This window comes from Macrobrachium rosenbergii, chromosome 19 (assembly GCF_040412425.1).
Source record: "Macrobrachium rosenbergii isolate ZJJX-2024 chromosome 19, ASM4041242v1, whole genome shotgun sequence".
Taxonomy (NCBI): domain Eukaryota; kingdom Metazoa; phylum Arthropoda; class Malacostraca; order Decapoda; family Palaemonidae; genus Macrobrachium; species Macrobrachium rosenbergii.
This window is the reverse complement of record NC_089759.1, coordinates 23157035-23229123: the sequence shown is the minus strand read 5'-3', so window position 1 is coordinate 23229123 and position 72089 is coordinate 23157035. Positions and strand designations below refer to the sequence as shown.

General features: G+C 38.4%; 2 protein-coding genes across 7 annotated transcripts in view; one reads left to right on the top strand and one right to left on the bottom strand.

Annotated features, from left to right (window-relative positions):
• Positions 1–17155: 17155 nt before the first annotated feature.
• LOC136848738 (uncharacterized) lies at positions 17156–46920 on the bottom strand. 5 transcript variants are annotated; one of them, XM_067121288.1, is made up of 8 exons: positions 46853–46920; positions 42099–42200; positions 39249–39333; positions 31454–31555; positions 30712–30797; positions 30341–30465; positions 27823–28025; positions 17156–18713 (listed from the first exon to the last, which is right to left on the bottom strand). In XM_067121288.1, the coding sequence occupies exons 3-8, from the start codon at positions 39288–39290 to the stop codon at positions 18492–18494; spliced, it is 780 nt and encodes a 259-aa protein (XP_066977389.1). In that variant the 5' UTR covers positions 39291–39333; positions 42099–42200; positions 46853–46920; the 3' UTR covers positions 17156–18491. The 5 variants fall into 5 exon arrangements, with proteins under 5 accessions (XP_066977389.1, XP_066977387.1, XP_066977385.1 ...); XM_067121286.1 differs by having other exon boundaries at positions 31454–31545; positions 46853–46915; XM_067121284.1 differs by having other exon boundaries at positions 31454–31545; positions 46815–46912.
• Positions 46921–49862: 2942 nt separating this feature from the next.
• Positions 49863–72089, top strand: part of Kap3 (kinesin associated protein 3) — a 261015-nt gene continuing 238788 nt past the window's right edge. For both annotated transcript variants that reach the window (XM_067121283.1, XM_067121282.1), the window contains exon 1: positions 49863–50312. The gene's annotated coding sequence lies outside the window, so the exon portion shown is untranslated. The remainder of the gene's footprint in view (positions 50313–72089) is intronic.

Here is a 72089-nt window from a genome sequence, read left to right as displayed (position 1 = left end):
ATGGAGATCTACCATAAGATTACACGAGGACCTTATTATCAATCCAGCCTACCTTAAACTAGTGGCTAACATAGTTTCATTAAGTGCATTACCTCAGCTGCGCTCAAGTAGATGGTATTGTATCTACTGGATGCTATATAGAAATTAATCATTTCCCACACTGACACTATTTCAAGGAAAAAATTCATAATGTAAAAGAATATTCTTTCAGGCAGTAGTTAATTAATTTAAACGTAACTTGTGCGACTTTCTCTTGCGGGTGCAGTTGACTTATGTGTACAAAAATCCACAGTTATATAGTAAATTGCATTATTATGTAAAAGATAAAAACAGACTCTTTACCACCTGAACGGTTTTCCTCATCAGTGGTTACGTTAATGTAAATACTGATGAACGGTGTTCGAAAGTCTTTGTCTTAATCTTTTACAGAGCAATACAATGTACTAAATAACTGTGGATTTTTATTACACAACTGTTTTTTGCGAGACTGTGAATTTCTTAGCTACGCGTACAATTATGTAGAGAAAGAACACTGGAGATGAGACATTATGCAACGAAGAGATGTGTCCAAGGGATATAGCCAGAAAGACAAGCAGACAGACAAGACAGGCAATCAAACAGACAGGCAAACATGAAAGACACACCAGAAGTTACTGTTTTTTGAAATTCCCCTTGATGCATCACCTGCTGAAAAAAGATGTGTGTGTGTGAGGCAGTTTCTCTCTGTCTGTCTCTCCCTTGGTTCAGATGTTTCTGAATCATCTCAAACCTTTTCACAATAAGATAAGCTCATATTATTATATTTCACACAAAACTGGGCCGCTGATAACGAAGATCCAAGCAAAATTGCTTGTAATACGGCACTGTTGCAAGCAAGACAAAAATCCTCTGCATGAAGGAGCCCATCTATTTAAAGGATAAAAACGAGTCTTGAAAATCCAAAAGATACATGGAAAACTGGGAACAAAGCCTCCTCTGCATAAAGAATCCCCCATACCAACTTAAAAAAGCAAAAGACATGACAATGGAATTATGGTTGCAATTCATAAAATTCTGCTCATTGCAAAAGTTATTTTCATGGCCACCACGGGAGAAATCAGATCCAAAACCAAATGAATAAATTCCAGTGTTCTTTCAAATTTTGATCTCAGAAGACAATTCAAATATCATGGATATTCAGGCTTGGGCTAATTTGGATAACCCTTCGATGACAAGGTCTCAGCGTGTTTTTGTACCTTATGTTTCTGAATATATATATATATATATATATATATATATATATATATATATATATATATATATATATATATATATATATATATATATAAGGTGAAATGTAAACAAACTACCAATCACAAAGTAAAATATTTAACGAACCAATTGTGTACCTACTATGAAATACACGATAGCTAGTTGAATATCAGATGAGTTGAATTGAACAACAACTCATCTGGTATTCAACTAGCTGTCGTGTAATTTCATTGTAGGTACACAATTGGGTCATTAAATATTTTACTATATACATATATATATATATATATATATATATATATATATATATATATATATATATATATATATATATATATATATATATATATATATATAAAACTGTTAGAGGCAGAAGGAAACCAGTCGGACACTCCAGTGCTTTATTACACGTCCAATCAGTACAGAGGCGTGACTGCAAGTAAGGTGCAGACGCGCGGGAAACATTGGCGCCAATTCCGCTCTCCTCCTGACAACATACATCACACACAATCAACCATCCTACATCCCCCCCCTAAGATTATGGCATGGCAGAATGGCAAAATATTAAATGAAAATAATAAGTAAACATGTATTAAATGCATATATATAGACAAAGAAAGCTGTAAAAGGAAGATCCCATAGGACAAAAGCAATGGTTAACACTGAGTGTCACAACATACAAGGACATGCATGGCAACAATATATAGTACATGCATAAAATATGTTTGCACAACAGAATTTCTATCCAGTTCAGCTTACTGAAAACAAAAGATAAAATGAGCATAAGGGACAACAAAATGTAATTGTACAAGGTGACACAAGCACAAGCATGGGTTAACGGTCGATATCACCCATGACATACTCGCCCATCCATGAGGGTTGCACTGTGCGCCTTTTTGGACGAGGTGGAGCAGGTTCCAGGCTTGGGGGAATGGCTGAGGACGTTGGGGGTTGCCGTTTTAACACTTTCAGGTGCTTCCTGTTTCTAAGTGACACCCGACCGCTTCCATCCAACCTAATGAGATACTGTCGGTGGCCCTTAGACTCCACTACCAACCCAGATCGGTCCCAGGTTTTGGTTACAGGATCCTGCACTCTTACCCTGCAGCCTACAACCAGGGGTAGAAGCTCCCTGGTACCAGTATATGGTGGGGTCTCCTCTTGGGACTCTGCCATTCGTAGCTCCCTCCGCTGAATTATCTCATCCCAGTGTCTTTCCACCTTGTAATGCTGTCTGGGTGTTGGCACTCCATCTCTGAGCTGCCTGCCGATAGCGAGCTGTGCTGGGGACTTGTCAAACCCCTTAGGGGGTGTATTGAGGTACTGAAGAATTGCCAGGGATGCCTTGTTGCAATCGAGGCTGCCTCCTTTGCCTATGTTAGACCTGATGATCCTCTTGGCAGTCTTGACTGCTGCTTCGGCCCTTCCATTAGACTGGGGGTAATGGGCTGACGACAGGCGTACCGTAACCCCCCATTTTCTGAAGAATGATGTGGTCTCTGCACTAATGAGGTTTGTGCCCCCATCTGTCGAGATTAGCTCTGGTGCTCCCCATCTTGTGAAATATGTCCTCAAGACTGATATAATTCTTGATGACGTTGTGCCATGTGGGAAGTGTGCCACTTCCAGCCACCCGGTGAGCCTGTCTGCATAGGCCATGTACATATGGCCCTCCAACTGTAGCATGTCCACCACTGTCGACTGGAATGGGTATTCTGGGGGTGGTGTGAGTACTAATGGTTCAGCAGGTTGTGATGGAGCATGTACATCACAAGAGGCACATCCATCCCTGTGGCTCTGCAGGTCGCCTTCCATCCCTGGCCAGTAAACTGATTGTCTAGCCCTGCGGAGCATGGAGTCTACCCCCTGATGTCCTGCATGAAGGCCTGTAATGACTTGACGGCAAAGTTCCTCTGGGATGAGCAGACGTGGGCATCCTTGTTCGTAAGTGTAGACTATCAGGTCTTCTACCATAGATAACCTGTCCCTAACTGAGTAAAACTGACGTAGGCAGGCCACCTCCTGTGCCTTCTGCGGGCACCAGTCATTTACTGCAACTTTAGCTGCCAGCAGTTGGTACACAGGGTCTTTAGAGGCTGCTTCTTTGACCCTCTCCTCATCCAGTATGAGGCATTCTTGCTCAAGGGCGGTGGCCAAAGCAGCGACAAGGGCAGCAGTCATATCCTCTTCAAGTTCAGAATCCTTTGTCATCTGGTTCGCAACGGAGAGCAGGGAAGCGTGATAAGAAGTCAGCAGCGCAATTCCTCTTTCCTGGCAAGTATCTTACTTGGAACCTGTATTGTAGGGTCTTCTCCTTGAGACGGAAGAGTCTTGGGTTTAGTATATCCTTCAGCTCTCTATCACCCAGGAGCTTGACCAGCGGGCGGTGATCAGTCACGATCAGTAAGTTGGGGCAGCCCAACAGGAGTAGCCTGGCCTTCTTGAGACACCATGTGACAGCTAAGGCTTCTCCTCAACAGCAGCATACCCAGCTTCAGCCTGCGACAAATGGCGGCTCCCACATAAGGCAATACGCCACCCACCCTTGCAGCAAAATGGGGCATCAGCCGAGGCACAAGCACAGTACTGCTGCAGGATGACAAACCCAATCCCATCCCTGCTCCAATCTGTTAGGGCCGCTGTAGGTCGGGATTTGTCATAGTATACCAGCCCATCCTTGGCCAGCTTGCATATGGCCTCCTGTGCTTGGCGGAATCTCTCTTGTAGGTTGCTATCCCAGTACACATTCTTGCTTGTAGACTTCTTCAGGAGGTCTCTAAAGGGTTCCATCAGCGGGGCAGTGGCGAGGAAGGGTGCCAACTGGTTGACAAAGCCATACCATGACCTGATGTCAGTGACAGAGGGGTTGTCTGGCATAGGGAATCTCCGTATGGCAGCTAGACTCTCCTCTGTGGGCCTGTAGGAATCCCATCCCAGCTGGAATCCGACGAAGTTCACTTCTCTTCGGCAGAAACTGAATTTCTCTGGCTTGAGGGTTATGCCCTTTTTAGCACACGTGTCCAAGAAATTATAGGTGTGCCAGAAGGCCTCCTCGACGCTGTTGTCATACAGAAGAGTATCGTCCACACATTTGTGTTTTTGGGGGATGTCCTTGATGGCATCATCAAATCTCTTGGTGTAGGCATCTGAAGCTGAACAGTGTCCCATGGGTGTTCTTCTGTACCAGTAACGCCCCCAGGGTGTGATAAAGGTTGTGAGTCTGCGGCTCTCTTCATCTAACTCCACCTGGTGGAAGCCCCAATGCGCATCTGCCACTGTCTTGAAGGAATGTAAAGGCACCCCAGAGATCATGTCGAAAGGAGCAGGGGTGTGATGCGTCTCTCTCCTGCAGGAGGCATTAAGGCGTTGAAAGTCCACAGTGCGGCGGGGCTGACCTGACTTCTTGGCAACAATGACCATCCTCGCACACCATTCTGTTGCTTCACCAGTGGGTACCTCCTCAATGATGCCCTTCTTGATGTCCTGGTCCAACTGCTTCTTCACTTCTGACTCCCAATGCTTTGGCACTGATGCTGGGGTGTGGCATGCATAGGGGGTTGCCCCCGGCAGTAGGTGAATATGGTGCGGCTTGCCCTCCATGACTGTATTGAAAGTTGATGATGAAAAATGGCGCAAGAGCCACTGCTCCAACTTTGGGACGTTCTCCTCCACTGGTGGAAAGGGCATGGATGAGGGCTTGGGCAGGGATGGCCCAATGGGTGTGGGGACCTCATGCTCCAGTGCGAGGCTCGCTGACACTGGTAGGTGGTGGGGAAAGGACTGGGGCACGAGGCCAAGGTCCTTACAAGCAGCCAATGAAAGGAAGCAAGACCTTGCAGACTTGATAAAATACACTTCTTGGACGGTTGTCCTGGCACCGTACTGAATGCGAAGAGGGGCAGTCCCCATACACTCCAATCGAACATTGGCAACATCACGTAGGCCCCTGCGGTTTTGTGAAAGGGCAGGTCTTTCAATGAGGGTCGACAGCAAAGTGGGGCCTGCAACACACACTTGGGCCCCCGTGTCTACCACAGCCTGTACAGGCTTGTGACCCTTAGGCCTAGGCCCATGCACTGATGAGGACACTATCATCACTTGTATAGTAGGCTGCACACTGGGTTGTACCCGGCGGTGACCGCTCCCAGTGTTACTGACGAAGCAGGGGCATCACTCACCATCTTCTTCTTGCTCCTACAGAACCGTTTCAAGTGGCCAATTTTTTGACAGCCATGACAAACACTATTTCTCGCCGGGCACAAGACCTTCCTTGGCTCATGCTGCACTCCACAGTTCCCACACATACGAGCATTGATGGAAACTGAGGACCTCTCACCACTCTTCACCGCTGCACACTCAGGGGGGCTGGGGTCTGTCTCCACATCGGCCGCACGTGGCTCTTGATGCCATGTGTCATGCTGGGGCATGGAAGCATCTTTGCGGGCTGCCTCATATGTCGCACACACTGCCCTTAAGGCATCTACACTACAAATGGAATCACACGACCTATAGAGGTCTCTTTTCAATATCTCATCCCTTAGACCTACCATAAGCTTCCTAATAAGCATATATTCGGACAAATCGCTATGACAGCTAGGACACTGGAAGCCACAATCCATGGCTTTTTGAGAGCACTTTGCAAAATATTCACTAATTGACTCCTCACGTCCTTGCATATACACAAAAACTCAGCCCAATGCACGGCCTGGTTCGAAGCACGCAGAACCATGGCCCCTATAGCATCAAACCCCTTCTGGAGACAAATTAGCCCACTGTGCATCACTATACCTGGCATCCAGTGTACGTTGCAACTCTGGGGTGCAGTGAAGCCTAATATGTTGAACTGCATCCGTTGGTTGAAGCTTATATAGCCTAAGCCACAGTGTCATGGACCGTTTCAAGTCCTGAAGGAGGCCGACGACATTTCCAAAGCACACTTCTCTGGTAGTGGTGGGGCTGGGGCCCTGGGACTGCTCTGTAGACACAAGCCACTCGCCATTGTAGCCAAGCGGTCATTAAGGGCTTGCAACGCATCTCGCCCTTCGGCAACCACATGCTGAAGAGCTGGTGATCTTGGCGCTACTCCAACGGGAGTACTGTGGGCACCCTGGAGGATCGTCGTGCCCTCCTTGTCGTGAAAGACGGTCTCCTGGTGTAGACATCCTTATCCTTTTACAACATCCTACTCACTGCGCCATGTTAGAGGCAGAAGGAAACCAGTCGGACACTCCAGTGCTTTATTACACGTCCAATCAGTACAGAGGCGTGACTGCAAGTAAGGTGCAGACGCGCGGGAAACATTGGCGCCAATTCCGCTCTCCTCCTGACAACATACATCACACACAATCAACCATCCTACAAAAACAAAATCCACAAAGGAAAGAGAAGCAATGGAGTGCTGTGAGGCCTTTCGACTTGTCGTCCTTTACTTAGCAGACTGAAGAAATATAAAAATAAGTTTACAAAGAAAGCTCATATAAATGACAGATGGGGATTACAAAGGAAAAATATGTACCAGGAACCCAACACAACTGAAGAATTAGCAGAACGGCTAAAACAGGGTTAAATATTTACCAGAAGCAGAGACAGGACAATTAAAAGATTATACAAGGAGGTAACTGACTGCCAAACAATGTTATATGAAAGTACAAATCAAAAATTCCCTTTTTTTTGTAAACAAAAACTTTTGCAAGATGAACATTTTTACAAACAAAAAATTATATTAAACATAAGAATACATAGAAAGTATACATAAGGTAACTAATTTGTAATTAGGTCAGTGATTTTATCTTTTGGGTCATTCTTGAACATTTTTCTAATACAGGGGTCCAAATAATACATGCCAGGACTAAGGTTAAAATTACAGCTGGAAGTAAGCTGTATAATAGCGGATTCCAAAAGATTTCAGTCTGCTAAGTAAAGGACGACAAGTCGAAAGGCCTCACAGCACTCCACTGTTTCTCTTTCCTTCATGGATTTTGTCTTTATTTATATATTCATCACGTTCTATATTTTCGTGATTCAGTTATACACACACACACACATATATGTATATATATATGTGTGTGTGTGCATGTGTATATGCATACATACATATATATTATATATATAAAAAAAATATATATATATATATATATATATATATATAAAATATATATATTATACATATAATATATACATATATATACATACTGTATATATGTATATATATATATATATATATATATATATATATATATATATATATATATATATATATATATATATATATATATATATATATACACACAGTGTGACAATAATGAAATTAGACTTATCTGAAAATAGTTTTATTACAAAATCTACAGAGAAACTACACACTGTTCCATTCAATGTAATCCCCCGCCCCCCATAGTTAATGCACTTCTGCATTCACATCTGCCACCCACGGAAGCACTCGGCAAAGTCTTCCTCGAGGCCTCTTAGCTCCCTTGTCACAGTGGCCTTGATCTCTTCTACACAGGTGAAATGGGTTCTTTTGAGCACAGTCTTCAGCCTGGGGAAGAGCTAGAAGTTGCAAGGTGCAAGATCTGGGGAGTAAGGAGGGTGGTCGAGAACCGCAATCTGTTTGTTGGCCAAGAACTGCCTCACACTGAGCATGGTGTGTGCAGGCACGTTGTCGTGGCGAAGCAGTCACAAACTGTCTCTCCACAGAGCCCACCTGCTGCGCTGCACCCGGTCATGGAGGCGATTGAGGACATTGCATCTTCTCCATAAGCCTCTTGGAGAAGTTTGAGACACTCAGTTGGGCCCTTCCCCAGTTTAACTAGGAATTTCAAATTGATTCTCTGTGCCATGTTTGCGCCACCTCCAGATGCGTGACAAGGCGTAACAGCAGTGTGATGCACAATAGCCTGCAGCACAAGCACAGAGTAAGCAAGGTGAACAATATTATGGCAAAATAGCGGTGAGATGCTGCGCAACAGCTATATAAGTGGTTAGCTACTTGGCATTGAGGCATAAGTGTGGCTTTCACAGTCTCATTTCTTTATTGTCACACTTTGTATATACATACATACATATATATATATATATATATATATATATATATATATATATATATATATATATATATATATATATAATGTATATATATATATATATATATATATATATATATATATATATATATATATATATATATATATATATACATATACACAAATCCAAAACATAGTAAACAAATGAAAAAAATACGATTTCTTTCTCACTTTAAATGTATGTAGACGAGTTGAAGATGTATGTGAAAGATAGTGGGGAGAGGAATAGAAGGAGAAATGTTATTGCTTGGAAGAGGATTCCCTTTCCATTAAAATGACAGGTAACTATGCTTCTGGGGTTCTTTCCCTTTATGCTTCTTTCTTCTTGAGATTCACTGTGTTCCTTTCTCATCCAAGCCCTGTTGAGTGATGTTTGTTTTTCATGTATTTCAAAATGATCCTAAAGTGAGAGATGGAACTTTCATTCAACAGATTGATAACAGGTTGCTACAGTTGTATTTTAACAGATCTTTCACATTCTCAACTGATTCCTGATCTCTTTTACCCGCCGAGAGCAACCAGATTCGCTGAACAGCACGCCAATATGCAGTAAATGTGCCTCGCTGTACAACTTCTCAGTTCCAGAGGTCCTTTATTCTTCACACTGTTGGACTGTGGAACGGTCTTCCTGAGGACATCATACAACTGGAACTTCAGAAGTTCAAGCGAAGATTCATGCATTACTACCTTACATTTTAATACATTTTTATCTATTTATTAATTTATTTTTTCTTTTTCAATAAGTACGATCTCTTCTTTTTGTATTTCCCTTTAACTCCTCTTACTTCTTCCTAATGAACACCATATCCTTTGAAAGCTTGAATTTCAAGTCAATGGCCCTGTGGGCATGTTCCATGCGAATAGGTTTCATCTTCTGAATAATAATAATAATAAGTAGAGGAGTGTCTGGATATGTTTGTATATATACAGTATATATATGTATATATACAGGCAGTCCCTGGGTTGCTGTGGGGGTAGGGTTCCGTTCCAGTCGGAAAATGCTGTAACTCAGAACATCAAGATAAAAATTTATAAAAATGAGAGAGAGAGACACTTATGTAAGCCTGGGGAAAGGAACAGGTTTTTAAGCTTTGTCTTGGTAATAAACTGGTTTTCTCCCCCCCTTATAGTGAACCCTAAACTGGGTTTCTCCCCCCCCCCTTATAAGAGGGGTCTCCTTATAGTGAACCCTAAACCGGTTTTCTCACCTCATTATAGCTCCTGCAGCTACGCTGCTCAGAATCCTAGATATGGCACTTTGGGTGCCATAATCAGAGTTACGGTGTCGTAACTATAGGGTTATGGCACTGTAACTTCAGAACATCAGCCGTGCCCCGGAACTGATTTTCTGATGAATGTATATGAAAAAGCACTGTAAGTCAGAACCACCATAATCAGGGGACTACCTGTACGTGTGTGTGTGTGTATATATATATATATATATATATATATATATATATATATATATATATATATATATATATATATATATATATATATATATACTAGCTGACCAACCCAGCAATGACCAGGAAAACTCTGAATGACAACCGATAAACTCTCTCTCCATCCAACTCTCTCTCACTCTTTCCCTCTTTCTCCTCCCAACACCCCTCTTACTCTCTCTCTCACTTCCTCTCCTTTTCCTGTTAAGATGGTTGCTTCAATTAGGTTGCCCAGCATTTTTGCATTATATATTTCACCCCTTCTCACACCCCATTCCTATCACAGCTGAGCTTGGACTTAAAAGGCAGCAGGAGTATCACTATTCATCTTAGCAACGCCAAAAATTATGGATCAGAAACTAATATCTGTCATTTTTAACATTTTATTTTTCACCCCTTCTCACCCCACTTCCTATCGGGCTGAACTTTGACTTAAAGGGCATTGGGAGTGTCCCTATTCATCTCACCAACCTCAAAACTATGTCACCCCCTTCCCACCCCTTCTGACCCCACCTTCCTATCAGGGCTGAACTTGTACTTAAATGGCATTGGGAGTGTCCCTAATCATCTCAGCGACCTCAAAAACTATGGATTATTCACTAATATCTGTCATTTTTGGTTATTTTTACGTCGCCCCCTTCCCATCCCTTCTCACCTCACCTTCCTATTGGGGCTGAACTTGGACTTAAACGGCATCAGGAGTGTCACCATTCATCTCAGTGACCTAGAACAATATGGATTAGATACTAATATCCATTGTTTTCGGTTATTTTTATGTCACCCCCTTCCCACCCCCACTTTACTATCAGGGCTGAACTTGGAATTAAAGGGCACCGGGAGTGTCACTTTTCATTTCAGCAACCTCAAAAACTATGGATTAGACACTAATATCTGTCGTTTTTGGTTATTTTTACATGCCACCCCTTTCTCACCCCACCTTCCTATCGGGGCTGAACTTGGGCTTAAAGGGCATCGGGAGTATCACTATTCATCTTAGCAATCTTGAAAACTATGGATTAGACTCTAATATCTGTCATTTTCAGTTATTTTTACATGTCACAACTTTTTTAATTATGAAGGCATCATGCCTTCATAATTAAAAAGTTGTTGATAAATATAAGCAAAATTAGTATTCAGTTTTTTACAAGTTTCTGTAAGATTCCGTATCTCTTGTGGTTAATTATATGGTTTTAGTTTGTGACCGTGTGATCCTGGATTTTCCTGGATTACATTTTTGTTTATTACCTCTTGGCAATTAACCACCTGGTATTCAATTTTATACATGTTTTTGGATTTTGTGTGGCTAAACTTCCGTATCTCTTGTAGTTTGGTCTATGGTTTTGGTTTATGACTGCTAGAACCCAGGTTATCTTTCTGTTTATTACCCTTTAACAACTGACCATCTGGTATTCTTGTTCTTTTTGTTTACTTTGTAACCTTCTTTCCATCTGTGTCTCATTTGTGCCCAGACGATGCGTTAATAAAAGTGAAAGCAATTGGTAATGAATTTCTGCCTGCCATTTTCCTGTGGGATTCGCCTATACACTGAAGTCACGTGCATCTACTGTGATTTTTAAAGCATATATAGTGTGTGTGTGTATATATATATATATATATATATATATATATATATATATATATATATATATATATATATATATATATATATATATATATATATATATATATACTGTACATATATATATATATATATATATATATATATATATATATATATATATATATATATATACTATATATATATATATATATATATATATATATATATATATATATATATATATATATATATATATATATATATATATTTATATATATATATATATATATATATATATATATATATATATATATATATATATATATATATATATATATATATATATATATATATATATATATATATATATACTGTATATATATATATATATATATATATATATATATATATATATATATATATATATATATATATATATATATATATATATATATATATATATATATATATATATATATATATGTATGTATATGTATATATATATATATATATATATATATATATATATATATATATATATATATATATATATATATATATGTGTGTGTGTAATTTTGGAAGCTGATTTTCTTGTACACATTATTCAAGATGGCTGCAAAAATTGCCACCATAGGCCGCTTGCTTAATTTTCACATTTCTCTCGCAGATCTTTCTCCAAGTCATAGGTTAAAAATGAAGCCACCCGAATCCAATTTTGGTCACTGCATTCTAAATTCAAGTTTAATGTTTCAACTCTATTAGTCATTTTCAATTACAAAAGTTCTATAACAGCTACTTCTCAGGTTAGCAAAAAAGGAGGGCATAGGCGTATTACAAGACAGTTTAGTTATATTCGGTGAAAATTTCCAGTAGTGCTTAAATATACACTAAAAACTGAAGTCCAATTCCATGAGGAAACTATTTAAATCTACCCTGAATAAGCAATGACAGCTTTCTTATCATAATTTTTCTTAAAACAATTCAGATATGTTTATACAGTCAATTGTTTCCAAATATATGTAATAAATCAAAAAGAAAAAAGACAACACCAAGAGTATTAACAGACAAACAACTGGAATGAAAACTAATTATTATTATAAATATTACAATACTAGTGCTGGTTGACTGAAAAAAAGGCAGAAAAATAGAAGTAGAACCAATCTGCACTTTCATTGACGTATTTGTCACGCTTATATGCAAAGCCTTTTTTATCTGCAGACACCTCTTTTCATATGAACTATAATGGTGTTATTAACTAGTACCTCCCTTGTAAAGCAGGTGCCATGAGCTTGAAGTGTATGCGTTTTCAATGTCTTGTTTGGAGGTATGTTAAGTGATATGAAAGCATGGTAGTGGTAATCCCAATATATGATACATTATGGAGCTTACAGTTTGAGAATGTACAGACGCTCCTCTATTTATGAACTTTCAGAGATACGAACATCCATGCTTGTGAATTCAATTTTTGTTCGGAGCACTCCAGGCCGTGACCAGCAAGTGCAAATTTTGTTGTGAGGGCCTGCCTCGACTTAATTACAATTTCTGCCACTCCCAACGCCGAACAGCACTGTACCTGATGCCACTAAGCATCCCAAATTCTTTGTACCTACACTAGTGCTGAGACTTCACCTCCTGTGCAACGATTCATTCCTTTGATTTTATTGTTACATATTTACCACATCCGTTACCTCTCATGGGTAATGGCAAGCACAAGGCCAGTGATGAAAGTGGCAGTATTAAAAAGTGTCAAGCCATCTCATTGGAAACTAAAGTGGCAATAATAAAGAAGTTAGAAAGTGGTGAAAAAATGGTTGACATAGCATGCCATTATACAATAATATGAATTGCTCGGCTATCAGCACAATTTTGAAGAACAAAGACAAAATTATGGAACATGAAAAGTGCTGTGCCAATGCAGTCAACAATTATAAGTAAGAAAAGAGTGAGGGTGGTGGAAGAAATGGAAAAACTTTCGGGTATCTGGATGGAAAGCCAGAGACAAAGATGTGTAACCACTTAGCCTCATGCTCATTCAAGAAAAGGCTAAAAGCCTTTTCGATAACTTGAGGGCTAAGGCTGACAAAAGTCCTAAAGATGAAACATTTGCTGTTAGTCATGGATGGTTTCATTGCTTCAAAAAACAAGCCAACTTGCATCATGTATCTGTAAGCAGTGAGTCAGCGAGCGCCAACAAACCAGCAGCCAAAAAATTTCCCAAGATGCTCAAGGAAATAATTGATAAGGAAGGTTATACCCTTCAGCAAATTTTTAATATAGAAAAAAAAATTCCAGAAAAAACGTACATCAACCGTGAAGAGAAGACAATGCCAGGATTTAAGGCGGCAAAGGATAGGCAAACGTTACTGCTGGGTGGCAATTGTTCGGGAGGCATGAAGCTAAAACCTCTCCTCGTCTATCATGCAGGGAATCCACAGGCACTGAAAAATATCACAAAAAGTTCTCTACCCATAATATGGATGTCCAATAAGAATGCCTGTGTGACTTGCTGTATTTGAGGACTGGTTTTTTCATCACTTTATCCCCAAAGTCAAGCTGTACTGCAGAGAGCATAACATTCCTTTCAAGATTCTCTTAATTTTCTACAATGCCCCTGGTCACCCACTGCACTTACATGATTTCCATCTAGATGTTCACGTTGTTTATCTACCACCTAACACAACTTCACTCATTCAGCAAATGGATCAGGGTGTAATAGCAAAATTTCAAAAAATACTACACTCGCCATACGTATAGGCAAGCATTAAAGGAGATAAATGACTCGGATGTGACCTTACATGACTTCTGAAGGGTTACATTTACAATTATGTAAAGAACATTGATGCTGCATGGTGTGAAGTGAGTAACATCAACATGAATGAAGTATGGAAGGCCTTATGCCCACAGTTTGTAAATAACTGCAGAGGGTTTAATTAAGAATGGAAGAAAAGTGAATCCTTAAGTCTCGCTGACATATGGTAAGTGAAAGGTTACAGCTTAACATAGGGGAAGAGCACTTTCAAGAGCTGTTTGACAGTCATTCAGAGGAGTTGACAAATGAGGATTTGAAGGAATTGGAAAAAATGCAAAAAACGGAGGAACGTGTAGAAGAGGATCTTGTTCCCTTAAATAAATCTGAAACGAATTGATGGTCGGGGTGTTTTCTCTTCTAGAAAAAGTGTTGACTATTTTTGAGAATCAGGACCCCAATGCTGAGAGATTCTCTAGAGTGGCAACAACAGTCAAGGTTGCTTTCCAGTGTTATTGTATCATATACGATGAAAAGAAAATAAAAACAATGCATACTTCCATAGACAAATTCTTTAAACCAGTGCCTTCAACCTCAAGAGCCTTCCTACCTCCAATGACTGCTTCCTCCCCAAATGAAGAGGAAAGTGCTGAAAAATCGTTGCTGAAGATATTGAAGAAAACGAAGAAGACATTGACGACCCACCACCCGTATTAAATTCCACACCACCCTCCCCCTCTCATCATCCATCACTACAAGCCTAAGACACCAGTTTCAAAGGTAAGAAAACTCTACGTTTACTTTACTGTATTATTATCATAATTTAATGTGAGATTTTATATATCATTTGTACAATAAAATGTTCTAAAAATACAGTAACCAGTACTAGTATTGGGTTTTAGTATGAAAAAACATAAATAGCACTGCACGTATTGACTTTACATAGACTGTACCAAGTTGAACTTATGAACAAAATGAACTTACAAACAGCTGTTCGGAACATAACTCATTCGTAAGTAGAGGATAAACCACCCCCTTGTGACTCATGTCGCTGTTCACATCATGATGAGGCTGCTAGTCTTCCTGTTCTTGTAAAATATAACCAATGTGACAGTGTTATTTTCATTAAGTGGAGTAATTCTGCTCTTCATTATTTCCTTTAAAATACGTTTGTTTTATATCCTGTTAGCACGTAATTTCAGTGATACAGTTTTACTGTATAAGGGGATGTGAATTGTCCGGCTGATATTGGCTTTCTGCAAAATTTTCCAAGCATATTTGTGTGTTTAATAAGGCTTGTGAAGCCCTCTGAAGCTCACTGTATGCATTATCCCAAGAAGAGCAATTGGCATGTGCTCTCCTTACATATGTACTTATCACATTCTTTTCATACCTTTCTGGGCAGACACTATTAGCATTCATGCATATGTCAAGAATGGTATTTTCTGTTTATACCAAAGTGGTATAATTATTTGCCTCCAATGTCTGCCAAGACATCCACAAAAGGTAAGTGAACCATCATTACGTAGTTTGTAAGTAAATTTAAGGCATGACCAATGCTCAAAATTATTTCTAAGCTCTCCCAGCTGTTAATTTTTCACAACCTCAAAAATAACATCTATGTATCTAGAATATATCAGTGGTTTATTTTTCAATTCTTCCAAAATTATTCCCCCATATAAAAATTGGCTAACAAAACACTCGGTGGCAATCCCACAGCTACACTGTCAATTGGCAGGAACAATTCTCCATCTGGGCCTTGGAAAGGTGATCCTTTGGTGCAGACTAATAGAAATCCATTAAGGCTTATTGTACTTCAGATGCCAACATAAACATATTTTCTAGCAAAACAGCTGAGTAACCTTCTGAATCCTTATGTGCTATGTGATTATAGTTTAAAGTCCTCTATGGAATTTATTGATATTTTACAGGGCAAATCTACAGTGGGGCTTATGGCCCCGTTAAATGTCACTTCATTAGTCAAATATTTCTGTTGAAGAAATCACTGAAATGATAATACATGAAGTATCCTACAGCAACAAGCAACCACTCAACATTCCTGAGAAACTTCTACATAACAGGGGTTGGCTCCAGAAATATAACAATGCAACTGCCACTGCCACACTCATACTTTGCCACTTAATACACCTAAACAAAAGGATCATCAGCAGCATGGTGAACCCCCAACTATGCACCAACACTATTCACCTTTATCTTACATACACTCCCGCTTCCTGGATATTAATGTCCTTCCCTTTAATAATGTACCTCCTTTTCAAGGCCTATCCAGTGCTTTCTAAAGATTCCTCTCCTCCTAACTCACACCTCCAAATAATGAATTTTTTCACCTTCCTACTATCCTCCAACTAATCATACCATCTCAATACACACTAATCTAGCCTTCACCTTTTATCACGTTTCTACAAATCTTCACTGTTCTCACGCTTCAAATATGCACTGTAAACAATTCAAGTCAACATCATCACCATTTCTTATTTATTTTCACCCAGTATAAAGGAGGGTTGACTCAAGACCCTTCAAACTTTCTAACTTTGGCTTCCACTGACACTCTTCCCAATATTTTGCACACACACTTTTAACCTTGCTTCACCTATTATGTTACAAAGAGATCTTTAGGGTCAAACCAGGGGAATACCTTTTCTCTCTGACACATGGCCTCAACATACAACATTCTGTGATGAAGCCATGTGACTTCAAAAGGCAGTCTTTCATTAAGTGGGGTTTCTTCAGTGGGTGATATATGAATCACAAAAAGGCAGATGAAAACATGGGATACACAGAGTGCATTAATTCTGACTTAATGCACATTAGATTACCCTCTCAATAATGGACTTGAATCATAAACAGGAGTTCAATTGGATTCAGACATAAACCAGGGTGCTGGAACTGCCACATTAACCTAGCATTCATCACCTCATTGGAAAGCTTTTTTCTAACCTTTGCTAAAATATGTCAGTATCTACCTTCCACATAGCGAATAAGTGCTCCAGTTGGAAACTGAGTATCATAAAATGCCTGTAGCTCCTAAAAAGGGAAATTAAAAGATTTCAACTTCAATGATGACTTTATTCTACAACTTACAGAAAATTTACATTTCTCCTTTTCTTATTACATTCCTGCACTTCACATAAACTAAGCTAATGAATGCTTGCACATGTTATTCTTTCTTCATAGCTTGCGCTTCTTACCTTCATAGGTCTTGAAACATCTTGATTTACCACTTGTCTGTGCCTTTCTACAGTCAGCAGCTTCCTCCATTCATTTGCAGTCACTATTCACTTACAATATTTACACTATCTAATGACTACGGAGGGCATTTCAATGATCCTACGTGTCAGTTAACATTTGATGTACTTCTTGAGTTCATAATCTCCGATATGATGAAATAAAATATACATCAAATCAAAATATGTGAAGGAAAAATTATGCAAGGAAATCATACATACCTAGAAGGTCTTGGCAGGAACAGACCAAAATTAGTTAAAAAGGTTTCATAAACTTATGATACCACCTGAGATCTTAACAGAGTAAACTTTCAAAAATATACGTTTTTATAGAAGTAATTGTAAACTTCAAAAATTTTCTTCATATGATCACCACATTACCCATTAATCTGTTCCTAGACTCATTTCCCAAAATTATCATTTACTGGCTGGTAGAACCATATACTGTACAGTACACCCCCCATATTCGTGGGGGATGTGTACCACACCCCAGCCCCCGAGAATAGCTAAAATCCGCAAATACTTAAAACCCCTCTAAAAACACTTAGAATTGCCTATTTTGATAGTTTAAACACAAAAAAAGCCCTCTAAAAATGCTTATACCTGAGTATTTTAATAGTTTTATCACAAAAAGTGCATTTAGTCATGAAAATTATATGAAAATACAGTATTTTTTAATATTTTTCAGTGAAAAATACCATGAATGGGCAAATTTTCCACGAATAATGTGTACAGTATATACGTTCCACCAAGATATCCGCAAATAGGTGAGTCTGCGAATCGTGAGACTGCGAATATGGGGGGTTTACTGTACTGTATGTGATGAATACACAACGAAATTTTATATTTTAGTAAAATTCTTTTCATTTCAGAAGCTAGGAATTTTTACCTCGGAAGAGTAAGAAACCACTGTACTTGGAATTCTCAATTATAATAACACTTCTTATCAGTGTGATTAACTATTACCGTAGTTTACCAATAATTTGATAAATTTTTCATTAACTGCTATGGTTTCAGGAAAAAGAACTCACACACACAACTATCCTTACAATATGTCACACACACTGAGTAAGTCAGTTTGACTTAATGGTTCAAAGAATAAATTATTGATAAAATTTCATTTTTACAATACTTTACTCTGTTTCTTACACTTTTCTGAAAAACTTAAAGTTTTGGGTTGCTATCAGCACCCTCAACACTGGACTCCTCTCCTTTCATATCATCTCCAGTACATTTTATACTGTAAATAGTTTGATTTCTATTAAAAGATGCAGTGTACATATCAACTGCATCTATTTTCATTCCCTTTCTACGGCTCTCCAAGAAGCACTTCGCAAAATAGCGGTTAACCTCATGAACATAAGGATGGTCGATGTATTCGTCAAGCTGAAAAAATACAGCATATACATCAATGTAATACTGTAAATGTTATCTCAAAGCCTTAAACTTATCTGGTGCTTTAGCTGCCAAACACATATTATCTATGAAGTTTATCTAAATGTAATATTACAGTTTTTCTCTTTGATATTTTTCTTTTACTTTTTCAAATATGAGCAATCTATTCTGTATAAATTTTATAAAATTAAATGGTTTTTGGCTTAGTCTACAAGAATGAGTAGGCACTGAATAAAAAATAATATTAATACTGAAAAAGGCCTTCTCTCAAACGCTTTTCATAAAATAATATACATGTAGTACAGCATGCATCTTTTTCATGATTCAAGTTCTTACTACTGTAATTATTTTTCCTTTTTGTGGAGTTCATTTAATGTTTCTGAACAAAGGTATCAGGGATACACTTTAAGCAGAGTTACATACATTTATTCTATAAGTTACATGAAAGAAGGCACTCTGTTTAAATATTGAATAGTTGCAACTAATTCACTGTCATTAGTCCCTATGTTTATCAGGTACAAAAAATAATTTCTTCTATATCTATACTCTGTCCAGAACATAGTCATAAGTGCAATTATATTCCCAAGTTTTGATGAGGTTCAACAGTTATATTATTATTATTCAGAAGATGAAATCTATTCATATGGAACAAGCCCACTGACTTGAAATTCAAGCTTCCAAAGAATATGGTGTTCATTAGGAAGAGGTAAGAGGAGGTAAAGAGAAATACATAAAGAAGAGATCCCACTTATTAAAAAAAATATATATATATGTTAATAAATTAATAAATAGATAAAAATGTATTAAAATGCAAGGAGAATAGCATCAGAGTAATAATGCATTGATTCTTCGCTTGAATTTCTGAGGTTCCAATTGCACAACATACTCCGGGAGGCTGTTCCACAGTCCAATGGTGTGAGGAATAAAGGACCTTTGGAACTGAGAAGTTCGACAGCAAGGCACATTTACTGCATATTGGTGCTGCTGTTCAGCAAATCTGGTTGCTCTCAGCAGGTAAAGGAGAGCAGGGATCAATTGTGAATGTGAAAGATTTCTGTTGAAATACAACTTTTGAAAAAGTGGCAAACAAGAGACCATCCATCGATGGTCCAAGTCATAACTGCTACTATTAGGAAACAGAAACCTACCACCATGAACCACTCTATCTAAAAGAGATATATCTCTGGCAGGAGCAGACATCCACACTGGAGAACAGTATTCTAGTAAAGGAAGCATAAACAACTTAAAACAGATGAACAGTACCTAACTTTCATGCGGCATTTGCTGAAATTTTCATTACGTTTCTCAAAAGTAATATGTGAGTCAAAAGTTACACCAAGAATAGTTAAAGCTTCAGACTCATTCAGCAACACTCCATCCACTGACTAGACCATTCCCTGATCCAGTCCATGTCCCTATTGAGGCTGAGGGCAGCTTCATTTCTCATAAGTGAAGACTTTACTATACTCACAAATGTCACATCATTGGAATACTGAACAATCTTGTTTTCCAGGCCAACAACCACATCACTTGTATACACTAAAAATAACAGTGGACCAAGAACACTACCCTGTGAAACTCCAGACAAAATAGGTCTTGGTTCACTAAAGATCCCGTCCACAGCAACTAGCTGCTGCCTACCTGTAAGGAAATCTCAAAGTAATCCTAAAACATATCCCCCCACTACAAGATTCTGAGCTTATAAATAAGTGCCTTTTGATTTACTAAATCAAAAGCAGCACTGAAATCTATCTGAATTACTCTGCACTCAAAACCCTTACCAAGGTTTCCTTGCAAACGGCCAGTCAAGTCTAAAAGAGCATCGCACATACCTAACTGCTTCCTATATGCATACTATCAGCTAACAATCCTTTAGATCCCACATACTTATACAGTGGCTTAGAGATAAGTTTTTCTGCAACTTCAGAGTACACACCTTGTAAGGAAAATTAAATCTGCCAGATTGCCATAACAACTGGGATAAGACAGTCAAGATAGATTTAGAAATAAAACTTTCAGTAGGAAAAGATTAATTAAAGACAAAGGCACTTTCCTGATAATCCACCAAGCAACTTTTGTTTGTCAACAGCCTGTCTTCCACGCTTTTCAAAACAATAAGAAAGTGAATAAAAAAAAGAGGATAAATGCCCGATTGTAGCCTCAGGCAAGGGAACTCAAACCTATGACCATGGATGGCTATGGCACGGTCCAAGGTTGGAGAACAAGGTGCTCCTTCCATTCTCAAGGTATTCAAACTAATGAAGCCAAAGCCATGGGAACCTGGATGAAAGTCAACTGGTGTGGATGGAAAATTAGTGACATATGGTCCATAACTGGGAAGACCCTTACATATACCACCTCATACTCGAGGTAGTCAATCCAACGCCTTGGTCCTAAGTTATACTTATTTCTTTCTGGGTTTTCTTTTGTATGTTCTCCTAATGTAACTATAGTTCTGAGTCAAAGTCATGAGGGCCAATTGTGGGATACTGAGGTTTGGGGGAAACTGAGCCATTTTGCTTTTTTGAGATGATGGAACAGATAGGGTTCCCTTTTTATGGGTGTCAATGTTTCAGTAAATGTAGTTTGGCTTACAGTTCCTTTTCACCTCTCTAGATATAATATTTTCAAGGGGCTCCTTAATTTCCTTGTATAATAGATTTGCGTTAATCTATTTACGGGGCATCACTCATTCCTTCATTTGGGAACTTATTAAATGAACTCCACAAGGAGGAATAACAACTGTAAGAAGAATAGGAGAAACATATAAGGAACGCCTGCTGTGCTGCTATATTATTTTATTACAATACAGTAATAATCATATATCGGAAAAAGACCTTCTTTTAAACAAACTTCACTGAAAGGAATGGCTGTCTGGATGCCGTTGACTTTATATTGCAGTTTCTTAATCTCTCAAATGAGTCTCTTTGTTGAAGCAGGTAAATTATATAATAGCTATCCAAAGTTCATTTATTCCTCAATGTTTCAGTAGTTCTCTCTACCATTTACAGATAGGAGAATGAAGCAAGGGGTATAGTTATGCCACATTTATACCCACCCACAAGTGGGATAGCAGAGATTTTAAGCAATTTTTGGTTGGCTTCCAACCCATATGAAGAGGCACCCCTTCATGGCTTCAACAGCTAATCAAGAGTCTCCTAAAATCTCTGTAAGGCAACTTGTGGTTATAAATATGGCATAATTGTACCCCTGGTTCCATTCACCTTTCTGTAAATGGTATAGGAAAACCAAAACATTAAGGAATGAATGAACTTTGGACAGCTGTTATATAATTTAGATGCTGCTACAAAGAAACTTATTTGGGAGATCGAGAAACTGCAATATAACCTCAGGGACATCCAGATGGCTATTCTTTTTTAATAATACTATTAATAACACTAGTAATAATAATAATAATAATAATAATAATAATAATAATAATAATAATAATAATAATAATAATATTATTATTATTATTTTTATTATTATTGAAGGAAAGTTTAACCTGCCTTTCAAGTTAAAATTCTGAATTTTCCTTAGCGTGATCAGAGGACTACGTTTTTACCAATATTATTAGATAGTTTAACCAAACCACAGAATGAAAATTTCAAAATTTCACAGAGCTCTCTTAAAATAAAGAATAGTACCTTACTTAACGAATTAAAATTCTTATAGTATTAATTACAAAATAAATGGAAAATGTTGAAGAATCTGACAAAATTTCTTTAAGGGATTCACATCCAAAAGCTTACATTTACCCATGACTGTAATTAGACATTCCTATAAAAAATATGCATTACTGTTAATTTTGTTGTTACGTCTTATTATTATTATTAATAGATACATCAATCAAGTCACAGAAGGAATCAAATTTACCATTAATGCTGAGCTGTACTGCATGTAATCAATGATAGGTATGTGCAATGCTAATCAAATGCCATGGGTTAGATGAGTAAAATCAATGAAAAACTTGACTAAATTATTTACATGTGGGATTTTTTTCATTTTTGAATGAAGAATGTTATAGTTCTAAATTAGGTTTAATCTATTTCATATCACCAATTACTGTTATATATATAACCACAAGTGATGGAATATTAATGTGGTAGAGATGCTGATTAGAAGAAAATTACATTTGCTGTGTACAGGGTGTGATATAAAGAAGTTGGCAAGACGAGACAAAATGGAAGGGGCTTATTTGTCAAAGACCCAATGGCAGATATGACAGACACGGAATGTAAAATGAATGAATAATGAAGATTAGAATAATCTTAAACGAAAATGGTATGCATGTGTTCTCCATACAGTATACTCATAACAATTAAGATCATAAAACGATGTAGTTAGTAAATGCAGCAGGAAGTGCGATGACAGGAATGACTACTGATGGGGGGGAACCTAAATTGCTATGCAGGGACTAACACAGTTGATTTTGATGATGTGATAGAAAAATACCGCATGGAAGAGAGAAGAGGGAAAAGCATTACTGGAATTCTTTCAAGTTTAAGAACTTAAGTTAGTAAAAAGTCTTTTCAAGAAGCCCAGAGAGAATATGATGACATGAGCAGTGATTTTCTTATAACAAATACATCAAATATAAGAACTTATCAGTTACACCAGGTGAGGCATGTTTCACACAACATGGACTGCTGAAGTCTGATCTGACAAAGTAAGACTGTCAAAAGAACAAAAACTTGGAACTGAAATAGTATAATCTCAAAAAGGAGTACCCGTAAGAAGAAAATGTCAGTAAACATAGCACCAGTGATAGGTTGGGAAACTAATGAAAGCAGGCATACACAAGGCAGCAGAAGAAAGAAATGTGGTGTGACATCAGGGAAGGTACAGTATATAAGGAAAAGAAGACAGAGGTAGAATCAGGATGTGCAAGGATGCTGAAGAGAAGAGAGCCATCAAACTCTGGCAAAAGGACAGGCAGGTAGGAGGCGTGAGATGTATAAAGGGAGAGGAGAAAGAAGGTTAAAAAGGCAGGCAACAAGGATGGTCAGGTACTTGAAGGTCGTCATCCAGCAACTGATCAACACAACGACAGTAACCAGCAGCCAGAGACTGGAGCTACTGAGGCAAACCAGATGCTACATCAGAAGCAACCCGACAGTAAGAGAATATAGAAGGAGGCAGGTCAACATCTGGAATGAGAGAAATAACACCCCTCAAACAGAACAGAGGCTGGCAGACCAAGTAAGGAACATAAAGAAAAAGAACTGGCTCTCCAAAACAGAAAGAGAGGAACTGGAAAGAGAAATAACACCCAGTAACGAAGGACAAGACGACAAACTAAGAGACAATGACACAGAAAACGACAGGAATGATGAGCTACCAAACAACGACACACGAGGAACACTGAAGATGTAACAGAGGGGTCGGAATGGGTGGAAAAGATCAGACAGTGGATGAAGCCAGATATAGAATGAACAATGATCCCCTCCATGAAAGCCTACAACACAAAAAAACTAAGGAAAAAAACAAGCGAAGTTAATGAAATAATGAGACTAACCCACACCACAGTATCACAGAAACAAATAACCTGGCATATGCAGGAGCAAGACTAGTAGTAGAACTCATGGGGATACAAACACCAACACCACCATCACAACCAACCCAACAGAAACCAAAACAGCAACTGCCTTGGAAAAGGCACCTGGAAAAACAAATCATGGTGATGAGATCTGACTTGAGTAAACTGAAAGAGATGGCAGAAAAGAGGCTAAGAAGCAAGAAAACAAGAGAGGAATTGAATGAGAAATACAAAGTACACGAGAAGGGACTAAACAACACAATAGAAGATATAAAACAGAGGCTTAAAGCCAAAGCACATAAGATCCAACAGTGCATGAACAGGAATAAGGGATACCAATATAAAACAGAGGCTTAAAGCCAAAGCACATAAGATCCAACGGTGCATGAACAGGAATAAGGGATACCAACAGAACAAACTCTTCGGAACCAGAAAAGACTATACAGTACAGCCAACTAAGAGAGGAAGACAACCACCTGGAAATTCCTGAAGCCGAACCAAGTGCGAGACTCTGGGAAAACATATGGAGCAATCCATTATCACGCAACAAACATGCAACATGGCTCCAGGAAATCAAGGCAGATGAAATGGGGAGAATAAAACAAAGATTCACATAGATCATGACAGACACAGTCAGACACCAACTAAAGAAAATGCCCAACTGGAAAGCCCCAGGTCCTGATGAAGTCCATGGATACTGGCTCAAAAACTTCAAGGCCCTACACTCACGAACAGCAGAACAATTCCAGCAATGTATCACAAACCACCATGCGCCCAAATGGATGACCACATGGAGAACATCCTTAGTACAAAAAGACAAGAACAAGGGAGATATAGCAAATAACTACAGGCCTATCATCTGCCTACCAATAATGTGGAAGTTACTGACAGGTAACATCAGTGAAAGGCTATACAACTACCTAGAGGATACAAACACCATCCCCCATCAACAGAAAGGCTGCAGAAGGAAGTGTAAGGGTACAAAAGACCAGCTCCTATTAGACAAAATGGTAATGAAGAATGTAAGAGAAGGAGAACCAACCTAAGCATGGCATGGATTGACTATAAGAAAGCCTTCGACATGATACCGCACACATGGCTAACAGAATGCCTGAAAATATATGGCGCAGAGGAAAACACCACAGCTTCCTTAAAAATACAATGCACAACTGGAATACAGTACTTACAAGCTCTGGGATAAGACTAGCAGAGGTTAACATCAGGAGAGGGATCTTTCAAGGTGACACTGTCCCCACTACTCTTCGTAGTAGCCATGATTCCCATGACAAAAGTACTGAAGAAGATGGATGCTGGGTACCAACTCAAGAAAGGAGGCAACGGAATTAACCATCTGATGTTCATGGACGACATCAAGCTGTATGGTAAGAGCATCAAGGAAATAGATGGCCCAATCCAGACTGTAAGGATTGTATTTGGAGACATCAGGACAGAGTTTGGAATAGAAAAATGCATCTTGGTCAACATACAAAAAGGCAAAGTAACAAGGACTGAAGGGATAAAGTACCAGATGGGAACAGCATGACACACATAGATGAGACAGGATACAAATACCCGGGAATAATAGAAGGAGAGGATATAAAGCACCAAGAGATGAAGGACACGATCAGGAAAGAATATATGCAGAGACTTAAGGCGATACTCAAGTCAAAATTCAACGCCGGAAACATGACGAAAGCCATAAACACATGGGCAATACCAGTAATCAGATACAGTGCAGGATTAGTGGAGTGCACGAAGGCTAAACTCTGCAGCATAGACCAGAAAACTAGAAAACACATGACAATACACAAAGCACTACATCCAAGAGCAAATACAGACACACTATACATAACACAAAAGGAAGGGGGGGCGAGGGTTACTAAGCACAGAGGGCTGCGTCAACATCGAGAGCAGAGCCCTGGGGTAATATCTGAAAACCAGTGAAGACGAGTGACTAAGGAGTGCATGGGAAAAAGGACTGATAGAAGTAGACAAAGACCCAAAAATATTCAGAGACAGGAGAATGAAAAACAGAACAGAGGAATGGCAAAACAAACCAATGCACGGACGGTACATGAGACAGACAAAAGGACTGGCCAGCGATGAAACATGGCAATGGCTACAGAGGGGAGAACTCAAGAAGGAAACAGAAGGAATGGTAGCAGCGGCACAAGATCAGGCCCTAAGAACCATATATGTCCAAAGAACAATGAATGGAAAAAACATCTCACCCATATGCAGGAAGTGCAATATGAAAGATGAGACCATAAACCACATAGCAAGCAAACGTCCGGTGCCTGCACAGAACCAGCACAAAAAGAGGCATGATTCGGTAGAAAAAGCCCTCCACTGGAGCCTGTGCAAGAAACACCAGCTAGCTTGCAGTAATAAGTCGTACGAACACCAACCTGAGGGAGTGATAGAAAACGATCAAAGTTCCTCTGGGACTGTGGTATCAGAACAGATAGGGTGATACATGCCAACAGACCAGACGTGACGATAGACAAAATCAAGAAGAAAGTATCACTCACTGATGTCGCAATACCATGGGGCACCAGAGTATCAAGACCTGAAAATCGAAATAAGAAGGATATGGGATATGCCAGTGGAAATTGTACCCATAATCATAGGAACACTAGGCACGATCCCAAAATCCCTGAAAAGGAATCTGGAAAAGCTAGATGCCGAAGTAGCTCCAGGACTCACGTAGAAAAGTGTCCTACTAGAAACAGCACACAAAGTGAGAAAAGTGATGGACTCCTAAGGAGGCAGGATGAAACCTGGAACCCCACACTAATAAAAACCACCCAGTCGAATAGGATGACTGTGATAGACCAAAAAAAAAATAAAATAAAAAAAATAATAATAATAATAATTTAAAGTAAAAGAAATAATTCTGATAAATTCATACATATATTTTTTACTGAAGCTTAATCACAGGTAAATAACAACCAAGTCAAGCCCATCTTAATCCATTCAGGGGTTTCTGCTAGACAACAAACTAGGCTGTCTGGGGCATTTCAGCTACTATGAAGCAGGCTAAATCACTGCGTAAGTAATAGGTTTGTTGTAAAATAAGCTTCACTAAAATAAGTTCACTAAAGTAAAAAGTTCGAAGACTAACATCAAGCCATCAGAAGAAGTTAATGGATATGATTTTTTTTATACAATGACAATCACTTTTAGGCTACTATTTTCTGACAAATTTCAAAAACTGTTGAAAATGAGATGTAAAATACTGCAAACTAAAACATAAAACATGATTAATGAATGTGTCTTTTTGGACATAAAGAATTTCATAATATAAAAATCTACTTTTAATGTCTGGTGAACTGAAATTTCCAGAAAATCCTCGTACCATAAAACATGTTCTATTCCATCTAATATTTTCAAATTATATGAGATGATACTAATAGTGAATTACAAACTAAGAAACAATGGTTCAGTCATAATTACAGAATAAATGATGCAATCTGCTAATGGGAAGGAAGTACCTGTTTCCAAAATATAAATTTATGGGTTTCATAAGCAATTCATAAGCAATTTTCAAGATTTCCTTACCTTCATCCACTCGCACGCTGTTAGTTCTTTCTTGCACATAGTAATACTGTCTGAAGTTGGGTGAAGGTGAACGATAAAGTAAATGTCAGAGCAATTAAAATTTGCTCTATGGACATGGCGAAATGACACCATTGACACAAATTCTGCATCTATACCTGTTTCCTCTTTAACCTCTCGCACAGCTGCTGATCGAAGATCTTCTCCTGTTAAAAAATATAGGCTCAGTTAATAGAGCAACTGAAATATTACATCTTTGTATAGAAAGCATCCCCGTATTGTCAAGATAAAAATACAATTATCTTTACAGCCCTTGCTAAATGATGTGACCCCAGATTGTGCACTATTTCCAAAAGCTAATGAGTCATTATATAGTTCCCATACAAATTTGTTAAATTTGATATCTTAATTTTTTCCATGAGGAATCAATTTCCACCAATGCTGGGCCATATGCCCTAATAAGGGGTGTATCTAAAAATAAATCACAAAAGCAGTCAATGTGATTATCATCTGTTAACTGCTGAACCAAACATGAGCTAAAAATGCAGAAAACTACCACAACTTCAGCTGCTCCAAATACATAGCAATAGTGTCCTTCAACCAATAACTGCACTTTTTACATCCTCAACAATTTTCCAGTTTACACATCACCCTCCCACACTGCACTGTTCAAATCTGTCCTCTTTCCTCCACAATCAACTACACTTCAGAACACTCACTCCATTAACAAAGGACTGCATTCTTTCATATAGCAATTTAATTTAAAGATCTTTAACATTCCTCTCTTTTCCTACGATACAACAGTTTTTTCTCAGTAATGTACTTGTTCTGATTTACTTCTGTACTGTACTTTCATTACTTCCTTTTTTAATGATTAGTTTCTGCTTAATTACCACACTTCTCATAATGTATACCTGCACACAATCTTCTCTTTTGTCATGCAACTGCACATCAAATAATTCCCTATTTTCCTTCATTAAATCTCTGCTTCCACTGCTGCATCATTTAGAACACACGGACTTTTGAAGTTTAGCCAATTTACTTCACATATAAAATATGTTCTTAGTAAAATACAGTCCGACCTCTTAAAACTGGCACCCTTTGAGTCCAGGCCACTGCTGAACCACAGAAAATTCCGGATGACAGAAATCAACCCCAAGAAAACCCCCTATGCAAACAAAGTCTTGCCAGCTCATTCCACATACATATTGCTGTGTTATCAAAAGAAGAACAAAACTTATGAATAATCACTGTTATTTGTTAGGTTTAGCTCCTTATGGAAATTCTGGCCTGCTCCACAAGCATCTCCCTGGAAATGCTTATATCTTCACTACATCAGAGTTTAAACACTATTATAAGCAGACTGTTGAATTCTGATCTGGCACCTTCCGATGTTTTCCAGCACTTCAAACTTCATTTTCAGCAAAAAGCTAAAAATCTTCTGCTTTTGGGGAGAGAATAGCAGCATGATCATTTCCTACATGGTGAAGACTCAGCATTGCTCCTACTGTGGTGACCTAGAAAATGACAACACTATTTATGACTACAACTGGGGGAACAATAATGCTTGTGGAAAGACCACTATCAGTCAAAGGCCACATAAGTTTTGGCAGCATGGTGAAGAGATAGCACTGTCCTCTCTAATCCTCCCTATGGTGCTTTAAAAAATTCCTAGGTAACAGCGGGAACCTCAGCTGAAGTTGACGATCAAGGTTCAAAGCCCTGGGTTAGTCAAAAGTTGAATATCCTCTATACATGCACAGTCTAGAAAGGAATTGAGTACACAGAAGCATTCGAGCACACAAAAGCAATTGAGTACATAGTACCAGTCAAGAAAACAGGAGTAGGCAAACCACAGGTGGTACTGAACAGAGAGTAGAAGTTGAGACATGAAAATGACTATATTTTCTACTCTGGAAGCTCTTAGATGCAAAGAGGAGACATGAAGGGTATGGAAGACATAATTACAATAACATAATGGCAGCAAGGACAACCTGGATAGCAACACACTAAAAATGCCTGATAATATTTGCATGTCACTACAGAAAACATCAGGAAATGTCAGAACTGATAATAAAGTACGTGACTAGGAGATCAAGGCAGTAGACGAATGCTCAAAGTGAATCAACACAGAGTGTGCTCTGAGTAAGCAAAGTGAGGCGGTACATCTTTCAAACTTTACAATATTTGCACAGAATATGGCTATTGATAATAATGGGCTTGCAGAAAAAAAAATGTTTTATTGTAATCATCATATTGTCTTTTGCACCATACAAATATGAAAAAGTTAAAAAATATCAAAAGACTGACAAAGAATCTATACCTTTCACAAACGATGACACTTCACATAAAAACCTTGCAACTGACTTCACTCGCCTCATTTCCTCTTAGACATTAAATTATAGTAATCATTCCTAAATGGTCATCCATAGTCAAATTATTTCTCTTACTTCTCTTCTGACTTATCTTTATTTCTCTCGACAGCTTTTCTTTGAGATTCTTTCCCTTAAGGTACCTTTACCTTGCTGTACATATCCCCCAGGCAACTTCCAGTGTGGTTTTGTATAGAACCTTTCACATACTACTAGAAGTTCATCATTGTTATTCACAACAAATGCACCTACTCCAACCATGTTATGGGCATACCTGAAATAATACAAAACTACAATGAAAAAAAATCTTAAGTAATAGTATGATGTAACCATTTCAATATCTAGTCATTACATCATAACAAGTATAAATTAACTAAACAGTACTTCAAAATAAGATGAAACAAGGAAAACATAATTATATTTCCAAATACCCTGCGCAATATCAAAGCCATGTAAATTCAAACCGATGAATATTGAACTTATAACAACTTCCAAATTGGATGAATGAAATTTACATTACCCAGGTATATTGTCTGGTTCACTGGCAGGTAACCAACGCACCATCATTACAAAGTCAGGTTGAGCATGGTGAAACACAAATCCATGCTGAAAAAATGTAATTTCCATCAAGGATAATTCCATCAAAATCATATCACATATAAAAGATTACAGTACTCTACTACAGTAATACCTCGAACTTGCGCGATTCGAGTTGCATGAATTCACAGACACACGAATTTTTCATTGGAACCTAACTAATGGTCATGCACGAGTTTTTCACACACAAGCGAACATTTGTGAACACTGAGAAACCCAGCAAAAGTGTTTGTTTAATTTTTTATGTAATTTATAAGTTTTCAAGCTTTTATGTGTAAATTAAATAACATTAAATATTATTAAAAGTAATGATTTCTCTCTCTCTCTCTCTCTCTCAAAATATTACCAAAATATAAGTGCTCCCAAAATACAATTCTGTGAAAATTGACAGATTAGAAAATTACAAGCTACCTACAAGTAATAGTAAAGATAATGAGGTAGGCATGAGAGAAACAAACAGAAATAAACTGTTTGCTTTTTATATATATATTGTATATATACAGTGCATTCTTATTATAAGCACAAGGCTAATCTTTAGCTTAAAATGCAGTTCTAAAACACAAAATTATATTTCCTACAATTTGCAAATTCTGTATGAGTCTTAATAACACACACTAAAAATACTGTACAGCAGTATCACGAAAGATTTTACAGTAAAAACCTACCTTTGCTAGTATAGGAACCCAATCAGTATGATGAATATCAACCCGGAACCATAGAGCTCTAATCCCATCTTTTCTCCACTGGTTTACTGATGCTGCAAAAAACTGTAAACATTTCAAAAGCTGGCTTCAAGAGAGCTGTGAGGCAATAAGATGATTTCCCTTAATTAAAATTCAAGTATACCTCTCTGGTGACAAGAGAGTAAAATATGAAGAAAAAATTTGACACTGATTACTGAAATATGCTTTTTGAAGTGCCATCCTGTAAAGGTAAGACAAAATAAAAGTACAAATGCATAGGTGAGAAATTATCTAAAAAAATTTGCCATAGTGTATAAATAAACAATAAGACCCACCAGCCTAAGACCCAAATCAGAGCTATTAAAGTACTGTACCACGGACATAAATGATCGATCTTGTCTTATGCCAATTACTCTGCAACCTTCCCTCTGTACTGGGTGCTACTTGTAATGTGCCTTGATTAACAAAAAGACCTAAACGTTCCTTGCAACGTCCCTCAGGCCTTGTAATTTTCATTCATTCCTTTCTGTTTCTTGTCCTTCAGCTGCCTTAACTTTGTTTACTTTGTTCCAATTTTGATCTTCAATTAAGAATACCCTGCAGATGAGATACACTACTGATCTCTGTATACTCACCACAATAATACTGTAATACGTACCAAAATAACATGAAACCTGGCAAAACCCTTCACTTTTTTGGTTGCTCATGATAAGGTATACAATAACCATTATAAGATGTGAAAAATGAACTAAAAGAATCAAAATCACAGGAAGCCTGTCTGGTGGGTTCTAAAGAAGATAACTTATTTGGCTATGACCCTTAAAATAAATAAACTTCTGGGGGGATTCTTAATCCTATTTTGAGTGTTTGGTATAACAATAACTACTAGGAAGAAAGTAAACATGCTACTGTACTGATTACCAACAAAGAAAGGAGGGTACAAAAAAAAAATAATATTCTCATACCAAAAAAACTATTTTATAAAACAAACGTTTTTCACAGAAACATATCAGTTATACATATGACTAATATTTAAATTCTAAGTGTTCCTGTTTACAATCTGGATCCTCAGTTCTGTTTCAGTCACCTTTCTCACTTTTCGTGTAAACTTTCATGAAAGGCAGTGTGATGCATGGGGCTAGCAGGATGGCAATTATTACACTATTTGTGGAAAAAATGCTGGTTTCATTGCAGGGCCATCAATCACAAGTAAAAGAGCATCATAACTTAGGGTAGGGCCAAGATGCTGAATACCTAAATTATTTGAGTAAGACTCTAGAATCCTAAAGAGCACTGGGAGTGACTCATGAACCAAATTTCTGGTAGCTCACAGGTTTGTACATAGCAAGATCAAAATATAAAGTGTGTACAGCAACATGCTTGTTTCAGGTAAAAGTCTTTCAGATTTGCAAAGGAAGCATAATTACCATCAACAAGAGATGTAGTGTACTAGCCAATAAGCCCAGAAACCTACAAGTCCTGTGGGGTGAAGATGATTTACATGAAAGATGAAGAATCCCCATTTTCTTCCTCATAGGTAAAATACAGCCTGCTATGACTACTAGTCTCAACTTATATAAGTTGAACAATTTATGAAAAATGACATTTTTATACTTACCAAGTAATTACATAGCCGATATTTCTAACTCGTGTGGCAGCTAAAAATTTGAAATTCACCGTAGCATTCGACTGTTTTAGTGTAGCTGACTAGGTCTCGCCCTCTACTGGGGGAGGAAGGGTACAACACCGCTGAATAGCGTCAGTCCATTTATGCCCTCAATGTCCGTGAGAGGGGAGGAGGGAGGGATCTGATTCAGTAATTACTTGGTAAGTATATACAGTATATAGAACTTTATTATAAAAATGTCATTTTTATATATGTAACTTACCAAGTAATTACATAGCTGAATCCCATATTGACAGGAGGTGGGATGCATGGACATATATAATCTTAAAAACATTCAGTAGAAGAATGAATATGAGACAAAAATTCTATTAGCATTGGTTAAAAAGTTGTTGTACCCTTACCTGTTAAGAAAGCTGCTGCAGACTGATACTGCCTCTGGTTGGCGCTCATCTTAACTATAGTGGCACAGCAGTGAAGCTGTGGAGCGCCCATATATTAGAGGAAAGCATTTCAGCAAAGGAGTACAGTAAACCCCCAGTATTCGTGGGGATGCGTATTGCAAGCTCCCCCCCCGGCGAATAGCTAAAATCCGTGAATACTTAAAACTATACAAACCCGAGGTCCTTTACATCAGGGATTACTTTCAGGCGTAGGCTGGAAAACGGCCGTTGAACTTCAAACAAGATGGTTAGGCAGTTAACTACCGTCTGGGAGGCGGGAGTACAGCCTGCCCAGATGTAAACATTCCAATTTCCCTTTTGGCCCAGGTATCAGATTGAGGGGTGGCATGAGGTGGGCATAAAATGTAAAGGACCTCGGGTTTATATAGTTAGGAAAAATACAATATACTTTTAAAAATTGTGATTTGTTCCGACACAATATACAAACCCTCGGTTCTTTACATTAGGAGACTTACTAGTAGGAGGGAGGAATCTGAGTGAGTCTCCTAAACTGGCTGGAGTTCACCACCTTGTCTTCCCTTCCTGGTCAATAGAGCGAGGAAGGGAAAAACTGCCTCTGACAAAATGATCGGGTTGTAAGAAATGCGGGATCAGTTGTCAGACTTCTGGGTCCCTTTGCATGAAAGAGGAAACCTCAGTTCGTGCAAAGTAGGCTAGGAAGAACTTGGAGTTGGATGACATACAGGCAATCACAAGCACTGGGTCTGTCTTATAGTCATGGTCTCCCTCCCCCCTTGCAAGGGGAAGGAGTGGGGTTGCTTCTATCAACCTGAACGGAAAATAGAACAGGAGCTCCGTTGGGTGCTTACCTGCATTGACCGCCAGATCCAGCATGTAACGGCACGTCCGCTCCCTGCCCGTAAGAAGAGAGCCAGGATGGGGAGAAAGAAGAGAGGCCAGTCACTTTACATTCATGCTCCCAATCACAACCGTACATCTTAGGCGAGATGCAACCTGTCCTGTTAGAGGAGCCGGGTAAGCTACACAACTTGTTGAGCAGCCACCACAGGACCCAAGGAAAAGTGTCCAAGGACTTGTGAGCAACATCCCGGAGGTAGAAGGAGGTGAAGGTAGTCTGTTGGGACCACATGCATACCTTCAGCACCTGCACAACCGACATGTTCTTCCGGAATGCGAGAGACGGACCAATGCTGCAGACTTCGTGAGCTCTCGGATGAAGCGTACCGGTGTCGTCTTCTCCTGCAGCAGAATACACTCTCCTTATCGTCTCACGAAGCCAGAAGGAGATGGTGTTCTTGGACACTTCTTTCTTGGTCGAGACAGTACTAACAAAGAGTCGTCGACACTCAAGCTGGAGACGTCGAGTCCTCTTCAGATATTGCCACAGCACTCTAACAGGACACAGTAGCATCTCATCTGGTTCATTACCTACAAAGTCCTCTAGGGAGGGGATCATGAAGGACTAGAACTGTGCGTCCGGGACTGAAGGATTCTGAGTCTTTGCTACGAAATCCGGGATGAAATCGAGTGTAACTGATCCCCATCCCCTCGAGTGTTTAGCATCAAAGGAAAGTCCGTGTAGTTTGTCAACTCTCTTTGCCGATGCCAGGGCCAGCAGGAAGACGGTCTTGAGGGTCAGATCCCTGTCTGATGACTCTCGTAAAGGCTCATATGGTGCACAAGTCAGGCTCCTCAGAACGAGAGTCACATCCCACGCAGGGGGCCTGAGATCCCTGGGTGGGCAGGACCTTTCGAAGCTTCTCATTAGTAGGGAAATCTCAAAGGAGGAAGAGATGCCTACTCCTTTCAGCCTCAAGACTAGGCCGAGTGCAGCGTGGTAGCCTTTTACAGCTGAAATGGAGAGAAGCTTCTCTCGGCGAAGGAAGACGAGGAAGTCTGCAACCTACTGAATAGTAGCTCCGACCGGAGAGATACCCCGTCGATGACACCAACCACAGAAGACAGACCACTTTCCCTGGTATACCGCTGCGGAGGATCGTCTGAGGTACCCTGCCATCTCTGTTGCTGCATGACGCGAAACGCCTCTCACTCGCAAGAGATGGTGGATAACCTCCAGCCGTGAAGACACAGGGACTGCACTGCCTGGAGGTACCACTCTACATGGGGTTGACACAACACGTTGGGCCAGTGGGGAATCTCTCTCGGCACCTCGGAGAGGAGAGCTAGCAGGTCGGGATACCAAACAGCCAGCAGCCATTTGGGTGCCACCAGAATCATCCTGAGATTCTGAGTGATCATCACTCGGCTGATCACTCGGCGAATCAGACAGAACGGAGGAAAGGCGTAAACGTCGAGGTTGTCCCATGGGTGCTGGAACATGTCCTCCACAGTGGCCCTTGGAAACCCAGGTACTCGGAGCGACTCGCGCACAAGTGTCCGACATGGACCCGCTGGCCTTAGAAGCAGGTTTCTTCGGCACAGCAGGGGGAGTGCGGACCGTGGTCTGCACGCCCTTGGCTCCCGATGCAACTCATCCGGGGGCTAGAGCAGTGGTTCCCTGATCCGCGGATCGGGAAGAGCCAGTGAGAGATCCCACTGCCTTCCCTGTGGAAGGAGGCAGTCCCTTAGAGGTCTCGGTGCGAGACTTGTTGGGGGGGGAGAGGCAGGCTTCTTCTTCTTTGGGTGGGAAGCCTCAGAAGGAGAAGAGGAAGAAGAGTTAGCAGACAAAGACGAAGATGATGAGGAAGACGAAGACAACAACACCTTTCTTGATCTCTTCTTTGACTTCTTCTTCGGCATCTTCCTCAGGATTGAAGTCAGGTCCCCAAACCATGCAGGAGCAGCCGAAGAAGCAGGAGCAGCTGGGGGGCGCCACAGCAGCAGGCGCAACCCGGGCAGCATAGGCGGTGCTCAGGCCAGCAGTTATCGGGGCAGGAACATCAGCGTGGAGGAGGAGCCAGAAATGAAGGCACGGGTGGCACGCGGGCAGCCAGGTCGGGCCGAGCCAGGGTCAAAGGCATGGGAGGCAAGTCAGTAGTCAAGCCGGGCCGAGAGACAGGGAAGCGAGGAGCCATAACCATAGTCATAAATGGGCCAGGGTCAGCAACAGGAGCAGGAACAGTCATATACGGCACTGTCGATGTCACCATGTAGGAAGGCCCTGGTTGTGAGAGTGGGGCCAGGAACTCAGGAGGCAGCGGTATGGAATGGTGAGAGGCAGGGGCAACCAAAACCTGGGTGTCCAGGTGTGAAACCACCGACATGGGCAGCTTGGTGAAAGCAGACATGGTGACAGTCGTGGTGGTGGTAGTGGTAGCCGAATGCGTTGTTACTGGAGCGCCAGACAAATGAGATACCAGGCCCTCCAGTGACGGAACGCCAGGTAGACCCAGGTGTAACCAGGCAGAGGATAGGTCTGATACCTGGTCAGTATCCACCCCCAAAACTTGAGGAAACAGTCGGGTTAAACTGGGAAGTCTCTGCTCGCTCTGGGGGAAAAATTTCCCCCCAAGATCAAGATGTCCTGATCAACCGGCCCCCCATGCCCTTCCACACCCAATGAAATGAATGAGGAAGGGGAGGGGGAGTCCTCACCCGAGGGAGAGGGAGCAAGCAGGGGAAGTTCGCAGGGAGGGATAAACAAACCTGACACATTAACCACCACTGAAGTTGTCGGGGGCGTTACCCTCAGACAATTCTTTGGCTGGCTTCTGACGGCAGCGTCTCCTCCCTTCGAACCTCTTCCATTGCTTGGGAGACCAGGAACAACATTCGCTACAAGGAGCGTCGCGCGAACACACACGTCCCCTGCAAATTGGGCAAAAGGCGTATGGGTCCGTGTCCACCCCAGGACACACATGCTGGGGATAGGAGGGTTTAGAAGGTTTGTCAGCATTCGTACTCAAAACAAAAAAGGAATTTTCCCACCAAAATGTTGAAAAAGGGCAGTCAGGCAGAGAGCGAAAAACGACGTCTGCATTCCACGATGACCGTAAGCAAATTGGAATGTTTACATCCAGGCAGGTGGTACTCCTGCCTCCCGAACGGTAGTTAACTGCCTAACCACCTTGTTTGAAGTTCAACGGCCGTTTTCCAGCCTACGCCTTAAAGTAATCCCTAATGTAAAGGACCGAGGGTTTGTATATTGTGTAGGAACAACCAAATTTTTTAGTTGAGGATGGAGCATCACCATAAGTATTACGGTTGGTGAGAGAGAGAGAGAGAGAGAGAGAGAGAGAGAGAGAGAGAGAGAGAGAGAGAGAGAGAGAGAGAGAGAGAGAGAGAGAGAGAGAGAGAGAGAGTCCTGGTTAGGTTGCTACTGACAGATAATAGTTGTATTGAGAATACATGTAATGATAACTTTAATAAAACTGTTGTTTTACTGTATCTAATCATATTGCATGTACATATTACTACCATATTATTGTCGTATTACTAGATATGAACAGAGCGACCATGTGCCATTTGCATTCTGGTTTTGTTTACATTCTTAAAATAATCAGCTGATTGCATTTTACCGACATCATCACTGTCTTCAGTTGCCGAATGGAGCTTAATTCAGAGATACGCTTCTTTCAAAAATGACCAAAACTGCATTTAAAAACTGCAACTATTTTATCTATGAATGCAGTAAATTAAATAAAATATGTGTGATTTTGTCAATTTCAAATGTTGCTTTTGCCTCCTAAACATTTTGGAGTCTGGCCATTATTTGTTATTTCAGCCACAGTTATGTTAACTGCTGCTTAAAGTTCATGGCATACTTTCTTAACACCTTCTCCATTGCGTGAGGGATGATTAAAAAAGTATTTTATTTTTATTTATGGAATTACATTAAAAAAATGCAAGTTTTAACAAGACAACTGTAATGCAACTCTTAATAAATGTGTTAGTTATGGCAACTAACATTGGCAAACAGTTGTTTGTCGATTCTGTTGTTTATGCCAATACTTGCTGTTGTTTATTTTAGTGTTTTGCATGCAGTAGCAAGTGACTGTTAATTTAAGAAATAGTAATGAATTCTTACACAAGCCCACATTTGGTAAGCCTGGTTGAACGTATGATGAACCCTTGCTCATAGGCCTATTAATTAGTTAAAGCCAACTTACATAAGCCTTATCAGTGAAGTCTATTGAAAATGAGACAGGCATAGGAAGCTTAGTCATATAACCTACTAAAAAAGAAACCTGCATGTTAAGCATATCTACATGTAATCTACCGAAATGCATCTCTGACGATACTTGATATTATAATATACTTGATATTATAAGTAATAATATCATGTTTTGGGACAATATTTTAAGGATCTCATGATACATGAGATCAGATGATATGTGATTATATACACAAATTACGGTTATTTTTCATGCTGTGTATTTTTTTAGTTTTGCGGAATGTTATAGTTAGAAATGAATATACTTGTGTATTTAAGACCAACCTTCAGTTCCAAAATCTGAAAAAATCTAAAAACTGAAACAGCTTTCCCCAAGGATTTTGGATAAGCGATCGTGAGCCTGTATGTGACAAACTGATGAAGATAGTTACTATCTACCAGGAGGTCAGAGATATTCATTAGTGAACGGCTGCTTTTAGCTAATCTTCAGTTTACATGACATCAAAATACAAGAGTCTGGGGATACTCAAGACTTTGAATGAGGGCTCTATACGACTGGTGGGTTGTTATGAAAATATATGTTTTATAAAAAAAACTGTTTATATATACTGTATCAACAAAGAACACATAACATACTGTATTTTCAATCTTTACCTTCCAAAGTAGATTCAAAATTGTTTGCATTAATGTATTCATCCTGTGAAGACACTGTCAAACCAGAAAATCTATCCTTAACTCCCTGGAATGAAAATAAACCAATTAATTAAAGAAAAAATGGTCATTTGTAAGAAAACTACAAATCAAAACACTTTCTATTAATGTCTACATTCTTGGTTAAGGACAGACAAACTCAACTTTGAACAGCTGCTTATTAACCTGGCAAAATGAGAGTTAGTAATACAGTACACTGTATGTGATTTTGTAAGGCAAAATCACACATCTCACTTCTAAAACAAAGTATTTTTATTGTTGAAAGTGCCCCAGTCTTTATTTAATGGTTAACCCTACTGCTATAGGAGGTGGTTCCAACTAAGCATACAGACCAAGGTAATTACTGATCTCAACAGATTTTCCCTAAGCATGCACCAAAGACCTTTGTGTGATGGCAATTAGAACCAATCAATGAATGGATAGGTAAGAACTGAGACAATAAGAACCATTCATCTTGCTAAAGGAATGGTATGCAGTAATGCTAGATGAAGCTATTTAATAAAACAAAAAAAATTTTAAAGTGTGTATACATCAAAATGAACAGCAAATCTCTTTTGTTTCAGTTATGCAAATAGCCACTGAGGAAGGAGGCAACTGACTCCTGAACTCTTCAGCATTCACCAACCCAACTGGAAATCAAGAATGTGATAGGTACCCATTTTATTATCATGATTATTCAGGCAAGCTACATCTCTAGCTGGAAAAGTAAAATGCAACAAGACTAAAGGTCTCAATAGGGAAAGCAGCCCAGAAGGAAAAAAAATTGAGAAATTATAAACTTTAATGAAACAAATAACAAAGAAAAACAAATATGATAAATGAAAAAGTAACATATATAAGATAAATTGTCTATGATGTATGACTCATGACAGCCTACTTAAAAAAAAAACCACTCGCAACAGTTTTGAAATTCTACAGTTCCAACAAAACTAGTATATGGATAGGAAAAGCATTTCATAATTTGGCCACAACAGGAACAAAACTTATATTAAACTGTATAGTTTTTAACTAGAATGAATATAGAATTTAGGCCAAAGGCCAAGCACTGGGACCTATGAGGTCATTCAGCATTGAAAAGGAATTTGAGAGTACAGTACTGTCAACAGCAATAATAGGAGAGTCAATCTTGTCATCAGCATTACCAATATCATAATCAACAGGAGATTCCTGACTAGTAAAGACTTATTAATCCATCTAGCCATGGCTTTTCTCTTTTTATCTTTAGAAGTTTATTTAAATGAGATCTTAAAGTCTTCCACTTCTTATACATTCATTACACCGTAAATCTACTAAACAAACTTGTCTCCTACAATCTGTGCATATAGAATGGGAATCATAAGACTCCTTAGTCAAAAGCGTATTGCAGCCTTTGCTACAATACTTAAAGCTTAGTCAAATGCATATTGCAGCCTTTGCTGCAATAGCTAAAGCTAGTCGAACTTGAGTCTGACATTTGGGAAACAAGTCAACTAAAGTCACAATCGGTAAACAAGGTATAAGTCAAATTAATCAAATTCACAATAAAGGAAAAAAAAGAGTCTTACTCTATCTAATAATGCCGAAAGGCTATCGAAGCAAGAATACTTCACCAAACACGATGAGAAATCAACAGGAAAGACAAATTCCAAAATCACAGCTGCTGCTAAAAGCTGGTGTGCAGCCATTAACCAGCAGAAACAAAATGAATCCTTTGGCTAGTTGTTCCTCTCTTACCCCGAAAGTGGGCGGGGTTAGTCGCCTAATCAAACAAAATAGCGCGACCCGCGAATTTAAAAATTTTTTAGCTGCCGAGCGAGTGAAACTAGTAGCAACGTAATTACTTGGTAAGTTACTTATATAAAATGTCATATTCATGGCCTTGATAACGTGCATGTGACCAATGACTCCTTTAACCTCTTACATAATCTGGCATACATATGCAAAATTGATAGGTCCTTAAGCAGAGTGAGATGTGTCTATCCTCAAACACTAGAAACCTTTAGAAAACCAAGTGCTGCCCTAATACAGAGGAGAGCGCAAGTCAGGAGGGCAACTAACTTCTGGATCAATTATACATTGAAAGGTTCAGAAGATAGCTTTACCAAAAGGGAGTGCAAAGGAATTCACACCATGAGTCAAAGCTTCCCAGCAAGAATGCCTGATTGAGGGGCCTACCAACATTAAGGCCAGTTCCAGCATGTCTCAGCATAAAACCATCTTGTCCAGATCCCCACCAACAAAGTCCCAAAAGAAAGGAACCAAAAACCTCTTGCCAGAAAGTAACGTAGCACCCATGTCTATCCTGTTAGTCTTCCAAAAAAAATAGTTCTGGGTTATAGCAGGTGGACTGGGGATTTGCCCTACTTACTCATCAACCACCAATTTACCAGCTTGTTACAAAGCTTTACTGATCATTTTCAGACTGCCCTGAAGAATGATCCTGTATGAAAGGCAATACTGTAGTTTGTTTCCCTGTAAGAACATCTTAATAATATAGTTACATATAACTAAAGGCACTATACTATCCATCTTTACAATACAAAACACAAGCAAATGAAAAAGTCCTGAGGTGAGTGGTGTGTTATGAAAAGTTTTGATAAGTCTGCCCCTTTCACAAATATAATTAGTATAAACATCAACTGATAGGTAATTCAACTGATATGGTTTAATTAATCCACCAATAGAAATAAAAAAATAAATAACATGAAGGTCAACAGAAAGGCAGGATACAATAAATATTTCCTCTTATGTATTTCAAAATAAAGAACAACTATATCCTCTCCACACTGAACCACTGGTATCAAAGATTCTCACCTTAAATATATAAGAAGTATCCATGTTGATTACAATATACTGTATGTACAGTACTTTATTTTTCCAACTTCAGATGATTTTAAAGCAACTACTTACTTCTATCTGAAAAAGATAGGGACAAATTATTGTTTCAATTAACACAAAAAATACCAAATTCAAGATAAATTGTTTCAAAGCTAGTAACCCTATACTGTACTTTCACATAATCTTTAAAATCTAACTAAGGGAAAGAGACATGCCATAACTTTAGGTAATTCTTTATTTTACCTATCAAATGCTCAGAGACTTGTGAATTAATTAAAAATATTAGAGGCTGGAATGAATGTGACATTTTTATAATAAAATAAAGTTTTATATATACTTACCAAGTAATTACACAGCTATTAGTTTCTATTAACCTGCTGCTAGAATTTTGGAATTCGCGGTAGCGCTACTTTTGTTTTGGCAAGGCGAGTGACCCTGCCCACTTTCAGGGTGAAAGAGGAACCAGCTTAGCAAACGAGCTTAATATGTTCATGCCTTCCAACCATGTGAAGGGAGGAGGGAGGGCTTTGATCATGTAATTACTTGGTAAGTATATATAAAACTTTATTTTATTATAAGAAAGTAATAGATGGCACTCATCTCAACACATAGTGGCGTGGAGGTGTAGCCAGGAGTTGCCTGCTACATAGTGGGATTCCTTTGTTGCAAAGGAGTGTCCAATTGCACACAAAGAATAATCAAGTCGCCCCTGCCCTAGCACAGTTCCAGAAAAACACAACCAGAGAATAAATAAAAAACAAAACAATCGCCTATAGCCAAACGTTACAGCATACCATTACCCAACCATTGTGGATAAAAACTGGTGAGCACTGCAAATACCAAGTACCCCCAGGCTCCCCTACAACTCGACACCATGAATCAAGGTGAAAAAATAGGAAGGAAGAAGGAAGCTTCCTACACTCCTTCTCCTAACACTATACCAGCAATCGAAATAGGACCCAAGGTACTGCAATTTTCATAGACAGTTTCAATGTCACACAAATAATGAGCTGCAAACATCGATTTGCATTCCAAAACGTTGTTTATATAATAGAGGCAATAGACAAATTATGCCTAAAAGCCAGGGACGTGGCAACTGCCCTCACTTCACGCGCTTTGACTTTCTCTATGAGCAACGTATCTTCATCAATTTGAGAGTGCACTTCTAGAATCAAATCCTTAATGAAAAGAGGGCGAGAAGGATCCTTAACTGAGCATCAAAGGTTGCTCTACGGCCCACAGATCTTTTCCATTCTCAGTAAATAGCATCTTAATGCCCTTACAGGGCAAAGGATTAGCTCTACTTCCTCCGGACCTAGGATACCTATTAAACTTTTAATAACGAATGAACAAGGCCAGGGGTTGGCAGGGGACTCATTCTTAGCTAAGAATCCTAAGGTAAATGAGCAGATTGCATTACCTTGAGAGAATTCAACATTTTTATCCAAACAGTGAAGCTCACTGACTCTAATGTAAAGGATCGACGGTTTGTATATCGTGTCAGAGGAATACAGCATTTTGTTTAAAGTTTCAAACTTTCTCTGATGGGAAGAGTCTAAAGTACACAGATGATTATGTGTGGAATTATACAGACTATGTAGCATGAAAATAAAAAATAATAACCTAATAATGTAGTTACTTCATGTATGCTTAAGTGTGTAATAAGTAACCACAAGTATTTTCTTAAGTTATATGGGATGGATTCACACAATTATAAAAAAAGACTTTAAAACGTTAATAATTTACAGTTACTTCATATATTGGAAAAATAAAAAATTGTACTTTCTTTAATTTGTGGGTATCAGTGCTGTCAGTGAATCTATTCATGTTATTGCAAATACCCTGTGGGCATGAACACTCCGTCCGCACACACTCCATTGAGAAAGGATGTACATGTGAGATGAGAGGGTTGTACTGACTTCTCTTCATCTACTATATGCAAGGAAATATGAACAAGAAAAGAGCTCTGGGCAATTCCTCTAGTCTCACAAGCTACGGGAGGACACTGGATTGAGAGGAACCTCACAAATCTAGTCTCAACCCGTATTCTAAGAAGCTTTTCAAGATTTCTTTTTCTTCTTCCTATGAGTGGTAGAAGGGCCAGAGGAAGGGGAGGACGAGCTCAATGATGAGTTGGAGGAAGATGATATACACCTATGCTCCTTCAAATCACTCTACTGCAAGTCTTGTCCTCTTATCTCTCAGCGGAAGGCAGGGTCGGAGTAGGCAGTAAAGTCATAGGAGTCTGCACAAACTCATTGACCATTCTCAGCTCAAGCTGAGGAATGCTCCTCCATAAAAGGGACAGTTTGTAATGCCACCAAAACAAACTGTTGATCTTGGATGTTTTATAACTACTGTAGCTGTATGCCACTGGGCAATTAACACAGTATCTGCTATCTTAATAGACATTCTGGACAGAAAATTCCAGCTCATAGGAAACTAGGCTATGGCTCCTGGGCTATGGCCATACAAAATGAGTACAGTATGCTGAAATCAGTTGTTTATAAAAGATGGGAAGTGATCACAGGAAAACTTTAACAAATACTTTAACACTGTATAAGAAACAGTCTTCCTCTCTTTGTCTGTGTTAAAGTTTGCAATTCTAAAGTTAGCTTAACTTGCAATGGTGTTTCTGGAGTAGGTTAAGCAATATGAAGCCAGGAACTAACTGAGCCAACAAGGAGTGGGTTTCTATGAAATGTTCCTAAGCAATGCTAGTATATTAGGCATGTTAAGATAGTCTGATGTAAGCAGTTCCTTACTCCTTACGTCTATGGCCTATACTAACTCTAGGCAGGGTTATACAATTTAGTCTAGATGAGATGAAATAAATAAAATAAACAAATAAATAAAAATAAATAAAATTAATAAATACAAAATAAATTAATAAAAATAAATGAAAATAAATAAATAAAAATATATGAGATGAAACTAAAAGTTAAATGATCTCAACCTCCTAGACTACTGATGTTGGGCATGTATGATTGCTTAAAAGGACTTGCTTACATTAGACAATAACAGAACATTGCTTGGCAACCCTTCATGAATGTTCACTCCTTGTAAGTGTGCTAAGAGACTATAATAGCCCATTTGGTAAAACTATAGAACACCTCCACATGGCTTATTACCTTGGAAATTGAGTTTTCCTAGAGTTTTAGTGTTGCTGATGAAGGAGGTGGTGTTGTTTATTGCTGGTCAATTATTATTAACTTCACATCTTTATCGGAGACCCTTTTGGAATGGGGGGTTTTCGGTTGTGTAAAACACAGGGAGAGAGAACGGACAAGTTATCGTTATGATGGCCACTGTGGAATGGTTCCATGCAAATGCAACGAATATGGGAGCCATACGTTCAAGAAGGGATTGGCTACGGAAACTTATTATAAAAGGAACTATACTAACCTGACCTAACCTAGCCTAACCTAGTAGGCCGTGTTACTTAGTCGGGGGCTCCAGCCTTCGGGGCCGCACAGTGAAGGAAACTCCACTTTTTACCAAAAGTTCCCTTAGACTATAACACTGCGCATACGCGATAGCATTCCAGGATGCCCAGTTCTGAGGTTAATTACAGTCGACTGCCAAAAAATAGCAGTAAATTCTTGATAAGCAACCAAAATACTATAGAAAAATCAATTTCCGAAGTGAAGAGCCTTGTGGAGTTGTACTATAGTTCTACCATTTTCCTCAATGGCAGCGAAGCTAAACTAGCCCATCTCTGGTAATTCTAAGTACTGTACTAGCTCCGCGCCTGTTTTTACCTTGGAAGCTGGTTTTTCTACACTTTTAGGGTTTCTGATACTGGCGGTGAGTTTGTTTGTTGTTGGCCAACTGTTATTTGCCCCCTAACTCTACTCAACAGTAAAGGTGGACTGTGGGAATTCAGGGTTTTGGGTGGGGGAGAACACAAATGGAGCGGACATATTTACGCTGGGGAGTCGCCCTCTGGAGGGGAAAAACGAGAGTGAGCCATTCGCCAAAAGGAGGGAGTTATGCATTTCGCCGTGTTTAGTGCTGGCATCGGGGGGTTGGAATGTCCCTTTGCCGTGTTTAGTACTGGCCCGGAGGGGTACCCATACGTTAACAAGTTACTGCACTTGCCGGACGGGATATGAACCGTTCCAAACAGACATACCCGTGCTCTGTCTTGTGAAGATCGCGTATGGAAACCCCTTGTTGGGTGCACTTCAGGGGTTAATTACAGGTTAATTACATTCATGCGACAAATTGAAGATAAATCCATAATTAGTAACCAAACAACTGTAGAAAAAGTCAAGTAAGAAGGAAATCGCCGCCGCAGAGTTACTACTTAGATCTACCCGACCTCTTTTGACTTCGTTGCCCAATTTGGAGCAAGTTGCCTAGGCCGAGGCCACTTACACCATTTCTTACGCTACATCCAAAGTTAACCTTTGGTCTAGTAAAGAAAATATATAGTATCTCTAGACCAAGTTTTGTAACAATTATAACTCTACAGTGCATTAACAATTACTTATAAAAAAATAACGACACTCAATCAAACACGGAAAATATTCTAATTCTGCCTAGGCTTACCTAAATTGCAATGTCATTGTTAGATAACAACGATAAACTTGCGACAAAGTTTTGTCAAAACAGTATGTCTACAGTGCGTCAACAATACTTCCCAATAAAAACACCCAAGGAGATGTGTAAAATAATATACTAATTGACCTGGAATGCAATGCCAGTGTTAAATAACAATGCTTAACTGATGAACCACTTGAAGAATGAAGTCTGCGTTCAGTCGAATTACTTGACAAGTGGTAGTAATAGTAGTATGCGGGATTTTCCTTTGAAACGGCTCCCCGAGTCCCTTGCTCGTTATATTCCTCCTTTGTTTGTGTTTACAACGGTGTCTCCCTATTTGCTTAGTTCCTCGTTCCTCTGATTATAAAACTTCATCGGTGTTCACTCTACAAACATATATATGTGCATATGCATACACAAATATAAGTGTGTATATATATAAATATATATATATATATATATATATATATATATATATATATATATATATATATATATATATATATATATATATATATATATATATATATATAAACAAACATCTCACACGTCTCGAACTCTCGCCCTACCGCGCAACAACTTCTCGCTGCTGGGAAGAAAGGGCGTTGGGTCGGGTATGATACATGTAACATACGCTACCGGGGTCTAAGCGATGTCAGGCAGGGCAGCCGATCGAGACTACAGGTCTACCCCAAAGCCAAATCAAAAGTCCTTCAAAAGAAGGCATCGTGCTTACCCCATACAAAAATGGGAAAAAAGCACGTTAAAAGAAGAAGAAGATATATATATATATATATATATATATATATATATATATATATATATATATATATATATATATGTGTGTGTGTGTGTGTGTGTGTGTGTGTATGTATGTGTGTATGAACATATAAATATATATACATTTATATATATATATATATATATATATATATATATATATATATATATATATATATATATATATATATATATATATATATATATATTATATACATATATATATATTTATATATATAAATACATACATACTGTACATATATATATCTATATATAAAGTTACCAACTGCTTATCATCCAGACTCAAGGAGCCTTGGAAATATTCCACCAGACATTGAAGAGTATGTTAACTAAGTATTGTTATGAGTCAGAAAAAGAATGGGATGCTGATTTACCATTGACGTTGTCTGAAGTTAGGAATGCTTATCAAGAAAGTGTGGGATGTTCATCTAATCAGATGATTTTTGGTCGAGACGTGAGAGGTCCATTAAAGATTCTTGCAGAAAACTGGGAAGAAAATCAAGAGGAAATCCAAGGAGAATATGTAAAGAATTTGAGGAAAAGGTTAAGAGAAATTAGAAAATTTTCTTTAGAAAATCTGAAAATAAGTCAAGAGAAAATGAAAAGGAGATAAGATGCTAAGACTAAGCTAAGAAGTTTTAGTGTAGGACAGTAAGTTCTAGTGTCCTGACCAGTGAAAAGATTTCCCTTTGCCAGTAAGTTTCAAGGTCCCTATAGGATAATAGAGAAGTTAAGTGATCGAACTTATGTGATTGAAACACCAGGAAGAAGGAAACGACAGAGAAAGATACATGTGAATCTTTTGAAACCTTACTTCTCAGAGACTAAAACTGAAACAGTGTCAATAACACAGACAACTTCGTCTACAGAGGATGATGATGGCTACGAATTGGGAGCTGAAAGCAGGATGAACAATAATTTCTTCCACATGGAAAATTTGGAGGATGAATCAAAGCATCTGAGTGTTGAGCAAAGTGGTGCACTAAGTAAGGTGATTAGAAGTTTCCTAGAAATTTTTGCAGATGTACCTAGGCGTACCGATCTGACAAAGCATGAGATAAAGATCAGAGAAGATGGAGAACCTTTTAAACAGAGAGCATATCGCTTATTACCTTTTCATCGAGATGTTTTTAAGAAAGAGGTGGAGTATTTGTTGCAGCATGGATTAGCAGAACCCAGTTCAAGTCATTACAGTCCCATGTGTGCTAGTGAAGAAACCAGATGGCTCATTTTGGATGTGTAGCCTACTGATTATAGGAAACTGAATTCTATAAGTGTGGCTGACAGTTATCCCTTGCCTCTTATTGATCAATTACTTGATAATATTGGGCAAGCCAAATTTGTTTCCAAGATAGATTTGTTGAAAGGATATTTTCAAATTCCCTTAGATGAGAATGTTAAATTGCTGTCAGCTTTCATTACTCCTTTTGGACTGTACCAATACACTGTTTTGCTGTTTGGTCTGATGAATGCACCTACAACATTCCAACAAGTGATGGATCATTCAATGAAAATATGTCGAAACATCCGAAGTAAATACAAATATAAATCAATTTCCCGTCTAAAATAAATTCAGATAACACACGCCAACATTTACACATCTACAAAAGACATCTTCAATATCTTTCTGCTTCCCTCAAAATCAGCATTCATAAATAGTAGCCGGGTGAAATCATACATTGATAACCATCTTTAACATATATGAACGTAGATCCTATGTATAGCTTTAATCATGAATCTTTTTGTGTTCCTACGTACACGGACACAAAATCTCGAAATACTGAGGGTCAGGAAGGTGTGAGTACCAATGAACTCCAAAAATATTTGTTTTCAATGCTAGGCTTGACCTAAAGTAGTCAACGACGGGACGGACATCAGAGTGAAAGATGAAAAGTTTTTTTGTTGCGAAATACAGACCAGTATCTAAAGATGGAAAGTTAGTGAGGCACTGTACGGAATGGTTGAAACTTAATCCATATTTCGGTCATTTTTATATAATAACTTTTTCTAACGTGTCAACAGATTCAACTGTCAATTCTACACACAGTAGCCTGTTTGCAAGTCAGTGGTGGTGTCTGTTGATACTCTTCGCCTGTATAATGATTTATTCTCAAAAATACTGCCCCGGTGATGCTAAGGGAGGGTAGCCTATTGTCTTACCTTATAAGTCGTAAACTGATTAATTATTTTTCTCTGTTATTAAGCATTTGCGAAGGTTATGTATTGATAAGAAATTTTTTGTTTTGATGTGTTTTACCCAAGAAAAATATAAATTACAATGTGGGAGGTGACTGGGGTCTTCCGAAAAATAACCCCCATTTCTACTGATTTTTTCAAATTTCCAAATTTTTGGAAAGATGGTCTGGCAACACTTGTGTGATCACTCATCTCAGTTGAACCCCAACCTTTGTTGTTTGAATGACGTCCGCGGGCTGCTCCATACACTGGCATAGTGGCACACTCGCGGGAGGAGGAGTTAGCCAATTTGGACGGAGTTCATTGAACTGAAAATGGAGCGTTCATGTCAGTTGAAGGTGAAAATACCGGAATAGGTGGGGAGCAACGTGCAATATAAGAAGAAAACAAGGTCAATGAGAACAGCCTTTAGAAAGAAACATTCAGAGGGGGATTAGCCTATGCTATATTATGTCAGTGAAATATAGTGCCGGCGCAGATAATATACTATGTGTTTCCTCTTCATGTATAGTTCGTAGCAAGAGCCCGTGCCAGCCCAAGGCTGGCTTAATCAAAAACCAACGAATAACTTTATGGTACTACGATCTACTCTTGTTCATCAGGAGTCAGTGAATGGCTTGACCCTCATTCACTGGTATTAATGAGGTAAGGGGAATTATAGAATATCCGTACTAGGTCGAAGCATTTATTGATTTTATGTAAATTGCATGGGTATTAACATGATATGTCGTTGTCGTACAAAATATAGACTAGGCCTAGTACGAACTTGAAGATAGGGTTTATAATACTTTAGGGCAATGCTTCGTCATTTTCGGTTGACGTCAGACTTTCCCTTTTCGGGTGCGGGTCAATGAGTGCATTTTGTAACATTACAATACTTGAAATAGACACAGTAGTGCATGGTGATATTGCTATCAATATGCTGTTCTTATTGTACTGAATTTCGGTATTGTTTTATAAGTTGCCAGTACATGATATGAAATTGTAACCTACATATTTGAAAGAAGCGCTACATCAAATTACGACTTGTAAGGTAAGACAATTCCGCCCCCCCCACACCTCCCCCCATAACCAATACGGCAAAACTGTAACCAGGAAACACCCCTGGGTTACGTGGTATTATTTTATATTGGCAACTTATACAATTTTACCTTGAATTTCATTGTTTTCAGTAGGCTATGCTATTAGCCAATTATTGTACTGATGTTCCCTTCAGTTTGCAATTATTATTGTACTAAAGCATATTGCTATCAGTTTTCTAATATTATTGGCTAAAACTAGAGTTTACCATTATTTTTTGACGGTCGACTGTAATTAACTTTTAATTAACCTCAGAACTTCATGTAACAAGGTTGGGGATCCCTAGGGAATGCGGGGTTTTGGGTTGGGTAGACCATGGGGAGAGAGACAGTTGATATGTTATTGTATGTTGGCTATCCTGGAATGCAATCACGCATGCGCAGTGTTATTGGGGAACTTTTGGTAAAAATCGGAGCGGCCAATTGATGAAAATGGCGGGGGGAGGGGCGAGGGACACAGACAGATAGATACATATCCAGCCAGTTATATTACAGTATGAACTCCATATTGAGGAAAACCTTTTCAAGCATTCATACTAAAAGGCAAACGGCAGTTTGAGGAAAAGTGGGGATAGGGAGGTATCGAGAGCGATCTCACGGGGGGGAAGGGGGGCGGCCGTCCGTGGGGCAGAGCCCCCGGCTAAGTAACATGGCTTACTAGGTTAGGTTAGGGAAGATTAGGATGGTATAGTTCCTTTTATAATCAGGCGCGGACTAGCAGTACTTGGGGCCCGAGGCTACTTCAGGTCAGGGGCCTTTTTAACAGACACGTACACATTTATCATATTTTGTTTTAGTACATGTTTCGATATGAACAGTAGTAGTTAGTGTCATGTTTTGGCGGGTTCTGCGTTTAATTTATATTGAAACGATTGATCTATTATGCTGTATCATACTGTATTAAAGAAGAGGTAATTCCATTACAAAGTTGAGCAACAGAAAAACAATGAAAATATTAGATTGAACAATTCATATGTTTGATTGTATAATTTACATATGAGACGAGTATTGCCGATGTCGTAGGTAAGCAGTTAAAGAAAATCGATGGCATCACTTACATTTTTTAATCATCGCCTCATCGGGGCCCCCCCGCAGTACCCGGGGCCTCAGGCTGCAGCCTCATTAGCCTCAATGTAAATCCGCACCTGTTTATAATAGGTTTTCTACACCGGGCCCCTCCCCTTCCCTTAGCCGATCCCTTCTTGAACAGAATTCTGGTCGTTTTGGCCTTAAGTCGTTTAGGCCCTAAGCAAGTTTACGTGCAAAATGGGCGCCGTGTTTAGTACCAGCCCCTTGGTGATGTACGTAAAATATAAATTGATGGTAAACACCATAAACGTACGGTAAATACCATAAACATGCCTTGCATATACATCGAACCAGTCCAGGGTGGCCAGCGTAACATGATGTCCTCTCTCTCTCCCTCCCTGTGTTTTACCTATTTAGGGTAAATATCAGGAGATGCTATCTGTATACCATTGCTACTTAGTTCGGTGATCTTCCACCAAGGTGGCGCTGCGGAGCCTTGTGGCCAACTTGAAAGGCCTGGTAACCGCACAAATTGAATAGGGGCTTAGTGCGGTTGTGAATTTTTGTTATCCTGAATGTTAAATGAGTAAGTATTACGTGAATGTTTAGGGTTTAGTGAATGCTTATAAGTGTTTAGTGAGTGTTTAGGATTTAGGGAATGTTTAGTGTGTAAGTATTCTGTTAATGTTTAGTGAATGTTTTGTGAATTTTAGTGTTTAGTGAATTTTAAGTAAGTATTCAGTGGATGTTTAACGTTTAGGCTTTAGTGAATGTTTAGTGTGTCAGTGTAGTGTTTATAGTGTGTAAGTATTCAGTGAATGTTTAGTGAGTTTAGGATTTAGTGTGTAAGAGTTTAGTGAGTGTTAAGTGTATAATGAGTACTTAGTGAATGTTTAGTGAGTGATTAGTGAATGAATGTTTAGTGAGTGATTAGTGAATGTTTAGTGTTTAATGAATGTTTAGAATTGAGTGTATAGTGAGTGCTTAGTAAATGTTTAGTGAGCGTTTAGGGTATAGTGAGTATTTAGTGAATGTTTAGTGAGTGCTTAGTGTTTTATGAGTGTTAAGTGAGCCTTTAGTGTATAGTGAGTGCACAGTGATTGTTGAGCATTCAATGAGTGTTTAGTGTTGTTGAGTGTGTGTATAATAAGTGTGAGTGTATAGTAAGTGTGAGTGCATAGGCGGTGTTAGTGGTTAATGATTCTACATCACTATTTAATTAGTGTTTAGTGACTGTGCAAAGAAAGTCCTGTAATCTACAGGAACCATTTATGCTAGACATTGCTTACATCCAAGAGCCGATGCTCAGGCCATGACCACAATTGGTGGACTGCTTAGGTCAACCTGATTTTGTGAGGTAATTTTTCTCAGTGAAATTGGGTCAAGTAATAATAATAATAATGATAATAATAAACAGTAATAAATATATGAGATTATACAGATTCGAATGCTAAATTCTGTACCTCAACTACAATAAACCTCAGAATAGATATATTTTGAAATATATTTTGCAGTGATGGTTAATTTACCTATAAAAAACGTGTTCTTAATTATTAACAAGAGGAAAAAAAAAAGCAAAATTGCCGTACAGAATATATAATACCATTAGCTGGACCTAGACCTTTCGGCCACCCGAGGTCACAGGTCGGCAGGGAGATCGCCATTCCATGTTATTGACGCCCTATGGTTTTACCCCACCCAAACCCGGCGTTCCCAAAGGGTCCCCCAAAAAATATTTGACCGCCGGTAACCATAACACCTCCTCCATCAGCAACACTCAAAGTATAGGTAAGAGGCCGTGCGTAGTTATTTTACAGTATTACCTATTATTGTACTAAAGCATATTGCTACCAGTTATCTCTTATTGTACTAAAATGCATAGTTATGTTACCAATGACTTACGAAAACATCGGTGGTTATTAGACCTAGGCGCATATGAAAGACGAAATTACCCTTGGTAACCACATTAAGGGCAATCCCATTGAAGAAAGACTGTTGATACGAAAGTTTGAACTATGCTTCAAACCATTTAGCAGGCACTGGGCTAAGTTGGTGGTAGTCGGTGTTTAAAACTAGTATAATCAAGATAATAGAACGTGATAGTGATAGGTGGGCTCTTGTGAGTGCTAGCAGATTAAGTGACCTAGACCGACTGTGATGAGTGGAGATTTGTGGAAGTAAAAATACAGTAAATGCATAAGTGGCACAATTTCATAGAGGCTTTGTACGTTGCACGGCCTTAGATACAATGATGATGATAATGACGTAGGTTTTGCTATAACCGAGAATGAATGTAGATGCCTGACTGTAACATTCAAGGACATTATGATGTCTCAAACACCCTATCTGAATTATTTTCAGTGAAAAAAAAAATACTGGAGGTTACTGAACCTAACTTTGGCCATTGCCCTGTCGCCGTCTTGGAAAGCAGCCACAATTCGATTTGGATTTTAGCTACGCTTTTTCTCCAAATCAGTAGCTTTTCTTTGTCGGTCTCTTTAACGTTAATAGACCGGACTAACTAGCTGTGATTCTTCCTAAGCTTTAGCTTTCTTCTCCATAAATGGATTTAATAATTAATTTAGATTTCGTACTTTTCCCCTCCCAAATGTAATATTTTAAGGGCTGCTCAGCAAGCAATAGCCTACTGGTCATATACTCTGTAGGTCGTTCTCGGAGCAAGAACTCGTGGTGGCAGGCCGACATGACTTAGCGAGTGAATGTGGTCTCACACAAAGCAGCGATATTTTAGCTTATGTAATAATTATTATAACAGATGTTACAGGATTCTTGATGCCCCTGAGCCGTGTTGATGATACATAGAGTGTAATAAGTATATATATTAACAATATGTACCCTGAATCTTAAGTTCAAAACGAGGCTCACTAACCCATGTTGAATTGCTCGTACTATACGAGTATATAAGCTATATAGCCCGTATAGTTTGTAAAATCACAAAAAGATCACCCACATCGCACAACATCCTTATTTGACTGATGGTTAGGGAAATAACATGCAATATAAGGCTTATTCGCCAACAATCAGCGGTTGGACACAACATCCTTATTCGGCAACGGTTGGGAATGAAATGCAGTTGCAGGCTTGTTCTCCAACGGCTGGTGAAATAACATTTGCTATCAGCCTTTTTCTCTCAGTAACTGGAGAAATAAAACATTTTAATTCTCATTCACTCAACGGTTAGGCGAATGGAACTAGTTTTATTAAGCCTTGTAAACATTAATGGTTTAGTCAAGGCTTGCAAAAGTATCAAGACCTTGCATACGCTTAGGCCTATAAAATTTATTAGTCATAGTAGACGTATCTAAGGTCGTTTAACCTACTCTAGAGTGGTGCTTCTGTGGGTCCTCGAAATGTGTTAATTGTCCCCTTGGTTAGGTATTCTGGGTTATTTGGGTTTAAGACTTTTCATAGTGCTTAAACCCGACTACCACCAACTTTGCCCAGTACCTGTTAACAGTTGATCATCTTCCCCCTTCCCAGCTATAGGCTATTTACAAGTCAAATTTTCTGAATTTCAGGTAAGTGCTAACCAGAGTTTGCGAGGCGGAACGGAATAGAAACTGGTATGTTTTATACTTTTTTGTAAATCAGTACACAAAGAAGACTTACAACACTGGATAGTACTTCGGTATTATTCTTTTGTGCATGATATTGGGATAGCACTTCGGTATTATTCTTTTGTGCATGGATATTTTGTCGGTGATAAGTTCAGTAATATGTTCTTGTATATGGACGCTTTATATTACTTTTGTCATTTTAATTATCACAAAAAATCATATTGATGGGAATGTGAAAATGTACGAAAATAATACTGAGGTACTTTAGTAATGATAAGTCAGGTATAGTGTGTAGAACAGTACATGATAAAATAATTACGAACAGCGCTTTTCAAAAATATAATGAATACTGTTTGTAATGATAGTATAGTGAGCAAACTGGGAGGTCTCATGAATCCTAAGGCCCACACCAGGCCACCAAGAATTAGACTGGGTTATTTCGTGTTATCTGGTGTATCAACTTATGATTTCATTAGCAATATCGACGCCTTTTACGATAACGAAAGATATCGAGCGCGTCTGATACTGCATACGTCGCGTTTGGGTTATTAAGGGTTACTGTGAACCCCTGCCTCTTGCATCACACCCATCCCAGAGCAGTGCAGTGTAGGCAATACTTATGTTTCTTTGCAGTGTCCCTTCGGCCCCAAGGTGCAACCCCTTCCATTCTTTTTATTGTACCTCTATCTATATCCTTTTTTTTTCATCTTACTTTCCACCCTCTCCTAACAGTTGATTCATAGTGCAACTGCAAGGTTTACCTCCAGTTACACCTTTAAAACCTTTTTACTCCCAATTTTCCTTTCAGCGCTGAATGACTTCATAGCCCCAGCGCTTTTCCGGCTTAAACTTTATGTTCCATTCCATTCCAACCCCACTCTGATACCTAGCCGTTCTTTATAGTTCATCTTGAAAATAAGGAAAATGAGCACAAATCTCCGTAGAAAATTAACTAAAACTTCGTAAAAGTGTGGTTTTTCACAGCTTTCCTCACTTTGAGGCAAGTTGAGCATCAGCTGGTAGGATCACTTATAATAATGTATTTTCTGATCAGTGCGAATTGAGAGTAGGATGGAAATGTACCCATTATCCAAATTTCTTTTAAAATAAAATCTTCTTAATTATTATTGACAGAAGATATACCCTATTCATACGGAACACGCCTACAGGGGCCACTGACTTGTAATTCAAGTTTCCGAAGAATATGTTGTTCATTTGAAAGAAATTACATAAGGTAACAGGAAATACAGAAAAAGAAGAATTTCACAAGTACAAGGTAAATTGTTTTAGCGTAGTAAGGCATTGCATCTTTGCTTGAGCTTTTGAGGTTCAAATCGCACAAGATCCTCAGGGAGACTGTTCCACTGTCCAGCTGTGTGAGGAATAAAAGACCTCTGAAACTAAGGAGCTTGACAACGTGGCGCAGTTACTGCATATTGGTGGTGCTGCTGTTCAGTAAATCTGGTGTCTCTCTCAGCAAGAAAAGAAGGATCGGGGTCAATTGTGATGGCGAAAGTTCTCTGTTGAAATACAACATATGAAAAATGGACAAACAAGAGACTATTCGTTTATGGTCTCTAAGGTAACTTCTAACGTTAGGAAATAGAAACTTACCACCACGAACCAACCACTCTTTAAAAGACATAAATCACTGGCAGAAGCAGACATCCACACCGAACAGTATTCTACTAAAGGAAGGACAAATGTCCTAAAACAGGTTGATTTGATTTTATCAGTGTTATAGATACATGAAGCTTTACGTATAATACCCAAGTTCCGTGCGGCATTTGCTGACGCGTTCGTTAGATGTTTCTCAAAAGTATGATGCGAGTCGAGAGTTACATCAAGTATAGTCAAAGCTTCAGACTCATTCAGCCGAGTTCCATCCATTTGAAGGGGAGGACGGGGTGGAAAGTCAGCACGAGTGTTTTTGTTTAAAAAAAATGTGACCTTGATTTATTATTCGAATTTTAGCTACTGCTGTATTCTAATACGTAAGTTTTCATTTGTTCCTAAAGCCCATAATTTCTGCTTCATAAGTATAGGTTAAAGACTTAATGACTTCGGGTTACGTGTCCGTGAATAAATTCCGCACAATAGGAGTTTTTCTTTTATGTTTACAGCGTTCGTAATGTTTTTCCCAATTGTATCAAGTTTCTTCTCCATATGTAAGCATTTATTTTTATATTCCTTTTGCGAATAATCTCTTCCCATACTCCCATATAATAACCGCTCCTCCATTTCACCTCTGCCTATTACTGTATTGCTTTTCATTTTACAAAGTTATGTCCATTTCTATCCTTATTCCCATTTTCCATCGCCATTCCGGCATTATCCCGCTGGGATAGTGATTAGTGTCGTGGCATACCACTCAGATGTCGCGGGTATGCGTCTCTCCCAGGGCGATGAAAAATCACTGCTCCAGATTATGATTAGTTACTGCTGCAGTGTGGGGTCTGTGGTGGGAGCCAACGTTCTTTGGGAGCTTGAATTTCAAGTCAGTGGCCCATGTGTGCTTTTTCCATGTGAATAGGTTTCATCTACTGAAATAATGATAATAATAATAGATAAAAGCAGCCTTCGAAACCTTCATGGTAGTTAAGCTCCTCTCTACTACAGAAAATTCTTTTAATTCAACTTTCCTCATTTTACATTTTTTTTTCATTTGGTATTATGACAGTCGTAGGGACAAGCCCAGTTTTTCATTATGGCAGATCCAGTACAGAAGTAGCATAGGATAAAAGTTGATCAGCTTATTCTAAGGTGTCCAAGAATGACCTATCTTGGTTTAGTAATCGCCAATTTTTTCCAAGTCCCAATTCGATTCGAACGGCTTTCAGTAGTAGCTCATCAACCTCCCCCATGCCCTTCAAGATCAGGACACGACATTCTAGTTTAGGGTTAGGTTAAGGGAAGTTTAGGACAAGGACAGGAAGCATCGCTGTCGAAATACGTCTTTGATGTGCTTTTAAGCAGGCTGCAAGTTGTTGTAGGCAGGGCCATGCCACGTGTTTGAATAGAGACTTTCACCCATCGACTTCACTCATACAACGTTTTTAGAACGTAAGGACAGAGTCTGTAAATGCGATGTATGCATGTTTTTAAGACAAGTTTAGGTGGGAAACGTGTAGTGTGTATTTAGTTTAGAAGTAAACTCACACCCAATGGCCTACATATGGTCAAGTTTGTTTAACATAGGGACTAATTCCAGAAAACAGCTGTTTTTCATATAAATTCATATATACTAATTATTGAAACATGCAGAAACTGCATTTTCATGACGTTCTGCCCCTACTGCCTACAATTGCCAGGTATTTCGTTTTAATTATCTGCTTTTCGCTACTAAAATATAGTTGCATTATGATAATGTTTGTGTATATTTTGCCTATTTTTCATCCAAGTCCTTTGTTCTTCATCAGCTCAGATTTAATATTTTTCACAGACATTGAGTGCTTTCTGAGAGCAATTTTTTTTTTTACATTTTCTCCTCCTTCTTATTCATTATTTCACGCGTAACTGTCATGCAATCACTCATTCCCGTGAATGATCATTTTATGACAGCAAATATTTTCCTTCGGTTGAGGGCTTTTTATCCTCGGGGGTTATGCATGAATATATGAATACAGAAAACGTGGTACTTTACAGAAAACGCATTGCAATGGAATATAACGTATACTTCAATAAATGAGATGTTTCCCTAAGTAAGTATACCTTAGTTTAACCAGACCACTGAGCTGATGTTTCCCTAGCTAGAATACCTAAATGTGCTATAGTATTGAAACCATACGCAATGACAGTGGACCATAATAGAGGGAAAGAGAACAGCAATATCTAGTTACGTTTCAGACAGGAACAGGTGCTTATGCTTAGAGACTTTAAGTTTCTCTTTACCCCAGCCCCCGTAGAGGGGTAGTGCCGTCAGTGTCCCTCATATTGTGTACTGTAGGCATTACTTGAGGTTCTTTTCAGCGTCCCTTCGGCCCCTAGCTGCAACCCATTTCATTCCCTTTACTGTACCTCCGTTCATATCCTCTTTCCACCCTCTCCTAACACTTGTTTCATAGTGCAACTGCGAGGTTTTCCTCCTAGGACACCTTTAAAGCCGTTTTTCTCTCAATTTCCGTTTCATCGCTGAATGACTTCATAGGTACCAGGGCTTGGCCTTTGGCCTAAACTTTATATTCCTTTCCATTCTATACCCTAAGTAGGACTAGGGAGAACCGGGCATTGGCTGCAGATAGACCATTAGGCTCCCCAAAAGCCACCGTCCGTAGCTCAGAGACAGTACGGTAGTGTTGCCACTGAAATCTAATCAAGCCATGAGCGGATCTGAACTCGCGACTCCCACACTGTAAACTCCCCTAGAGTTACCCTTTGAGTTGAATTAATTAGGCAATGCAAAGAAAAATTTAAAAAGAAATGTATGAATGCGCAGGAACGAATCAAATCTCAAATCTTACTTGGATGTACTTTGGGATTACAAGGGATGCACATGAAAGCGTGAAATGAATGGGCTTTTCTGAGGAATATAAAGCTGGCAAGGCACCAGATGATACATTTAAGGTTTGGAGGTGAAACTGTATCTCGACACAATCAGTGTCATTTCAGTCTGGATCGTTTGTGACACACATTCCCGGCAGTGATGCAGAAGGGAAAGCAACCAGATGAATAGATAAAAAACAAAGGGGGATATCACTTTACACCTCTTGTGCCGAGTCCATTGACATGGAACCGTGTGGAAATCGCACTTGAAATAATTGCGGGAAAACTGCTGCGCGAGAAAAAGCATCCTCGAAATTCATTCTGCATAAAAAAAAGTTTTGATGGATGGAAGAGTACAGGATATTCCGCTTTGTAATTTTGGAGACTTCACGGGGCGCTAAGTTAAGCTAGAGATGTAGCTTGCACGAGCCTTAGATTGCCGATGTATTTTATAAAAAAAAAAAAAATTAGGAAAACATTAACTTGTCGATTTTTACGATACGCCAGAGGTTGCCTTTGTATTTTAATTATTTATTTATTTTACTAAATCTGTAACGTACGGATTTTTACTCTGTGGCAGAGGTTGCCTTTTTTTTTTTTTTTCACAACGGCATTCATTCTAGGGGTTGTAAGCCGCGCCAGAGGTTGCCTTTGTTATTTTTTATTTTCTTCGCAAAGGTGTTAACTTCCGGATGTTTATACTACACTAAAGGTTGACTGTATTTGTTTATTTTGTTAATTTGTTAAATAAAGGCATTAATTTAAGGCCTTTGTAACTTATAAAAATTTTTTCATTAGGGCGTTAACTTATTCGGTTTTGCACCATGCCAGAAGTTGCCTTTGTGACTTTTACATTTTTCTTACAAATACAAAGGTTGCACTTGTAATTTTTTTTTTTTAAACATTAACTTAAGAGGTTTTACACCAAACCTGAGATAACATTTGGAATTTTGTATTTTTTCATTTTTATTACAAAGGCATAAACTTGCGGGGTTTTACACCATACCAGTGGATGAATTTGTAATTTGTTTAGGAAGGCTTTGTTTTAAAAATTTTAACGCCAAGCCAGAGGTTGATTTTGTAAGTTTTTTATTTCATTTTTTTTTTACTTTAGTTTTGTTAATGCATTAACTTATGAGGTTTTATGCCACGCCATAGGTTGCCTTTGTAATTTTTTTACTTTTTTTTTTTTTTACAAAGGCATTAACCTACGATATTTTACATAAGCCAAATTTCTTTTGTAATTATTTTCCCACAAAAGTATTAACTTTCAGGGCTTTATGCCACACCAGTGGTTGCCTTTGTAATTATATATATATATATTATATATATATATATATATATATATATATATATATATATATATATATACACACACACACACACACACACACACACACACACACACACACACACACACACACACACACATATATATATATATATATATATATATATATATATATATATATATATATATATATATATATATATATATATATATATATATATATATTACAATTGTATTAACTCACTAGGTTTCACCCAGCGCCGTAGATTGCTTTTGTAATTTTTTTATTTTTTATTTATTTATTTTTTTTTTTTTTAGAAACTTTATGCCAGAGGTTGTCTTATTGATTTTTCTTACAAGTTGCGTTGTATGCCATGCTAGAAGTTGCATTTGTGAATTTTTATTTTTATTTTTTTTTTTTTACAAAGGAATTAACTTATGGAGTCTTCTGCTACATTAGTGGTTGCCTTTGTAATTTTTTATTTTTAATTTGTTTTCACGAAGGTATTAATTAACGGGGTTGTATGCCACACTAGTGGTTGCCTTTGTAATTTTTTAATTTTTATTGATTTTTATTTACACCGGGCCAAGGTTGCCATGGTAAGTCTTTTATTTACTTATTTATTTATTTTTACAAAGGCATTAACTTACAGGTTTTGCACCGCCTCAGAGGTTGGCTTTGTAAGTTTTTTATTGTGATTTTTTTTTACCAAGGATTAACTTGCGGGGTTTTACACCGTTCCAGCTGTTGCCCTGGTAGGTTTTTTTTTTTCATGCAAAAAAAATTTTTTTATACAAAAGGATTAACCTACGGTTTTTTTTACACCGTGCCAGAAGTTGCCTTTGTATGTTTTTTTTTTTTTTTTTTTTTTTGCAGAGGCGTTAACTCACGGGTAGGGGCTGGCCTGCCCCCTAATGGCTAGTTTAAACCCCCAGAGAAATAACTTGACGAATTCCGAAATCAGAAATCGTTTAGTCTCTCGAACGTTTCTCGCTCAAAATCTGAAAGACGTTATACTTTAAATGCAAATGATTTCAAATGAACATTGGACAGAAACGACGGACGGAGTAGTCTGAAAATGCCTGTTTTCCTTCCAGATAAAACTAGAGGCGAGACGGGTAAAAAATTCACACGACTTGACGGAAATGATGGAAAACTGAATATGGAGGCCTTAGGAGCGAACTGCAATGAGTCACAAGAAGGCAGGAGATCTCATGGACTGGGTGAAATCCTGAGGTGCTTGTTATTCGAAAAACGAATCTTGAGTCATTTAGAAATGGCTTATGTTCTTGAAATGAAAAAGATACTCTATTTTTTATATTTAGCTAGTTAATCATCAGGCGCTAATAATCAACTATGAAGTTATGATTACATGTACGCTATAATCTGAAGCAGGACTCGATTAAACCTAAAAATAACATTTAAAAAATCCAAAAGAATGTTCCTGTTTAAAAAAAAGATATATTGTTTTTGTTGATTTGCGAAGATGTTGCAAGCCTCAATCATTCCACAGAGGAGAAAGAATGCAATTGTTCGTAAACGAGTTTCCCTTTTTAAATTTTCGCACTTATTGGCGGTTTTCATGCTTTGAATGAGATGATCGGATCGTCATCTCATCAGTTATTTTGCGTTATTTTGAAAAGGATATCGTCAACTCACGCTTCTTGCTTCTGTTGGTGACTAATGAGGCATTACTTTGCATTTTTCGTATTACGGATTTTTTTTTTTTTTTTGCGTTCCGCTTAATCAATTGTCTTTGTATTTGATCCTCGGTAACTGCATCTTTCTTACTGAAAACATGATTTTCCTCATTATTCCCGTCCGTTGTCACCACTAGTGGTGGAAGAATGAGAAAAATTGGCATCTTAAAATAAGATTTTTACTAGGAATTCTTCACACGGAGGTGTGAAGTTTTCCCTGCTCTACGGACTGTTTTCCTTGGTGAAGGTTTTCTGTTTCTGTCGAACTTGTGGAATTTTTTTAGCAAACATGATTATAATCTTAATGACTGCTGCATCTGATTAATCGGGTGTTCTAAATGGAAGTATAGATTTGAACACCTGCTCTGATACAGTGCGTTTGTCTCATTGTTACAGAGACGTCGGACTCTTTGGGAATCGTCCCTCCCACATCTTACACACACACACACACACACACACACACACACACACACACACACACACACACACACAGGAAATAAGGACTTGCGGCAAAAGCGGTGTAATCATCTTCACCGATATTATTACCCCCAATGTCATTATTATGAGAGTTGTCCCCGTTTTATTGTAAGTTTCACCAAGATAAAGATCGAATTGTATGCGCCAAATCTAATTGAACTCGAGAAGCGAATATGTAAGCGGCGCAGTTTAGGAAATAAGAGAATTACCAATAGAAACCTGCGAATTGGAAGATGTGGTTTGTCTGCATTTCGGCGCTTTCGAATGATGATTGTAAAGTTCGCAAATGATGTCATAGAAATGCTGCCACTTAGAGGTCATTTTTTTCCGTTTTCTTTTCATCGTTATTTTATTTTATTTTTTCCCTTCTCCCAGTTATGGCATGTGGTATGAATCATGCCCCTTTTCTGTCCTTTCTCATGATGACAGTACAAAGATAATGATTGCAGTTATAATGAGGCGTTTGTATATGCATCATTTATGAACCTCTGAGACCAAGTAAAGAAATTTGGATCAGATCAGTAATTAAAAACGGCGAACCTCGCCTGGACTGTGTCATGGACTCAGTATTATTTGTTGACTGATTGATATTTAGCTTTTTAATTGCTCATCTTCAGTTTCATCGTCGCGGGTCACTTTATGTATTTAACTTTATTCTCATTTAGTTTTATTTGTGTATTTCCAGATCTATTTATTTCTGTTGATCATTTCTGCTACTCTCTTCTCTATTCCTTTTTTATCACACAGAAATATCCCTCGCCATTCTGTGTGTCGTTCTTTCGGGCCTGGGCTAGATGAGGGCATTCGCTTGCTAGTTCCTCTTGGCCTTCCCATTAAGAAGTATCTTGATGCAGTCATTTGTCTTGATATCCGGGATAACAAGTGGAACGTAATATTTCCACCATTCTCTCTGTCCCTCAGGCCAGTGCATCGTGGGCTTCGTTCAAATAAAGATAAATGGTTCTTGATGTGGGTCTGTGAAAACTCAAAAAGTATCGTTAAGTGTCTGCAAGGTACACAATGAGATAAAGAGAGATGCAAAAGTGAAGTGGGTGAGGCGAGAGTGGATTTTAAGAATAAAAAGGCACTCATGAAATACACATTTGCAAGATTTATAAAATTGTTTGATAAGTTGTGGAGAAGGGATTAAGAAATTTTGATAAAGACAACAACGAGTGATGAGACAAGAGAAGAGATTTATCGAAACTCAAGTTACGTTTTATAAAGATTTTCCCAAGCAGATGACAAGAAGCGCTTATGAAAAATCGAAATGCGTTTTGTGTGAGAGAGAGAGAGAGAGAGAGAGAGAGAGAGAGAGAGAGAGAGAGAGAGAGAGAGAGAGAGAGAGAAAGAGAGAGAGTCACTTGAGATGATGCAGTGACTGGAACATTCTGAGGTCAATGACTCTCGATGGGAAGTAGACAAGGGAAAGTCCCAAAATAAAGAAAGAACTTGACATTATTTGTCTGTTCAGTGGTGATCGATTCTCTCTCTCTCTCTCTCTCTCTCTCTCTCTCTCTCTCTCTCTCTCTCTCTCTCTCATAGAACAGACAGGTGAAGAATGGCTGTAGGTGCACTTTAGATTAACACTGCTTCAGAGAGTTCATCCTATGTTTATTTGTCTCTCCATCGCCCCCAGAACCATTTGTCTTCCATTTTACCATAATAATTTAAGAACAGATGTCTACAATAACTTTCAATTTTCGGGAATGGAATGTCAGCAATTCATTGCTGGCAATTCTAGGACAAACATAACATCGTTTTCGTGTATTATCCGAAGAAGGGAATTGGATAAATTCAGATGTCTGAGCCTATTTTTTCTTACCTTAGGTCATGGAGCAAGCCAGTTGAAGATAAGACACTGGTATTCACTTGCTTTGCAATTATGATCCACACACAGGAATTTAAGGTACATACCCCTGTGAGAAAACAAACAGGACACTTTTAGGGGAAATCTTAATTCTAATCTCGAGCAGTAGTAATTTAAATGTTATGGATTTTAGGGAGCTTTTTCCAGTTTGAATCGATCAGATATTGCTTCCACACTCATATTGTTGCTTTTTTTTCAGTGAGCAACTATTTCTCTTGAAGAGTTGTTGACTAATGGGTGATGCACTTACGTTAATAAGCATATTGTAAATGCAAGGTATGAGGTTTCGGGTCTCAGACTCCGTCCGCATTTATGCTTTTCCGCAAGTGCATTCAAATTTCACGACCCAAGCATAACTTATTTGGCCCACGCAAGACGCTCACAACTCGACAACGGTGAGTGTATCATTAAGTTTTATTTTGATCGTATGAAAGATGAGTGTTTTACAGACATAATGATTACGGAAGTTGTTGGTCCTATTCATAAATAAGTAAAAAATGCGCCGAAGTGTCTACGGGGCAATCGAGTTATCTGTCCGGTGGTGGCCTCAGCCACGGCCCTTAAAACTCTTATCCGCAGCCCATGAAACTCAGCCACGGTCCGGTGGTCGCCTATGTTGTTGGTACCCATATCGCTGCCAGAAGTACGATTATGGCTAACTCTAACCATAAATAAAATGAAAACTACTGAGGCTAGAAGGCTGCAATTTGGTATGTTTGATGAATAATAGAGGGTGGATGATCGACATAATTTTTAGCCCTCTAGCCTCAGTAGTTTTCAAGATCTGAGGGTGTACAGAAAAAGTGCTGACGGACAGACAAGGCCGGCACAATAGTTTTCTTTTATAAAAAATTAAAAAGGTACAGCTGAACACATTTACCTTTGGGTTCATGTTCATATTTTACAATAAAACATGTTGATTTGTATTTAGTAGCTTTAGGTGCGAGAGGTCACATTTGGCTCCATTCACGCGTATGCTAATGTGTGTTTATGTATTTATGCTGATGTGTGTTTTGCATATTTCCCTTCATATGTGTTTAAACCTATGAATGCATTTACTGGAAGTAGAAAAACTTGCATACTCCAATTTAATATGTTGCTAGGAACAGAATGATCTTTTGAATCAGATAATGGTTCCAAGGGTTCTCTGTTCAGATCAGTTCCCTGTGAAGTTAACATGTGCGATGAAAACACGAACAAAAGTAGTCAAACTCATTCAAGGTTTCACAGCAAAGGGTGAGCGTCAAGAAATCTACCAGTTTACGTGATAATAAGCTTAACATCTTCTGAAAAACTTTATTTGTTGTTGAAAATCCAAACACTTCTCTACCGAGCAAATATACTATTTCAAGTTCAGAAACGTTTCTAAGAAACGATTGAATCACGGAGTCACAGCATGCAACTTTTTTTCTCTCTATACAGCTTGATTTCTAGCTAACTGCAGCTGCATCATTATAGACCACTCAGGCGCCCTGTTCGTGTGTCTGTCAGGTTTTTATTGTAGGGGAGATCTTAATTCTGGCCATTGGGAGCCAAGGATGGGTCAGTGTCATCAGTCGCGCAGCCCAGGCAATTCAAGAATAAGGATTTCCTGATTCTGCTGGGTTTCCTTATTCTTAAAAAGTCCTCGTGTTACATAAAGAGATGTTCTCACTGAGGCTGCCTTGCTTTTTTCAACTAAACTGGCAATATCGTTAGGTGGCTGGAAAGATAACAGAAGACTTCATTGTAATGAGTAAATAAGAAACGAGTCACCAGAGGAAATATTTGGAAGTAAAGTGATTAGCGTTAAGATATCATCTCACAGCCTCTCTTCTTTTAGGCTACAGACATGGTCCAAGATGTAGATGATTGATAGCAAACGTATGTGTTTTTCCAATGTTCATTTTAAAACTACGAAAATATTCATTTTAAAACTGCGTGCTTGAGAAGATTGAACACTGCTCTGCAATAAAGATACTCAGTTATTCTGTCTATTATATTTATATATATATATATATATATATATATATATATATATATATATATATATATATATATATATACACAGTATATACCGTATATATTTATATATATATGTATGTATGTATGTATGTATGTATGTATGTATATATACAGTATATACATACATTTATACTTGTGAATGAATGAATGAATTTTTCATTTATTTGTTGATAAATTTGTGTTGTACAAAACCATATATATAAGAAATGAGAATTTCTACGCTATTTACACTTTCAAATAAAAGTGCTCTCTCTCTCTCTCTCTCTCTCTCTCTCATTGCAATCTACAAGATGTTTTCCTCTATTTTTCCCCCTTTCGCACATGTCAGCGTTGCTAATTTTTATTATCATAATCTCTCTCTCTCTCTCTCTCTCTCTCTCTCTCTCTCTCTCTCTCTCTCTCTCTCTCTCTCTCTCTCTCTCTCATTCCTTAATGCAATCTACAACATGTTTATCTCTTTATGTTTCTCCTTTCGCGCATGTCAACTTCTGCTAATTTTTACTGTCATCATAATCTACCTGGCACCATTCCTTTACCTTAAAAGAAACGTTTAACCAGACCATTTAGTTAGCTTTCGCGTGCGCAAGCGAGCGTGCATTGTTGTGCGTGAGTCCGTCAGTATATTATAGTTATCTTGTGATTCCTCCATCTCTCGGGTGAAATCCGCATGAAATTGACGTGTTTTCTATAAACAAACGAAAACCCAACTGACTCTCGAGCCGTTGTCTTAGTCACTCAGTGGAACGTTAGGCGAGTTGATATTGGCTCTTCAAGTATGCGTTAGTAGTAGTAGGAGGAAGACGAAAGAGATGTGTCTTTGCAGTGGCTCCCTAGTCTATGTTATTGTCTTTAGTTGAGTAGTAGTAGTAGAATGAGGACGAAAGAGATGCGTCTTTGCAACGGTTCCCAAGTCTATGTTATTGTGTTTAGTTGTATTAGTATTATGATGGGAAGGAAGGTGAGGTGGTGGTTTACTTACCTTGTGATTTTATCCTTTAATGTAAAACGATGGGACAATCTTTCTGGCAGTGTCATGTAACACTTTGCTCTTGAGTAAGAGAGACTGCAAAGTTCCCTTGAGGTACTAGACATTCTAGGTCTTTGAAGGACACCTGATATCTTGCTGTATATTTTATTGTATTGCCTCCTCATCCGTGTCGGCTCGTTGCATCTGAAGATATCGAGATGCGGCATCATCTGCGTATAGGTGTTGATCTGTATTTGTGTTCCTTGCTTTAATTGTTATCATCGTCATCATTATTATCACTACTTTACCACTGCTATTGATAGTGTTATTATTGCGGATCAGATAATTTTGTAATTTACTCCATAAAATGGTTCGTCTCCAGAATCTCCACGTTATTCGTTACAGTATATTAAAGCAGTCACCATAAATTATAGCCATCACCATCATTAACGTCACAAACTTCCACTCCTTGAAATTCACCATAACCACCATCCTCTTCATCGTGGTCCAGTATCAACAACATAAACTGAACCACGTCACAGAAAGTAATGCCATTCATCATCACCATCATCATCATCATCATCATTATCATGAACTTCTTAATTTCTCCCAATGATCTCGTAACTTTCGAACTGTTCCATCCCCTTCAAAGAGGTAGAGTCCTCTCTCTCCATCTGTTATTGTTTATAGACATATCACCCAGATGGGAAAATTTCTCCTGTGCTCTTTCATCTATTTAAAAGAGCATTGCAGATGACTTTTTCTTTTGCACGTACCTGTCGCATCTCTTTGTCAGCGTGAACATGTGTTTGCTTCTCTGATTGATTATGTACACATGTCGAACCACAACCTCTGTGCTTCTTGATTCACACGTGAAAGTTTATGTGCTTGAGAGTATATCTTTAGATCCGTTTTCTTCTTGAAACTTAATGTCAGATTGAACCATGAGAGCTAAGGAAATACCTCGATGGGTATCTTGAAATATTAGAAATTGTGAGGAGGGCTGGGAAAATTGATTTTGGGAACTATCTGGATAAAACCTGGTATCGCTACGAGAGATGCTATTTTTGTTATGAAGTAAGGGTTTGATTACTTTCTAGAGTTCGTAGGTATTATCATTATTATGCTATGCGTGTGGATGTTTCTTCTTCTTCTTCTTCTTCTTCTTCTTCTTCTTCTTCTTCTTCTTCTTCTTCTTCTTCTTCTTCTTCTTCTTCTTCTTATTATTATTATTATTATTATTATTATTATTATTATTATTATTATTATTATTATTATTAAGGGGGATTAAAATCATGTTTGCTCAGTGACACACCCTCATATTTTATAAATCGAGATCCTCTTTCTCTCCGTCTTTTCCGAAGGCATTGTTCCGATCACTATTCCCTATGGGACGCCTCGTATTAGCAGTTACCTCGCTTTTGTTACTCTTTCTCCAAAGGCAGGGTGGAATTACAATAACGCATTCTTCTTATCGGCAATTTCCTGACTACCCTTTCCGGTTGCTGTTTCTGTCCTCAGACTTAGTTACATAATATCACTTTTTTTTTTAAGTAATACACCAGTATATCTTTTGGTTTTTGGTTAATCTGCTGTATTTTTGGGGGTTTTGTTTCGTTTTGCGATTTTGCTTTACCATCCATTTAATTTCTGGATAACGATTAAAGCATTATATTCGAATTTGACCGCCATGATGGATTTTCACTTCGTAAGTAACCTTTACTTGCCGTGCATAATTAGCGTCACATAATCTAATTTACCTGTAATTAACGTGCGGAATTGCTCTCTCTCTCTCTCTCTCTCTCTCTCTCTCTCTCTCTCTCTCTCTCTCTCTCTCATGATATTTTTAAAAGTAGATGAATTAGTCGTGATCGAATGATACATATTTGTTTCATGCGTTTGTCAGACTTTAAAAGCATTCGACGACTTCGTTTACGAATTTTCTATCGGTGAAGATGGAATTTATTTTATCATCTCTCTGTAGCGCTTGCAGTCATATAAAACAAATTTGGATGTAAACAGTTTACTTTGACATCTCTAGCCCTTAGAGTAAATTATGTTAGGAAGTGGGAGTTTAGGATTAAATCCTTGATAGATAAAACGATGATATGTAATTAAATGTGGATAAAAAATGATGAAATATCAGAAAAATCAGATGGACTACATTGTTTTACTGAATGGTGGAAACAGTATTGCAGTTTTAGCGGAAATGATTGTCTTTTCAGACTGTTAACTTCCCGGTGGTTGGTGTGCTTGGCAATTGTTAAGTCAGTGAATATAATAACAATACTTTCTTTCATTTTGAGAATTTCTGTTGCTCTACTGGAGGTACTACTCGTGACAAAATGTAGATCCTGTCCTTCGATTTCCTTGGCTTTTCTGTATTCCACGTTCCTTCGGCCCTTAGCGGAAACCTCTTTCATCCCTTTTACTGTACCTCCGTTCATATTTTCATCCTTCCATCAGACTTTCCACCCTCTCTAACAATTGATTCATAGCGCAACTGCGAGGTTTTCCTCCTGGTACACTTTTCAAACCTTCTTACTGTCAATTTCAATTTTCAGCGCCGAATGACCTCATAGGTTCCAGTACTGTGCCTTTGGCCTAAATTCTATACTCTATTCTATTGACAGTGGCATCAAGTTTTTTCTCTTTCTTAAAGAAAATGAATAAAATTAAGTACATGATTTAGCAGTAGTTGTGATGGCCTCTTATCCTTCCCGAAGTTTGTAAGAAGGGCCCTTACACAAGGTCGAGAGTCCTTTACCCCGAACTGTCTTCACACTTCTTCAGGTTCCTCCTCCCGGAATTCCGTTCAGCGAAGTTTTTCTGACGGAATTTTCTTCTTTAGAATGAACTACATAAAAACCGTAAAAAAATGTAGTTCATTCTTTTTATGTCAAGTCATTCTTCGTATGGAATAACGCAAAAGATCTCGGGCTGTCTACCCGAGGGTAATGACGGAGCTGAGAGAAAGAGTAGTATCCCAAATGAAGTTGATTTTTTTTTTTTCAAGGTCAGTGCCGTTGAGACATACGTCCAGTGTATGAAGTATGAAAGGTAGTGATAACATACCTAAAATGGCCTCCCGTTAATGCTGATTGTTTATACAAACCCGCGCGCGCGCACACACACAAACACACACACATACATATATATATATATATATATATATATATATATATATATATATATATATATATCATATACATATACATATTCATATTGTGTATAAGAATTCGTTGAACATTTACAAATATAAAATGAATAAGTTAGAAGAATTCATTAGCCAGATACTCAGTAAATTTCAGATCTCAGTCTAACGAAAATATATATTTTTTTTTTTGTATTTTTCGTAAAATATAAATCCGAGGAATTTTCTCCTCCTAGAATGACGACAAAGCCGAAAGCACACGTTTATCATAAACATTGATTTAGAGAGGGCTCTTTAGTACAGACTTCGACGCTGTTGTTAAATCACCAGAAACAGACGAAAGGCGGAGGAGGATTTCATGCTTCAGAGAAAATCCTTCATTATCTCGGCTCTTTGTTGGTGCTGGGGGCTCTCTCCCCGTCTCTCTTCCCCCGTCAGGCAGAACTTCCGGATGACCACACTAATTATTCCGCAGGCGGCGTTGCAAACCTCACCCCCCAGGTTTTTTCTGCCATGGAGGAAAAGCCTGGAATAAAAGTAAAATGGAAATTTGATTTCATGAAGCTTGATGGTAATTGTTTTCTTTGTTGCAAGATTTTGTTCAGAGAAAACTAGACAGAAATAGAAAATTCTGTGAATAAATAACTAAATATATAAATAAATTATATAAATTAGCAAATAAACACTGTGAATAATGTTTTGGGAAAAAAGACTGGTGTCCCGAAAATTGGATTGTTTATTTTCTCCCAACATTATCTCCCAACGTCTGATAACTTCCTGAGGCGCCCTG

Bases quoted from the DNA above. Each gene is read 5' to 3' on its own strand.
- LOC136848738 (XM_067121286.1), bottom strand. From the start codon at position 42,122: ATGGATACTTCTTATATATTTAAG. The intron at 39,334-42,098 runs GTGAGAATCTTT...TTTTCATTCCAG, and splicing joins ATACTTCTTATATATTTAAG to GGAGTTAAGGATAGATTTTC. The intron at 28,026-30,340 runs GTAAAGGTACCT...ATTTTTTAACAG, and splicing joins TGGGGGATATGTACAGCAAG to GAGAAGATCTTCGATCAGCA.